This window comes from Taudactylus pleione, unplaced genomic scaffold, assembly GCF_031769625.1.
Source record: "Taudactylus pleione unplaced genomic scaffold, aTauple2 ptg000061l, whole genome shotgun sequence".
Lineage (NCBI taxonomy): Eukaryota > Metazoa > Chordata > Amphibia > Anura > Myobatrachidae > Taudactylus > Taudactylus pleione.
In genome coordinates this window covers 20,618,239-20,690,327 of record NW_028284463.1, presented here as the reverse complement: position 1 = coordinate 20,690,327, position 72,089 = coordinate 20,618,239, and the positions used below count along the sequence as shown (strand labels likewise).

The 72,089-nt window shown below is 46.3% G+C and overlaps 2 protein-coding genes across 2 annotated transcripts in view; both read right to left on the bottom strand.

Annotated features, from left to right (window-relative positions):
- The window catches only part of GNG13 (G protein subunit gamma 13), a 26,632-nt gene extending 14,330 nt beyond the window's left edge, over nucleotides 1–12,302 (bottom strand). The window contains exon 1 of the mRNA XM_088464990.1: nucleotides 11,885–12,302. The gene's annotated coding sequence lies outside the window, so the exon portion shown is untranslated. The remainder of the gene's footprint in view (nucleotides 1–11,884) is intronic.
- Nucleotides 12,303–17,761: 5,459 nt separating this feature from the next.
- Nucleotides 17,762–71,634, bottom strand: LOC148535137 (uncharacterized). The gene is made up of 20 exons (XM_088464817.1): nucleotides 71,478–71,634; nucleotides 68,435–68,587; nucleotides 65,718–65,841; nucleotides 65,539–65,632; nucleotides 62,182–62,332; nucleotides 54,019–54,193; nucleotides 51,989–52,114; nucleotides 51,642–51,704; nucleotides 42,573–42,695; nucleotides 40,492–40,647; nucleotides 40,196–40,249; nucleotides 39,887–40,104; nucleotides 39,425–39,501; nucleotides 33,456–33,566; nucleotides 31,258–31,338; nucleotides 30,522–30,635; nucleotides 30,184–30,305; nucleotides 29,323–29,445; nucleotides 28,938–28,980; nucleotides 17,762–19,826 (listed from the first exon to the last, which is right to left on the bottom strand). The coding sequence occupies exons 2-20, from the start codon at nucleotides 68,580–68,582 to the stop codon at nucleotides 19,746–19,748; spliced, it is 2,184 nt and encodes a 727-aa protein (XP_088320943.1). The 5' UTR covers nucleotides 68,583–68,587; nucleotides 71,478–71,634; the 3' UTR covers nucleotides 17,762–19,745.
- Between the last annotated feature and the right edge of the window lie 455 nt (nucleotides 71,635–72,089).

Below are 72,089 nucleotides of genomic sequence, written 5' to 3'. Positions count from 1 at the left end.
TATGCCCAAATCTAAATAAAAAAAAAAAAAGATACAATATGGACGTCAGTTGAGTGAATCTTGCTTGGATTCTGCCAAGAGACTATGGGACATTACAAATAAAAAACTTCTAAGGTCCAGAGATGTAGTGTTCTATGAAACAGCGCCACCTAACGTGAGGCCGGAACAAGGCGTACAGCACAAATTAGTTTAGTTGGATATGCCTACAGCTGGAAGCGTGTCTAAGTTGGAGACTGCCAGTGTGTATACCCAGGCACAGAACAGGAAGAAATGATGGAAAGCCCCCAAAAGATATCACAAGGAGTGTGCAAATATCACTTTCTGTGAACCTCAAAATATCCAAGAGGCAAAATCAAGTAGCGACAGGAAAAAATAAAAAGGCAGCAATAGGCAAAGAAATAGCATAATTGCATGACAAGAATATGTGGACTCTTGTAAACAGCCCAAGTCACTGCAAGACAATCAAAAACAAGTGGGTCTTCTGTAAGCCTGTCTTGTCGCTAAAGGTTATACGCAGAAATCCGGGATTGACTAAAGGGAAGTATGGTAAGGTATAGCACACTGCGCTTAGGGGCCTATGTATCAAAGCTTGATGAGAGATAAAATTGTGAGAGAAAAAGTATTAACCAATCAGCTCCTAACGGTTATTTTTCGAACACAGCCTATAAAATCAAAGTTAGAAGCTGATTGGTTGGTGATTTATACCTCACAATTTTATCTCTCATCAAGCTTTGATACATAGGCCTCTTAAGTTGGGTACACACTGACAGATACATTGGGTGATCAATTAATCACGACATTGTAATCGTGCAGTTGTTTGTCAGTCTGTGATGTGTCTACACTGAACATCAATCATCTGCAAACATGCTGAACCTGACGTTATCGTCAGCTTGTCCAGCATGTTTGCCTGATGATAGATGTCTAAACGACCAGCGGGAGTGCGCATCGCTGGTCAATTTAGGATTTATGAATGATTGAACTATATCGTTATCATTCAATCACTCAACTTAATCGTCTAGTACACAGGTTCTCAAACCCGGTCCTCGGGACCCCAAACAGTGCATGTTTTCCATGTCTCCTCACAGAATCACAAGTTAAATAATTAGCTCCATCTGTGGATCTTTTAAAATGTGTCGGTGAGTAATGAATACACCTGTGCACCTGCTGGGTGACCTGGAAAACGTGACCTGTGTGGGGTCCTGAGGACCGAGTTTGAGAACCTCTGGTCTAGTGGATGGGCACCTTAAGAATGCAATGTCAGATAAAAATCCAGTAAATCCTCCAATTGACAAAGGCACAAAATTAACAAAAGCCATGTCCCCAACAAGCGAGGAAGAAATAGTGGATATGAAAAGGATTTCTTATCAGGGAGCTAAATGTAAGTATTGGAACTCAACATGACATTATACATGCTGTAAGCTGCGTGAGTCAGTTTGCCATTAATTTTTCCAAGAATTCTGAAGGGTTCAAATACCTTGAAATTTGAGCTTCAAATTGTGGAAATACTAAACTGAAATCCTTCATTATGCCGACGGGAAGAGGTGAGGATGACAGTCATTCCTACACAAGATATCAGTTTGTACTGGCAGAAGTCAGCTGGGAAAGCAGGAAGCAACCCACTCCTGCAATATCCACCACTGAGGAGGAGTATATGGCACTTACAGAGTCAGCAAAGGAAGATTATACCTACAGTAGCTTTTATGTGAATTGGGTATTCTGGAATAGGATGAAACAATCAACATAGAGGTGGTATAGACTTGTCCTACTGCACAAAGCACCATGGACGGTCTAAGCACATAGCTATCAGACATCACTTCATTCGAGAATTAATGGAAATGAAGTCTGTCAGTGTCACCTTTGTGGCAAAGATAACGTCACTGATATGATGACAAAGGGACTAACCTCCCAAGTTCTGAGTGTATTGCTAAAAGCGTATGTACTGGAATACATGTTTCTGGTTATAGGATGGACTTTATCAAATGATTAAAGGGTGAAAAAATTTTCAAATTGCCAAGGCACACAATCAGTCCCCCATTGGGGGAAAAAAACAGAGTACATTGGCCTCCACAGGAATAAAACAAACATACATTGGCCTCCACATAAAAAAAAACACACATACGATCCCGTTTAAAGTGCTTTTTTGGAGAAACAGCCTACTCCATTGGAGAGACGAAGTGAGGAGGATCCTTCTGGTGCCCTTATTAAGTTGGGAGATTACTTTTCCACTGAAGTCTGGCCACTGTTAGTGGTGGGCCTGCATGAACACCATCTCTCTGGCGCGAAAACTAGCATGGTGTCAGGAGTGCTTTCCCCTGAGCTTCTCCCTACTATTCTGCATCTTCATCCCCCTCCTCTACCAAAGACCACAGATCAGTGATCCTGCTACAGTATCGGTGTGCGTAATTAGGGCCCCACTTCCCTACCTGTCTAGGAATAACTACCTCTGTGGCGGCATCTGGGGCGCTGACCTGTCCAATACCCTGCGGTGCCTGCTCGATTGGTGGGGTGGGTGTCCTGAGAGGTCACTGTCTACACCTCTAGCCCGCTCACATCAACCATTCCCTGCTGTTTGCCACTGGGAGGTTCGGGGGGCTGCTGTGATCCGTTGGCATCTCGGGGTGGTGTGGTCATCTTCCTGGCTGCCTTCCCCTTCTGCTGACTGCCTGGTCTGCTCCTTACCTCCAGCTGATACTACCAGGCCACACAGGCTGCTTTATGCCCTCTCCCAGCTCTGGACCCTCCTGCCTATGCTCCCTGGGACTCCCGTTGTCGGGTCGTGTCCTCCGCGGTGGTGTGCCTGCGCTAAACAATCCTCCTCTCCCGTGGTCCTGCCTTCACGGCTCTCCAGCGGGTGCTTCCTGTCATTGGCTCCTGCCCCTATGTGATCACCCTGGGTTCTATTTATCAAGCAGTGAAAACTGTGGGTAAGTGAACCAGTGGAGAAGTTGCCCATAGCAACCAATCAGCTTTCAAGTAACATTTATCAAGTACAGTCTATAAATTAATAGGTAGGAGCTGATTGGTTTCTATGGGCAACTTCTCCACTGGTTTACTTCTCCACACTTTTCACTGCTTGATAAATAGACCCCCCTGTTCGCTGCACGCCGCACTGCCTCTCACTGGATCCCAGCCTCACCTGGAGAGTCGTTCCTCGTCAGCTCTACCCGCTGCTGCCAGGAGTGGTTGTCCTCCATCCCACCTGTTCCTATCTACATTAGGAGCCCGGCTGAAGATCTTCCCAGCGCTCTCCTTCGGTGGCGGCTGGAATAGAGGTGCTGCCTGGTTTATTTGCACGGCTCCTACTTCTGCTGGTCCATTGTGGTATCTGTGTGGCTGGCGGCGGTGACCGGTGCATCGAGGATCATGTAGGCTGCTAGCCGATGCCCTCTCCCCAGTACTAACCTTGTTTGTTATTCCCCTCTCCCCTTTCTACTAATACCTCATTGACAAACTTTTTTTTTTTTTCTTCCCTCCTCACTAGGGTCTCTTACCTCCTTGTGTATTGCCTTTACCCACCTAGTACTCCTTCCCGTCCCTTATGCCATATATTGTATTGAATATTTCCTCTGGCACTCAGTGAATGAAGCAATCAGTATTGTATTGTATTAACGGATGTGTCCTTGATTCTATATTGCTGTTTTAATTAACGGTAGTTCCTCCACATCTAACTTATTACTGGGAGGTGAAGTGTTTCTATTTGCACTGCTGTCCTTATTGTATTACGCAACCACCTAGTAGTCATTCCACGTTTTTACTGTACCAGCAGTGTCCACACAACACCTACGTTTTTTTTTTTTTAAAAGGTATTTTTTTCATGTACTTACAATATCGTAATAAGTGTTATATAAGCTTCAAGACATGACCATGCTTCTTGTACACACCTCTTTTGCTATTGAGCTGGCGGAAGTCATTGGCCAGATCCTTCTGCCCCAAATTGACAGATGGATATGTAAAATCATACTGAAACTAGATGCTACTCTTCCTAAAGAACAGTCACTGGCAAACTGTGCACTTACAGTTGCCGATAATGACACGCATGGGCTGGAAGACCGGGTCATTTCTCCACAATACATTTCTACTCAGAAGACCAAGATTCCTTTTCCCACAATTGGTAAGGTTGATTTTCTTCACTACCAACAGAACCAGAGCTCTTTCACCCCATAGACACCCTGGGATCCCCGGTAGATTCCGTATGGTCTCAGACATTAGGGGGTAAATTTACTAAAGTGAGTTTTTAAAAGTGGAGATGTTGTCTGTAGCAACACGATTCTAGCTGTTATCTTCAAGAAGGTGCTAGTTAAATGTTAAGTAGAATCTGATTGGTTGCTATGGGCAACATCTCCACTACTAAAAACTTTCACTTTAGTAAATGTACCCCTAGTGGTGGACTTAGCTAGTGCACTGGATTCAGCAGCTGGTAGACAAGCTCCCCAATTCAAAAGTGTAAAATGCATAAACTTCGACGGCTCGGGAACTGTAAATACTTCTGGGTTTAGTGTACAAAAAGGCAATTTAAACAAACGCGATCCACATTAAATAGGGCAGCACTTAGAACAATGGTGATTATCACTTAATCACCCTAATCACACTAAACAGGCAGAAGAAAAAAAGTTTCAGTGCGCTCCCAATGGGATTTCAAAAAACTTCAAAAGCAATTGCAATCAATATATTCACAATAGTTCTATATGAAGATCATGATGATACCACTACTCCATAAGTCCACTCTAGTTATTTTGAAACAATTTTTTTTTTTTAGATAATCCTTATAATTTCTGTGATGTGATGATTTCACCATTCAGTTCCTTCAATAAAAAATGGCTGTAATATACCACTATATATGTGGGTACAACACAATTCTTTATCAAAATTGTGTCAGACAGTCTATAAGAAGTATATGAAATATTTTTAACCAGTTCACTGCAGATTCACCATTCCAATAAATTTTCCGTTCTATTCCTCTTTTAGATGCGGCTCTTCTCTTGTGCAAACTTCTTATAAGAGAAGAGAAGAGCCGCATCTAAAAGAGGAATAGAACGCTTTTGAAGTTTTTTGAGATCCCATTGGGAGCGCACTGAAACTTTTTTTCTTCTACTTCTGGGTTTAGGCCAACTAATTTTTTGATCAATATTAGCTCTTTGACACTGGTCTCTTATACTGTTTATGCCCATGAAGGTACCAGCACAGTATATGCTCCATCTTTAGAGCAGGGACCCTCAGATGCTATTACATGAATACACTATACTTTGCTTATACTCTATTGTCCAGCTGGTATTAGACATACGCTCACTGTTTTGACTACCGAAGCTGTTACTTGCTAATGTGTAACTCATTGTTTTTCTTCTATAATATTATTTCTCATGGTACATTTTGGTTTATTTGCACTCCTTCTCAGTTTTAATTATCCTATATACTTTGTCCCTGTGCATTCACCTAGTTAGGTTCCCCCCTCCCCCAATAATCAGACTATCACTATAGTTCACTTGGAGGACTTTTAAATGCTTAACAGTCGCCAATTTATATTAGCCATCTGACACTACCATATCCTCATTTTTGTGCACTGCAAGTACTGTTTAAACTACCCAGGGGCTCACCTGTCACCTCTTATGTTAGGTTACTTAAGTAGGTTTGCTGATAATTAAAAAAAGGATTTATCAGTTTAATTGTCCATCCCCGTTCTTTGCTTTGTACACTCTCACAACCCCGTGGTTTTGGTCTCTGGGGCCATTGTTTCAGAGTTGAGATCGCACAGTATACTTTTTAGTATACAATATATCGTATATACTCGAGTATAAGCCGAGTTTTTCAGCACATTTTTTGTGCTGAAAAAGTACCCCCTCGGACGGAGTTCGGTCAGCACTACACACAGCACAAACACACAGCCGCCGGAGCCGGCAGCTGTGTGTTTGTTGTAATCAGCAGCCGATGAGAGTCTGTCAGACTCTCATCGGCTGCTGCTGCTCCCACTGCGGGAGCCATCTTCCGGCTCCCGCAGTGGGTAGTGGGAGAGACGTCATGAGTAATGACGTCTCTCCCATTCAAAGCGGCCGGAGGGGGGCGATTACTACAGGGGGCACTACCAGGGGGCGATTACTACAGGGGGCATTATCAGGGGGCGATTACTACAGGGGGCACTAAAAGGGGGGATTACCACTAGGGGAACTACCAGGGGGGGATTGCTACAGGGGGCACTACCAGGGGGGATTACCACTGGGGGAACTACCAGGGGAGGATTACTACAGGGGGCACTAAAAGGGGGGATTACCACTAGGGGTACTACCAGGAGGGATTACTACTGGGGGCACAACCAGGGGGAATTACTACTGGGGTCACTACCAGCTGCTACCATTTCCCACACTAGGCTTATACTCGAGTCAATAAGTTTTCCCAGTTTTTTGTGGTAAAAGTAGGTACCTCGGCTTATATTCGGGTCGGCTTATACTCGAGTATATACGGTACTACAGGGGGCACTAAAAGGGGGGATTACCACTGGTGGAACTACCAGGGGGGGATTACTACTGGGGGCACTAAAAGGCGGTATTACCACTGGGGGAACTACCAGGGGGGGGGATTACTACTGGGGGCACTGAAAGGGGGGATTACCACTGGGGGCACGCACTACCAGGGGGGATTACTACTGGGGGCACAACCAGGGGGAATTACTACTGGGGGCATTACCAGCTGCTGCATTTCCCACCTAGGCTTATACTCGAGTCAATAAGTTTTCCCAGTTTTTTGTGGTAAAAGTAGATACCTCGGCTTATATTCCGGTCAATTTATACGCGAGTATATACGGTAGTAAATTGTATAATTTCTTTTTGGAGTAGACCTTGGTGAAAGCCGTGGCTCCCCCCTTTTTTTTTTCTTGGTTGGGAAAATTGTAAAATGTTAGTGTAGGAAGCTCAGTATCACATTACGCTTTATACTGTATGCTTTGCATATCATTACAATTTCATTGCGGATTTCAATTACATGTCATGTGCAATGTCTTTTATTGCTTCTTGAAATGTTTTGATAACATGGTTTCAACTTGACCTTTGTACTCCTCTCAACATGTATTGTACGATGTCTTTACTAATTGTGATGTTGGATTGTGATGTTTATGCTTCAATAAAAAAATAAGTAAAAAAACCCCAAAAACATTGGCCTCCATATATAACACACACACACTGTCCTCCACAGGAATAAAACAAACATACAGTGCATTGGCTTCCACATAAAATATATTTTAAAAAACACACTCATACAGTCCATTGGCCTCCACATAAAAAAAAAAAACACATACATTGGCCCTCACATAAAAACAAAAAAAACATTGGCCTCCACATAAAAATACAAAAACAAACAAACATTGGCCTCCACATTATAAAAAAAATATACATTGGCCTCCACAAAGAAAGAAACAATCGCACTGCTCCCCACAGGAAAAAAAAACAATAAGATTGGCTGGACTCCACAGCAAAAGCCAAACGATCACTATGGTCCCCACATAAAAAAAATCTCATTGACTCCATAAGGAAAAAAAACAAAAATAAACCAGTCTTGATCCTACCATCAGTAGCACTGTGGGCCCTGCCCTGTCCCTGATCATAATAAACATCGATTACACTATATACAGACATAGGACACTACATACCAAACATGACCTGACCACAGTACATGACCATAGTACAATTCTATTACAATCTATACAGACATAGGACACTACACCCCCAACATGACCATAATACACATCTATTACACTATATACAAACATAGGACACTACACCCCCAACATGACCTGACTACTGTACATGACCATAATACACATCTATTACACACTATATACAGACATAGGACACTACATCCCCAACATGACCTGGCCACTGTACATGATCATAATACACATCTATTACACACTATACAGACATAGGACACTACACCCCCAACATGACCATAATACACATCTATTACACTATATACAAACATAGGACACTACACCCCCAACATGACCTGACTACTGTACATGACCATAATACACATCTATTACACACTATATACAGACATAGGGCCTGATTCAGAGCCGCTCGTAAGCGGCCGCTCGTTCGCTCCGAGCGATGTTTGCACAACTGCGCATGCGTATGGGTCGTAATGCGCATGCGCCAACCAGTCATTGCGGTCGGAAATTGAGCACTCGCAAAATAGCGAGTGCCTGCTAATTTGAGTGACAGGATGAGGCGTTTGTGGGTGGTAACAGGGTAAGGTGCTTGAAAACGGGGAGTGGAGATCCGAACGCAGGCGTGCCAAATGGTCAAAACGGGCGTTTTAAGGGTGTGCATAATTAACAAAGCAGCGTCATCGACCACGTCACTTGGTTGTATCTTAGCCTGAACTGTTCGCATGATTGCGGTAGGAAAATCCAACCGCGAGCACTGCGAACAGTTCAGACGCCTTTCGATGTACTCGATTAATCAAATAAATAGCGGAGATGACGTAGGATGCGAGCGGCCAGGGGGCGTCTTTACAAAATAGCGAGCGCATGTTTCGTTCGCTCGCTCAGACATAGAGGCGTCAACAGACCACAAAGAGCGAGCGCTCAATTTAAATAGCCGGCCCCTTTTTCTGAACGAGCGAGCGCAAATAGCGTCCGGCTCTGAATCAGGCCCATAGGACACTACACCCCTAACATGACCATAATACACATCTATTACACTATATACAGACATAGGACACTACACCCCCAACATGTCCTGACCACTGTACATGACCATAATACACATCTATTACACTATATACAGACATAGGACACTACACCCCCAACATGACCATAATACACATCTATTACACTATATACAGGACATAGGAATCTACACCCCCAACATGACCTGACCACTGTACATGATCATAATACACATCTATTACACTATATACAGACATAGGAATCTACACCCCCAACATGACCTGACCACTGTACATGATCATAATACACATCTATTACACTGTATACAGACATAGGACACTACACCCCCCAACTTGACCACTGGACACGGTCACAGGAACACAAGTGGACACACCGTACTCAGGTTTGGGGCACAACGGATCCACTTGTGCAGAGATCCTCAAACACATGCCGATAGGAAAATGATGTAGAAGATAGAGTTAGTAGCCCTTAAACCACTGTAAGTGGTTGTTAGAGACCTAGAAATTGGACTTTATTTGCTGAATATAAGTGCTGCAGAAATGTCCCCCTATGGGACCCTGACATATGGATAAACACAGATCGCTCCTGCTGAGCTGATCACATTACTCAGGACAGAACTATTTATCGACTATATGTTGATAGCAGCTTCTAGCCACTAATGCATCACATTAGCCCAATGCTAATTCTGCTGACTAGTTTCCATCTGTTTGCACACGCCTACCCATTTCTTCTCCCCCAGAGTGTGCACTGCATGTTTGTATACTGGGTGCCTGTTATCACTACATGTAATTACAGTCCTCTGGGCATCAGCGTACAAATATATCCCTGCCATTAAGCCTTTCCCAACTACCAAGGCCGGCAACTTCAGCACAACGTCCTTTGTCATCCAAGCCCCAGAACTATCCATACTCTTATTATGATGATTTAGGACATGCATTATAACTTTAAAACTCCTTGCCCTCAACTCAAATGAGCAATATCGGCTACAGACTTCAGCAACATTAAAGACTTTGCGGATTGCGAAGACAGAATAAGCGAATAGCAGTTGTATCTGATGTGCAGGGTTCCTGTCTGACAATCCAACACAAACACAGGCCAAGGCAGGATCAGTGCTCTGTTCTGCAGCAAAACGGATTACAAATTAATTGCCGGGAAGGTTTTAATAGGTTTTCAGTGTCCGTGAATGTGGCCCTGGATATCTGAACTAAGAGGAGATAAGGGAACAGAATCACATTGTATAAATGGCATCCAGGCAACTAATTCAGACTTAAAATTTAGAATAAACCTAATAGCGTCGACTTAGCCTGGGGACAGCATAAACCTCCATCATGAGACCTAGCAACATGTTTACCAGGTTAATTGGGAAAAGGAGGGGTGATAGGTGTTTGTACAGGTGAGCAAGGGAGGTGCTTAGGCTCCCTCCAGTGTCAATATTTTTCTCAGCGAACCTGTGCTAATAAATCTGCGTATCCAACTTATTTCAGCTACAACCCTTAAGCCAGAGGTTCCTAAACTCAGTCTTCAAGGCACCCTTATGCTGGGTACACACTGAGATATACTGGCCGATCAATTGATCGGCCAATTTATCGGATGCCCGTCGGCCAGTGTGTACCAGCGATATGTCTGTGAGCAATGTCGTTCACAGATATATCACGTCGGCTGTGCTGCACAGCCGATGGCAGATATATCTGCAGGAATATCTGTCCATTGGCAAATGTGTACAGACGATCAGCTGATCGTCCCGTACACATACAGCGGAAGCCGCGGCTGCCTGGAAGATGATGGTCGTTCAGTGTATATCAACGACCATCATCTACAGATATATCTGCAGATTACAGATATATCTGCAGATCACTCGATCTGCAGATATATCTTTGCAGTCTGTACCCACCTTAACAGTCCAGGTTTTGGGTATATCCATGGTTAACCACGGGTGACTTAATTAGTGCCTTATGGGTCTATTTACTAAGCAGTGCTAGGAGACAGAGTGAAAAGTGATAAGGTGCCAGCCAATCAGCTCCCAACTGTCATCTCACAGTCTGTGTTTGAAAAATGACAGTTGGGAGCTGATTGGCTGGCACCTTATCACTTTTCACTCTGTCTCCTAACACTGCTTAGTAACTAGACCCCTTAGTCAGTTTGATTTAACCACCTGTGCTCAACCATGGATATCTCTAAAACCAGGACTGTTGGGAGCCTTGAGGACCACGTTTGGGAACCTTTGCCCTAAGCACTAGAGGAGGAGGTGTAGAGAAGAGAAAAATTAAACTATGAGGAGACATTTCTGACCAGTTTAGTATAAAGACTTCATGTTATACCCATAGAATACAAATGCTTATATATCACACAAATCTTGGCCAGACAAAATGGTGCACTGCATCATCAGGGGAAAGTTTCAGCCACAGATTTATTACACTACTGGCGAGTACAGAGAGCGAGACATCATTCTCAACCAATCCGGGCTGTGTCCAGTAACCCGGCGCCCAAAGTGTCCCGGCCAACTGGACAATCACTGTATCCGGCTTCCCCAGGCCAGAAACCGAAACGCTCCATGTAACAGTATTTCTCCAATGAAGTACAAGGAGGCTTCGGAGACATTAAGGAATTACACTACGTTCAGATGCTAGGGATACGAGTAGGTATGTTAATAGTTTATAAAAAAAAAAAAAAACTCTTCCACAACTTCACGATTGTCAGAGATGACTTGTTGTTTAGTTGTTCAAAACAGGCTGCGGCCCGACTGAACCATTACCCAGGAGGAAATGTCCTGCTGAGGCGTTTCAGGGCTTTAAAATGTCCGTTAGTCAGAGAAAAACCTAAGACAGACTCTGATCAGACATGATATAAATGTGCATGCTATTATTAAAAAAAAAAAAAAGGTGCTCCTACACTGCTCGGATTGCAAGTTCTTTGAACAAGAGGCGGAGTTAAACAAGTGTGTGTATGCATATATATATATGTAAATACATAGATATATATATATAAGGCCATTACTTTATTTTTTTTTCATGTTGTAGTAATAGTGGAATACAATAGCACTGTGACAACACCCACCCCCCCATTACACCCTTTATATTCATTCTTACACATAATAGCCCCCCCAATAGCCCACTGCGTCTGCCCGGACATGCATGAATTGCAACAGACATTAACCACTTGCCTGCCAGAGCCTGTGTACCATAAATCCACTGGAAGATGAGTTCTTACCTTTATGTCATGGAGGTGTCCTACAGGAGAGAAAACCATAAAAAAAAAATAAAAAAGGATCAGTCCTCTGCAGGAGAGAGCAGGAGGGGTATCCCGAGCCTCACCAAAGTCACTGGCCTTTAAACAGATGGAATCCTGCTAAATCTGCCCAACATCCAGGATGTAATCTGTTAATGTACCAGCAATCCAGCTGCTGCAGAGAGAGAGGATTAATAAGAGCGATGGCCCTTTATTTCTGGGGATGGGTTAAGAGCTGGCCCAACGATAAGGCTTTGTAGAGAGAGAGCTGTTTTATGCCTGTCTTCTCGTAAGCACTTACAATACTCTCTGCATTAAGTAGCAGGTTTTGTTGAAGGAAAGGAAAAAAAAAAAACCATATACACACAGAGAAAGGAGGCAGGGGATGGCCACAGATGTAGCTGATGGAATCATTAGTTACTCTGTGTATTTGTACCATTTTATTGGTGCCTGGTGCTAATGACATGCAATGCTCGGCTACCATAGATACCTGTCTGTGGGATTCTCTCTTAATTGCCTCCCTCAGGACAACAAAAGCACTGGCCCAGGCTTGTGTGTGTCTGTTTTAGGATAGAGCAGTTGACACCCAGTAGAGACAGACAGAGAGGCTCCTTTGCCACATACAGTACAGAGGCTGTGTGTTTAGTCTTGCAGTGTAAAATGTGAAGTGTTTCCTTGGAGTTGGGATTAAAGACTGTACACAAAATACAGCGAGTGCAGGTGGCTGTGGGGTTTTAGGCAACAGAACACGCCGGTTTTATGGATGGTCGGGCAGAGATTCTAAGTTGATATCTATTAATATTTATATGGTGCGAACATACACACCGCAGCGCTTTACAGTGGCGATGTCAGTCACTCGCATCAGTCCCTTACCCAGTGGAGCTTACAATCTACTGTATATTCCTGATCACATTTACGCACACACTAGGGTTATTTTATGGTCAGAAGCCAAGTAAACGACCGGTATGTTTTAAGAGCGTGGGAGGACACACAAGCAAACACTGAGAGAACATGCAAACTCCACACAGATACGGCCTTGGACAGGAATTGAGCTCTTGACCTCACGGTAGTGAGGCACAGATGCTAACCCACCATGCACCTCACAGAACAGTGTAGGAAAACTTGCGATATGATAACTGGGCGTTACGCACGCAGCTGAGTATTGAGACGACATCGGGAGTCGTTTTATGTACAACTAACTTCGATCCCATATTCCAGCAAATTGCAGTGTCTGGCGGCTACAGGCATGTAATAGGGCAAATGCTGAAGGTCACTGTCTGAAAGGGATTTCCTTCATCACAGGACCACACTCAGGCTGGATGCATCTTATAAGTCTGTATTGAGGGCCTGATTTCAGAGATTTACGTTCATCCGATGATTATTGTACATCTCTTGCGTTTGGGTGGGACGAGGTCATGGTCTGTGGAAGTGAGCAGCACCTGCTCAGGCAGCAGGAAGCTTCGGCTCCCACAGCCTGACCAAAAGAGCAAACATCGCGACCGGTGCTCGCAAATGCAGCAAGTCCAACACCTCCTTCTGCATTTGTATAAAGATGGAGGGGATTGCATAGCCGCTTGTGTGCGACTCTGCAATTCCGTCTAATACACAAGATTGAGGGAGGGAATGCCTGTGTACTTGAGACTACAACACATAGGTATAAACTTGGTTTGAAATAAATTCTAGCTCTCCTGCTCCCTTCTCGGCTCGCTTGAATAAAACTAGGCAGGAAGTGCGATTTTAGTTTTTGTTGACGCAATGTTGCATTTGCCCCGAATGTGTTATCCCTCCGCACTAGAGACATGACTAATGCTGGGCATACACTGCCAGATAAAATGTCTGTCAGACCGACAGACATTTTATCTGGCCGGCTGCCAGCCGCAGATGTCCACGGCATACACTGTGAGAGAAATCTCAGTGTATAGCCCGACATCTGCGCTCCGCCCCCGGGGGAGGAGACATTTCTCTGTTCCTTCCGTAGGAAGGAACACAGGAAATGTCTGTCTGTCGACCGCGCTGGGCATACACTGCCCGATGCGGCCGACAGTTACCGGGTAAATATCACATCGGACGGGCATGCTGGACAATCCAGCATGCCCGACCGAGCAATATTTAACCCTAGGTCGCCCCCCCCGATATCGGGCGGATCGTCCCGATAATTGCAGCGTGTATGGCCAGCATAAGGGATGTCAGTGTTTGGTGGAATCCTAAAACAAATCTATTAACAGTTCAGAAAATTGATTTATAGGAATGAACTTGAGGTGGGCGTGAAAGAACATATGTTCGACTACAACAAAGTTATTAACAGACCCCACGAGAGGAACACATGGGAAATCCGTGTACACTGGGCCTGATTCAACAAGGAACGCAGTTGCTAATACGCACGCAATCGGCTGATTGTTGCGTACTGAGTGTGCACGAACCAGCCACTGCGATCACAGAGACTACTCAGACCCATCTCAGAGTGATTGACATGAAGAACCATTTGTGGGTGGTGGCGGGGGTGGTCTTCGGCGAGACGCAGGCATGCCAGTGCGTTCGAATGCTGTTACAGAGGCATGCATAAATTATCCACTGCAATGCCGTACGCAGCCTGAGGCCTGATAGCGTGTGATGAAGTTAGCAATTCCCGAGTAAGGACTGACCTTGTGCAAGTTTGCGTGAGGCTGCGATGGTACTCCATGTTACCGATGGTTTCGCAGTCTTGCTAAACATCACGGATGCGTGTAAAGTGGGCGTCCTTGTGTAGTGCTGCGACAGCATAGCGATCGCAGTTGAACTGCGTGCGTAATCGCAGTTGCGATCCGTAGTGAATCAGACCCACTGACGGCTGGAGACCGCATTTATATCCATCTCCTCCTGGGAATATATTACAGGACCACAAGTGGAAAATATCCACCTAGAAAAATCCCATCTGTATTTCTATGAACACAGCATCAACTCATGCCGGGATTCTGCAAACAGTAGTGCCTGGAGACTTCTGATCTCAGGGCGGCAATTGGGCAGTGATGGGGTGAAACAGGAGTTTAGGGTTTTCTTTTTTTTTTTTTAATAAAAATCTAAACAAATTTTTTTGTTTACATCTCTCAACATTGAACAGACTGGGCTCTGATCTCTGCTTTTCAGCATAAGCTGATTATTGAACTGTGTTTTTTCCAAATATTAGTGACATCTGCTGATCCAGTGAAATCTCAGGAGTCGTAAACCCACCCCCACCCCCCAAATAGCCAAATGTAATGAAATATCATCCAAGTGACCTGACAACTGCAGATTTTTTTTTTTTTTTTTATTAAATATTCAGAACATTTCCTTGAAGGCTGCAGTGATCGTCTTGGGGAAGTCTGGGCCCCATTTTGTGTATAATTTTATATAAATATATATAATTTATGAACTAGTCCTGTTTAAAAATTCCAGGACTCACACCTTCTGCGCTTGGTTTACGAAAGAATAAGTCGCTTCCTGTGTTTGCTCATTTTCTCCATTATTTATTTTACACAGACGTCCCAGCATAAATCACAGACTTTTTCCGCTATTCATTACCTACAGCTTGGGTGAAAAATACTATAAAATGTCCCTGCGCCAGAGGTGATTTGTGCTGGGAACGTTAAGCGAGTTTCGGGGAACGGCGAGTCAGTGGAGGTCTGGGTTTGGATGTACTTTAACCTTTCCGTATGTTCCACTGTCTTCCCCAACTTCGTGGACTTTAATATTGAGAGACCACTAGTCTGAGCCATTAAAGCCCGTCTTTTGAGGGAAGATATATCAGCTATCTTTGGAATGCGGGTGACTCCTAAACACACAATGTAGACAAAAGGGATTGGACACCCCTGCGTTTCAGCTGTTTTTACCAGGATGACAATGCCACTGCACATGTTTCCAGGGTGACGCTGGACTCTTATACAGAAAATTCAGTAAACCGAATGGACTGGCCAGCTCAGAGTCCAGGTCTTAACCCCATTGAGAACCTCTGGGACGAATTGGAGCGACGGGTGTGTTCTAGGCCGACTGGACCTTCTTCAGTGACACAGTTGGTCACTGTACTTAAGGTGGAATGGCAAAACATACCGCCTGCTGTTGTCCAGGAACTTGAGGACAGTTTGCCAAGAAGGGTGTGCACGTGGTGGACCTACACAGTACTGACGTCAACAAAATCTCCTTGATCTAATTGTTGTCAGTGTCCAATCACTTGTCCTTATGTAGTCTTGCTGCCTACTAGGCAAGGCTGAGGTCACCAAACTCCCTTTGACTAGACATCAGTCAACAGGAACCTCCTTCTCCAGTTCATTGGTCATCCTTATGATCTCATCCCATATCTGCTGTAGGTTTCTATTCATGCTACATCTTTCTGGAGAACCTAGAGCACGTTCAATCCCACAAGCAAATGGCATTTCCCTAAGCCCATCTCTGACAGGCTGTGCCAAGGTTACATTTAACCTAAATTCTGCACCACTTAGTGAGTAGACGCCTTGCATTAATATTGGCGTTTGTCCGGTTCCATTCTCTCGCCGGGTTGCCTTCTTCTCCCTTTGCCCTTAAGCTGCGAGCCACCAGCCTCAAACTAGAAAGATCTAAAGAAAACTTATCTGGAGCTGCTAATTCTGCTCAAGTTGCACAACTGCCTTATTTCTGAAACTGTTGTCCTAAAGCCTTTACAGACACGGCTGGCTGTTTAATATGTAATGTATCATTATACCACCACCAGTTGTACCTAAATCCAGTGCAACTTATATTGCATGTATCCAATGACACACTCCTCCTGGCTTTTGGAGCCATGATTTCACAGGAGCTACAATGCATTGGAGAAGAAAAATCATTGAAGGCGATCGTTTCCGCCACCGTCAGACCTTTCCTTCACGCTTGTAGGCCCTTCCGTCTTAAAAGTTTGAATATCTAATCTTCACTGCCAGTGGCATCGCCAAGACATCTTGGGACGTGTGCGAAAGTGCAACGCGAGCACGCAGTCAGCCAATCGGCGCTCAATTGGGGAAATATCGGCATTGAGTCTATAACTTAATCAGCCCAATTTGGGGAGTATAGTTTATTTTCATTTTTGACCGTCTACATCAGGGGTTCCTAACTGGGGTTAGCAATACCTCTTGGGGTATGGGAACCAAATCATGGGAGTATGGGGAATCAATCTCTTATTAAAAAACAAAAAGTTATTAAGTAGAATAAATTAGTTTGGAAACTGTTCACTTTCACGTAAGGGGATAGAAGGGAGAACCAGAGTCCACAGCTCTCTCCCCTTCCACGCAGGGCACCACAAAAGGTTCTCGAAGAAGCGTTTGCGACAGTGCGCGTTGGGACAGTCAGTCACATGGTCTGGTGCTCAGCTGCCTTCGGCATTAGCGAGACGTTGGGTGTGTTACGTTGCACCTGGCATCAAAGTGGAGGATTCAGATGACAAGCGCGTAACAAAAACACCAGCAAGAATCTCACCTGTTGCAAACAACTTGTGTAGTTGCTGGTTTTTATAAAGATATTAAGATCCTTATGCCTACATACCAGCTATTCCGTTCCTAGCTATCCATCTGCAATGTTAAAACAAGCTATTGACATCTTTTGAAGTCACACTGGTACCTAATAAGACTGGTAATGAGGGGGGCTATGCGAGCATATTGGACAATCCATTGGGGGTCTGTAAATAGGTAAAAAGGTTAAAAAAAACGCTGATCTACATGATAAACAGAGTTCTCGTAACTGCTAACCAACGACAATCCAAGCCTCGTTTTACAGGGAGGCTTTTGGCCATCTTCTTGGTGCGACCTTTGTTATATATAACCTTCTGCCTTTCTGCTTTATACATGGGAGGGAAAGCAAAACAGGAAAAAAAAAACCTCCAAAACAAAATTAATTCTAAACTCAACTTTATTATTGATCTAAACTGTATACAAATATAATATAAAGCTATGTACAATAAAATGCAAAAAATAGCGTAAAGCCAGCAGCAGGCAGTAAGTGTTAAAGAGTAATCTGAATGTACAGGACAACACACAAAAGACTTAAAAGATCAAAGTAAAATCCTTGTATTGTGAGATAACTAAAGTGTGCCCATTGCCTACACCGTGGTCGCAGTCGTTCTGTGAGCCGAAACAATAGCCACAAAAACTCCGGCTATCAATTCCCTAGGAATCATCAACGAGGTATGAGGTACTTTGTGCCTCAGTGACGTCAACACCAAATAGACAGGCTGAATATTGCTTGAGCTCACAAAAACAGCTACTTCTATTGCGGAGATGACAGGTCTAGTTAATCCTGGTTACTGATCGCTACACCTAGGCCATTTGTGTAGATATACAACGCCAATTTGTTTAGTAGACAATTGGTCGAGTATGACTGCAGCAAGAGCCATTATGTCTGAACAACAAATATCCCCTCCGTTTAGCAGATCTAGCAGGTCCGTCCAGCACTGCTGAAGCCTTTCAGACGAGGACGATGGACCAGCCTTTAGATAGACATTCAGTAGTCTGCACAAATATGGAAAGGATTTCAATTGATCATATTAACAAGACCCGCAGGACTGCAACTGTTTTCCAAAAAGTGAAATGCAGATATATACATTAGGTCAGAATTCTGAATGTAATGTCATTTAGACTGAGCAAGCAGTATTGCTGGATATGAAGGAGTCAGGCTGTCTGCTGGTTAAGGCACAAAGGTCTCTCTACCCCCTCACCCTACCTTATACCCCCCCACAGTAACCACTCTGCTCCAAAGCAAGGGTATTTGGGAATTACACCTCTTAAGTGATCCACCTGCAGCAAAAAAACAGAATGGATTTTGACTCCAAGCTCTACTAACACTAATTTGCCCATCACACCTGACTGGTTGGCCAGGTGTTGCGCAAAAGAGGAGCATGAACAATTACTGATGTGCTTGGGTGGGTGAGGTCGGTCGACGACTATGTGATGGTGGATATTCCGGATAACTGGTCATTACCACTCTACTATTGAGGGCTTCCTTCGTATAAAGGTGTTCTCATTTTTAGGACACCCAACAAGATCTATGGCCCAGGAATCACTATAGATGAAGAAAACTAAATACAGTTATACAACATACTAGAAAGTGCTAAGTACATAGAAGAATCCTGGGCGGTTCTCCTACATCGCGGGAGATCCTGCCAGGAGAATGTCGCTCGTTTCAGTTTGCAGCCCCTTACAGGTGTGCGCAAAAGCCAGCGAGATTTTGATACTGTGCAGGTGCAGATCACGCAAGGCTCCGACGGAACCCCACCTAACTGAATCCGCCCCTTTAGACTTGACTGGCAATATTGTCTGGGTTCCAGATCCTACCACTGCACCATGATGCTAGTTATAGATCTTTTTAGAACAGGCAGGGAGCGATCAGAGGGTAACAAACAGCCTGAAACATCATGAAATAAGATCTTACTTCCAAAGCCACCTGCTCAACATTACCCTGTGCCAGCTTCTAGATCCTGTGTTTGCCAGAGAGACACTTAAATAGATTAATGTTTTAGACTTCTCGGGTTTGTGCTGTGATAAATGATGCACTTTAGTCCCTGCTGCCTGGTAAAGGCCGTATTTCCACCAAATTCCACGCAGCTTCAGACATAAAGGAACTGTCCTGGAACGTTAGCTTCCTCCAATTCAGATGTTGAAATGAGTCTGGTGATTAAATGGTTGGTTTATAGGGGAACTCTCACCAAACCTAGAACGTTAAGTTAATTCAAAAATAAAAAGGCACCAAGGCTTCTGAAATGTGCAAATCTCACATAAAACGCAAATTCTGTTTGAAAGCCGCACTTGTTTGGCGTCAGAATATATTGAAGTCACTTTACATGTTTCGGTGCTACTGAAACCAGTCACAGAGGGTAAAACATGGAGGACTTTTAGCTCAACTTCCCGATTTTCTCAACCAATCTTTGCTGTTCTTTCACACTGACGAAATATGGAACTGTGATGAAGCGGACCTGTAAGACAGAATTAAATTACATGGAGGGTTTCCAAAACTTATCACAAACTACCTACTATTTACAGATGTGTCCTCATACATCTGGCTTCAGTACGCCTTGTGATGCAAGATGCCTAGCTGGAGTGAGCCATCTTGTCACGTGCGTCCTGCTAGCACCTTATTCGCAATGCGATGCGACTAGGATGCACCAGGAGACTGCGCTGATTAATTTGATACGCGACACTTGGATATCTGTGTGTGACCGAGTCTGTATACGAAGCAGAACGTAACTTTGCGTGGAAAAAAAATCTGCGGCCGCTACATGGTAGCGCTTCGTGTACATATTCAGACTCAGTCGCACACAGATGTACAAGTGTCGCATATCAAATTATTCAGCACAGTCTCCTATTGCGACTAAGCTGTATTTTTGGCACTGGCGGAGGTGCACCGGACCTGGCAAGCCAGGACCGGGCTGTTTGGCGCGATCGCCGCAAAAATGTATTTCCAGATGATTCTGAGTCGGGGCGGATGTTGTTGGCATCTCTCCTTGCGTGAAATAGACAACAATGTTGAAATCGCACGTATGATATCCGTATCCTGGGCGTGCAGCTAGAGCTCAGTGCTATTCTGAGTGGTGCGTATGGGGAAAGGAAGCCTGATTCTTACGGATCTCCTGCACCCAGCACGGGGCTGGTGCACGTGCAGATAGTAATGGTGACGGTTGCAACACTGGGCAGAGCGGCTTCCTGCTTGAAGATGCACAGATACTGGCATTAGCATTGGACTGTTAATCTGGCAGCTGTAGCTGTCCACACTTACAGCCGCTTTGCGTCCGACTCAGACCCTAAATTGTCTATTTAACAAGAGACCAGGCAAGTGTTGAAAAATCCAGAATTAATATTGTTTAAAACGTAAAACTACACACACAAAAAAACAAGAGATATGGTAAGAGCTTACCTTTGTTATCTCTGTTTCTACGAAGTCCATAGGGTCCACAGGGTTGACCTTGGGGTTATAGCTGGAACAGGATCCATGGGCACCACACAGTTAAGCTTTTAGCTCCCAGGTTGCACTTGGGTCCTCCTCTATACCCCGCCCCGGAGCCACAGGCACCTCAGTTGGTAAGCAGCCTAGGCCGGAGGAGAATATGGAACAGAGAGAAGGAAGACTGGAACACACAAGAAACCATACTCACAGCAATAGGAGACGGAAAACCGGAGACCAGCCACACAGCCCATTTGAAGCCAGGTGCGTCAGGGCGGGTGCCCTGTGGACCCTATGGACTTCGTAGAAACAGAGATAACAAAGGTAAGTTCTTACCATATCTCTTGTTTTCTACTTCAGGGTCCATAGGGGGTCCACAGGGTTGACCTTGGGGATGTCCCAAAGCAGTACAACTAAGGGCGGGGACGCTCCTGTGCTGAAAGGAGTACCCGGCGCCCAAAGGATGCATCCTGAGAGGCAAAGGTGTCAAACGCATAGAACCTCAAAAACGTTTGAATTGAAGACCAAGTGGCCGCCCTACACAGCTGAACAGCAGAAGCGCCACGTCTAGCAGCCCAAGAGGGACCCACAGAACGAGTGGAATGAGCCTTAACAGAGGCTGGCACAGGTAAGCCCTCCTGTGCATAAGCCTCACAAATAACGGAACGAAGCCAACGGGCTAACGTTTGTTTGTTGGCAGGCCAACCCCTCTTGTGAAAACCAAAGAGGATAAACAAGGAATCAGACTTCCTAACCGAAGCCGTCCGGTCTACATAAATTCTAAGCGCCCGGACCACATCTAAGGAAGTCTCACCAGCTGAAAGATCAGGGGACTGAAAAGCTGGCACAACAAGTTCCTGATTAATATGGAACTTCGAGACCACTTTGGGCAAAAACTCAGGACGAGTGCGGAGCACCGCTCTGTCCTGGTGAAAAATCAGGAAAGGAGGGAGACAGGAAAGCGCCCCCAATTCAGACACCCTCCTGGCCGAAGCAATTGCCAGGAGAAAAACCGTCTTAAATGTCAGCCACTTGAGCTCCACCGCCTCAAGAGGCTCAAACGGAGGACCCTGCAGGACCCGTAGCACCACCGCCAAGTCCCAAGGAGCCACAGGAGGCACAAAGGGAGGCTGGATCCTGAGAACACCTTGGAAAAAGGTGTGAACGTCTGGTAGTATTGCAATCCGCCGTTGAAACCACACGGACAAGGCGGACACATGAACCTTCAGAGATGCAAGGCGTAAGCCGAGATCCAATCCTGACTGAAGAAATTCCAAGATCCTAGAAACTCGGAACACCTGAGGATCATAAAGTCTGGACTCACACCACTGAAAGTAAGTGTGCCACACTCTGTGATAAATCCGTGCTGAAGCAGGCTTGCGTGCCCTGAGCATCGTACCAATAACCGAACTGGAGAAGCCCCGAGACCTCAAGACGGCTGTCTCAAGAGCCACGCCGTCAAAGGCAGCCGACCCAGATCCGGGTAAAGGCAGGGCCCCTGAGACAACAGGTCCCGACGTTGAGGAAGAAGGTACGGAGCGTCGATGGAGAGGCTCCTCAGATCGGACTACCAAGGACGTCTGGGCCACGCCGGAGCTACCAGCACGAGCATGCCGCCGTCCTGCTTGAATTTCCGCAGAACCCGAGGAAGCAGGGATATCGGAGGAAACAGATACGCCAGGTGAAACGTCCATGTCACCGACAGCGCGTCCACCAGACTTGCACCTGCGTCTCTTGTCCTTGACCCGTAAACGGGCAACTTGTGATTGTGACGGGAGGCCATCAAGTCCAGCTCCGGCAGTCCCCACCTGTCCACGAGTAGCTGAAACACCTCTGGGTGAAGCGACCATTCCCCGGGATGCACGTCGTGACGGCTGAGGAAGTCCGCCTCCCAATTGAGGACTCCGGGGATGAAGACCGCCGAGATCGCTGGAATGTGACCCTCCGCCCAAGACAGGATACGAGACACCTCCGACATCGCTGCCTGACTGCGAGTTCCGCCTTGGTGATTGATATACGCCACCGTGGTGGCGTTGTCGGACTGCACCTGTACCGCCCTTCCGTGAAGAGCGGGGCCGGACGACTGCAGGGCCTTGTATACTGCCCGCAGTTCCAGGATGTTGATGGGGAGAAGTGCTTCTTCCGCTGACCAACGACCCTGAAGCGACAAAGAGCCGGTCACTGCCCCCCAACCCCGGAGACTGGCATCCGTCGTGAGCAGGACCCAGTCCGGGATCCAAAATGGGCGCCCCTCGACCAGATGAGCTGTCTGAAGCCACCAAGCCAAAGATAGCCGAACGTCCGGAGACAACACCAGCACCTGAGAGCGGATCCGGTGAGGTAACCCGTTCCATTCTGATAGAATCAGCCCCTGCAGGGGCCGGGAATGGAACTGGGCAAATTCCACCATGTCGAATGTCGACACCATGGACCCCAGAACTCTCATAGCCGAATGGACCGACAGGCGGCAACGGCTCAGGCAACTGCGTATCCGCAGCTGTAGTGAGGCGACCTTCTCCGGAGTCAGGAAGATCCTTTGCTGACGCGAATCCAGCAGGGCTCCCAAATGAACCATCCGCTGTGATGGAATCAGAAAGGACTTTTTCCAATTTATCAACCACCCGTGTGCTTGCAGGCAAGCGATCGTCAGGTGGAGATGTTGAAGCAGTACCTCCGGGGAGCTCGCCAGCAACAGGAGGTCGTCCAGGTACGGCAGCAGCCGTACATTCTGGTTCCGAAGATGTGCGGCCATGACCGCCATAATCTTCGTGAACACCCTCGGTGCCGTGGAGAGACCAAAGGGTAGCGCCCGGAACTGATAGTGGTGTTGAAGGATAGCGAACCTCAGATACCGCTGGTGTGAAGATGCTATCGGAACATGGAGGTAGGCGTCCTGGATGTCCAGGGACACCATGTAATCCCCCGGTTCCATCGCCAGAATGATGGAACGTAACGTTTCCATCCTGAACTTGGGAACTCTGAGGAATTTGTTCAGAGACTTCAAGTTGAGGATAGGGCGATGAGAACCATTGGGTTTCTGCACCAGAAACAGAGACGAATAATACCCCGTCCCTCGTTGTGATAGAGGAACGGGAACAATGACCCCTGCTTTCAGCAAGGACTCTATAGCCTCCTGAACCTGTAACGCCTTGGTCTTGTTCTGAGAAGGACTTGTGCAGAAAAACTGGTGGGGTGGTCTGTGCCGAAAAGACAGGGCGTACCCCTGGGAGACCACTTCTCGAACCCAGGCATCCGTGGTGGTATTGTGCCAGCACTGGGCAAATAGAAGAAGTCGGCCTCCCACTCTGAGGTCCCCCAGAGGGAGGCCCGTCCCATCAGGCCGTAGGTTTATCTTCCTGCTTGGAAGAAGGGCGCCGAGCACTCCAGGCTTGCTTCTTGGGTTTAGAGGCCGTCTTACTCGCAGACTGTCTCGGGAAGGACTGACCTTTCGCCTTACCCTGAACCCGAAAGGAACGAAAAGCCGAACTCCGAACCTTAGCAGGCAGTGCCGCCGAAGGGAGGAAGGCCGACTTGGATTTAGCCAGGGTGTCCACTATTTTGTCCAAGTCCGGACCAAATAGTAATTCCCCATTGAAAGGTAAGGCCTCCAGACCTTTCTTTGAATCAGAGTCCGCTCTCCAGGACCGCAACCATAAGGATCGGCGGGCAGACACCGCTGCAGCCGATACCCGCGAGGTCAGCAGACTAGCATCTAAAGAAGCTTCTCCAATGTAAGAAGCGGCGTCCCTCATTTGTCCCAACAACGCCCGCTGGACATCCGGAGCATCGTCCGGGAAGGTATCTTCCAATGCATTGGCCCACCCCTCAATGGCCTTGGCCACCCAGGAAATGGCCATGGACGGTCGGGCCACCGCCCCGGAGAGGGAGTAAATAGGCTTTAAGCAAGTCTCAACTTTCCTGTCCGTGGGATCCTTCAGCGAGGATATCGACGGTAATGGTAAGGTGGCGCCCCGAGTTAAACGGGTGACATGGGAATCCACCGCCGGTGGAGTTTCCCATTTTTTACAATGTGCCTCAGGGAAGGGGTAATTAGAAGCCAACCGCTTCTGAGGAAGGAATCTCTTACTGGGCGCCTTCCAAGCTACCGCCATATGATCCGTCAACTGATCCGACAGGGGAAACACCGCAGAAGCCACCTTAGTTTTTTTGAAACTAGGAAACTTCGACCTAGGAACCGGTGCCTCATCCTCTATAAGAAGAATAGCTCGCACCGCCCTAACTAGTGCTCGCACATTAATGGACGACTTGGTATCCATTTCCTGGACCGAGGCGTCCGAGTCAGTGTCATCAGGGACCTCCCCATCATCTGAGGAATCCTCTGAGTCCGATACCTGAGCAGCCCGTGTCATGAGTGGGCGTTTTGAAATCCTAGAAGGCATGTCAGTCTGCAACATTGACTGAAAAGCCGAGGAAGCGGCCGCCAAATTTTGCACGGAGTTGGAGAGCACATCCACCCATGGTGGAGGCGTCGCCATAGGGGCCTGAAAAGGTACCACAGGCTGCTGCGGCACAGGGGAAGCCTGTATATACATAGGCAACCCCGCATAGGGACCAACTGATTGAGACCCAGGAGGACTCCGCAATAACTGCGGGACACCCGGGGAATGGGGGATGGTCGGCTGGGGCACCGCCCTAGTAGGGAGAGCAGTCGGGACCGACAGACGGTCCGCAATAGACACCAGCACTTGAGAAAACATCGCCCACGGTGGTTCCTGCGCCAGAGAAGGTCTGGATGGGCCAGGAGCCACCTGGCATCGACTACACAGGCCATCCTGTGACAAATCCTCCCTATCTACTCCTGCAGAACAGCGTCCGCAGGAGGCCAACACCGGAGCCACTGAGCGCTCAACCTCCTCGTCTGACATGACAGAATAAATTATATATCTGGCACCAGGGTAGAAGTAAAACGCACTCACCGGTGTGCTGAACAACAGCCCACAATATGGCACTGAGTAGCACACAACTGTATGTGACGGACCTCACAAATACGTGATCTATATAAGTGAGGTCAGTAGAAACGCCCCTCCCCCACACACCTGCAGGGCTTGTAGGAGAAGTAAAGGGATAGGTATAAGCTGACAGTAGGCGGAAAATAAGCACAGACAGGCAGCACTAGCAAAAAGTCACATACCATGCAGGAAGATATACTCACTGCACCTTTACACTACAATCAACCTGCCCAGATTCAGTGTCTGGGAGGGCTATAGTGCTGTGTACGCTGTCCTTAATCAGGGGAGAGGTACACAGGGGGACCGGTCCGCATGCTCCCTGAGATCTGCGCTGCCACTGGGAAAATGGCCGCTGGAGACCTCAGAGGAGGAGTGGCCGTGTAACTGCAGCTCAGCGACGCCAGACTCCGTGCTGAAAGGCGCGCTGAGCTGAGGGGAGGAGCCGCTGACAGGGAAGGCTTCCTCCCCTGGCTGGCCATAACCCCAGGGATGCTGGCTTCCCGCTTGCCGGTTATCCCTGGTGGTCTAGTGGTCCCACGGGTTATGGGGGGGGCCCGCCGCCACTGCCAGCAGCCTCCGGTCTGTCCCCAGGACCGGAGGCTAAAGGACTGCATTTAAGGCATTCCGCGCGCCGCCGCTAGCCAGCGACGCGCGGCTTACCTGAATCCCCGGCGACTCCGGCAGCAGTCCTGGGAGGTAGACAGAGTCCGGCTAGTACGGACTCTGTCCTCCCGCCGCGATCCCCAGATCAGTACTGGCGTCGCGGCGCCAGTCGGGGATCAGAGCGGCAGCGTGGGCGTCTGTACAGACAGCCCTTCGCTGCCGTCTGTAGTAAAAATAGATTAAAAATAAATAAAATTTAACTTAAAATAAAAAGCTTCTGGGGGCTGCTCCTGCAGCCCCCCTGCGCGGTGACCGACTCCGGCCGGGCACCAGCTTACACTGAGGTGCCTGTGGCTCGGGGGCGGGGTATAGAGGAGGACCCAAGTGCATCCTGGGAGCTAAAAGCTTAACTGTGTGGTGCCCATGGATCCTGTTCCAGCTATAACCCCAAGGTCAACCCTGTGGACCCCCTATGGACCCTGAAGTAGAAACAAGGAGAAACTACACACAAGACTGCCTGCAGCTGGTCACAGTGGTTTATTGTGTTACACAATTTGTTCATGTGACCTGTTTAGACCTGGAACGTACGCATAGCGAGTCCAGATGGTGGGTGCACATAGAGGAACTGGTCTCCATGAGATCGTCCAGCACCGTTTTACTAGTGTGAGTGACTGGGCCGTCCGCAGATCCTACTACACTGGTCTGCAGGAAATACTGGGTACAGATTATACAGCTCCTCAGTGGTATTTGCCCAATTCTTGGAAACTAACACATGCACAGATTATTTTATTATTTATTCCTATATGATGCACAGGGTATAACACAGATTAACGACATACAATATTAAAACAAGTTTTTGGGCGCAATGCACACCAAACGTGCAGCAGGTTGGATTCAAATGAGTAACACTTGAACTCAAATACAGTATATATCTAAAAAAAAAAAAAAAAAAGTTATGAATACAACACAGCGCTCCTTGATGTTAGATGTAGGCTATAAATCAATATAAACCAATAAGGTGCTCAATTTATTTAAAATGAGACCAAAATATTACTGCAAATATTCACATTTATTTCATAAAACAAAAAAAAAAGCAGATATCAACACAGAATATTGATGATAAACCATAAATATGGTACAGAATAACCATTAAAAACAACTATATGCAGGGATCTTTCCATATCAGGCACGTGGTGGGTGTAAACTAAGGGCCTGATTCAGAGCCGGACGCAATTAGCGCTCGCTCATCCAGAAAATAGGGGTGGCTATTCAAATGAACCGTTCGCTGTTTGCGGTCTGTTCACGCCTCTAGGTCTGAACGAGCGAACAAAACTTGCGGTCGTTTTTTGGGAAACTATGCCCCCTGGCCGCTCGCATCCTACGTCATGTCCGCTATTTATTAGATTAATCGAGTACATCGACCAGCGTATGAACTGCTCGCTATTCTTGTGGTTGGTTTTTGCTACCACAATTTTGCGAGCAGTTCTGGCTATTAAATAACCCAGTGACGTGGTCAATGACGCTGCTGTTTTAATTATGCACACCCATAAAACGCCCGTTTTGACCTTTAAGCACGCCTGCGATCGGATCTCTACTCCCCGTTTTCAAGCACCTTCCCCTGTTACCACCCACATACGCCTAATTCTGTCACTCAAATTAGCAGGCATTCGCTATTTTGCGAGCACATGAATTTCGGCCGCACTGACTGGCTCGCGCATGCGTATAACGATCCGTACGCATGCGCAGTTGGGCAAACATCGCTCGGAGCGAACGAGCGGCCGCTTACGAGTGGCTCTGAATCAGGCCCAATGTGTTTATGGAGCCATCGTCCGGACCTAGGCTGAGTTCCACAACACAACACACCACGCAGCGTTTTAGCCCTTTGGAAGAATGGCGTTCCAGAAGTCCCGTATTAGAAATGCCATGGCGGCCGCACAACGCATTTCTGACTGATGTCCTTCCTCAAGCGCGCTCCATAAACACATACCACGTGCCTTATATGGTATGAATGGAAAGATCCCTGCATATATTTGTTTTTTAATGATGTTATTTTGTACCATATTTATGGTTTATCATCAATATTCTGTGTTGATATCTGCTTTTATTTGGTTTTATGAAAAAAATCTGAATATTTGCAGTAATATTTTGGTCTCATTTTAAATAAATTGAGCACCTTATTGGTTTATATTGATTTATAGCCTACATCTAACATCAAGGAGCGCTGTGTTGTATTCATAACTTTTTTTAAGATATATAACACAGATTAACCTATGCCTCACTTTTATATGCAATTTTCTATTAAATGAGTGTTACATAGAGCGAAGGGGTTGGGTACGAAATGCAGTCGCTCAAAATACCGGCGGTCAGAATCCCAACACTGGCATCCAGACACGCTAAACATAACCCTCCCCTTAGTACCTAACCCCGCTACTTACCTTCGGGATGCCGGCGCAGGGATTCTGACAGGTGTCGGGATTCCGGCGCCAGCATTCAGATCCCAGCGGTCGGTATTCTGACCGCATCCGGAGCCCAGTGATGGCTGATGAACGCTAAGTGTAGTGATATTTACTTACCGAGTTCTGCAAGTAATTGCCAACCGCGTGTGTCCATGGAAGCCTAAGCACAAAACACTGTGTCATTATTGGTTCTATGCTGACAAGGGAACAGGACGGGGCATAACACAAGCTTAATACCAAAGTGTCGGAACCTTTATCCACTTCACTGACAATCACTATTTTTTTCAGAAGTTACATAAAAAAAAATAAAAAAATAAAAATTTAGAATTGTTTTTTTACTTAAGTGAAAAAAAAAATCTTTTTTAGAGTATTTAAATATTTTAGTAAAAGAAAAAAAATTAAACATGACCTACTATTCAGCTGCACTAGAAGCATGTTAACGGCAAGACGTGTTACTGTATAAGGTACACCAAGTGTCCAGATCCTCCTATGTTACACTCACTGGGATAAGTTTCGTAGGAGAATATCGATTATGTGGAACCCGACTGACCGCACATCCGCGCTCCTGTTCAGCAAGAAGACGGGAACCAGTTGTGACACATAGCCGGGTCCCCGGATTTTAAATCTGTCAAACAAGATGGGTAAAAATAGTATGACCAATAGACTATATCCATCCGCAGCGTCACATGACCCTGATCCAGCTATGAACGGTTCTCCCCTCCGCTACTATCCGTATTCGGCTTGAAGCTTTCAGAGAAGCATTAAATACAATGCGATAGCGCTGTATGGTTTATGCGCTAGTGGAATAATCGTCCGGTCAGGAAAAAAAAGGACGTAGTCTCGGAAAGGTCATTAAACGGTGACAGCTCCTCTGAGTTTTGCCTAAGGAGATCTACAGACTGTTTCACAATTGTTAGGGCTCCTCAGTGCAGGAGAAGATTTTCTGGTGAGTGTGCAAAATGCTACGGAACCAGCTTCAGTGATCATTTCTAAGCAATTCCCTCCCTAAAGCTTCTACTTTTAAAATATGTGTATTTTTTAGTTAGGGTGTACAGATAAGAAATTAGAGGATAACTTAAGTTTATGACAAACACAGAGAAAGAGTTGTTCTTAGGCCTACTGCCCTACTCTCTACAACTCACCTGCCTGCACGGGCAAGCTGGTGCTACCGGAGGGCACAGTGCAATATGCAGCTCAACTCTCACGTATAGCCTAGGTGTATTTTACTAGCGACCTCACATACAAATAGGGTAATGGCTGACTGCTTATCGACATGAATACTGCTCCACATTTTAATTAGAAGTCACCTACAGCCGTCCGCCCCCTCCCCCGCATACTAATATTGTGAGCACATGAAACTTACAGTTCTATCACCTCTTGCTCTCTCTCACTCATCTCCGCTGTAAGGTTAGCTATGAAGCTAAATAGTAGCGCGTGCATGAAACCGATTCCCTCGATCAGAAGAGCCAGGGCCCAGTGATTAAACTATAGCAGGACACAAAAACATGTGGTTAAGACAAGCCAGGTGTTATATATATATATATATATAACCCTCCCCTCTTAGTGCCTATTCCCTAACCCTCCCCCTAGTTATAGCTGATATATATATATCAGCTATAACTAAGCTTTGGTGAGTTTAGGGTTTTGAACAAATTAAAAGCTCACAAAAAAGAGCGCAGTTAAAATTATGCATAATCTTACCCCATATGCAAAAACTAGTTCCAACATCCCGCGTAGCGGAGGAAGAGAGGCCATCATAAACCGCACCACCGCCTGATTGACCAGGATTAGCTCAGCAGCGTTCCAAGTTGATGGCTAGAACAATGGCGGGAAGTACGACACACGTTTAGTGTATGGTAGTGGAAGCGGGACAATGATCCGAAAAAAATGTAACTTATGATGTGGAAACTTATATGAAGTTTAGTTTCAGAGACCCTGTATTTTTGTCATTCAGAAATGTACTCCAGCCGGGCACCAATGAAACTGAGGTGCCTCTGGCTTGGGGTCGGGGTATAGGGAGAGTGGCCCGGTGCATCCTGGGAGCTGAAAGCTTTTAACTGCGTGGTGCCCGGATTCCAGATTCACCAGCTACACCCCAAGGCCTCCCTGTGGAGCCTATGGACCCTGAACAAATAATACTCCCATATACTATACTGTAATGTTACCTACAGCCGCACTGCAGAGGGTGAACTGACCTACAGTAAGGGATCACCGATCCCCATGGGCACTCATACACAAGCATTAGAAGGCAGACATTGCTCTACTTTCTCCCATCCGTGGTCGCTTTTGTGTATACAACCCGGATCTCTCCATAGGGATGAATGATAATGGTCACAGTAATTGGAGGGCAGCAAAGCAAACCACACATGACAGCCCATACACGCCAAGTTTACCCATCAAGTATATGGAAGCAGAGAAGAGACCTAAGGAAACCTACTTTATGAAACGGATCTGGTAAGTGAACATTGGTCTGCCTGTGCAGCTCATCCAGGATAGAACAGGACATATCCATCACCATCTAGGAAAAGCAGAAATAGCATTGCAGTCAGGATCGATAATGAGTTTCAGCTGCAGTTCTTGGGGGCAGTGTCAGTCACTGACAGGCGCGTCCATGATAGGTACAGATTAGATGCACGCTCTAGCTCGTCATCAACATCCTCCATTGGCCCTGCATGTAGGTCCGACAGAGGATAACATTAACGAGGGCCATGCTGTTGAATGCAGAATGGCCTCGGCCATCGCTGTAAGCATCGGCAAGTGTGTATGCACTTGCCAAAGCCGGCTACCCCGCCAGGTCCAGTCGCTGATGAGGACGGGCACACCAGACAACGTCTAGTGTGTTCTGGCCTTAAGGAATGTGTTCCAGTACAAACACTGATTCCATGCATACCGACATCAGGACTAGATAACCTGTGTTGCACTGTGGGAAACGATGTATGTTGTACACTATCGTATCCCATTATGTGAAAAAAAAAAAGGGATATTCCCTCCAGCACACTGCAGCAATATTGGCAAAAATACATGAATCCTACATGATAACAGAATTCAGAGGTATTAGTTGTATACATTTGCAAATATATGATTAAGCACCGGGCCAACGTCAAGGGTTCTCTATACCGGCGTCCCTAACATTAAGGGGTTCACGTCCGAGGCGCAAGGCACCCCCAAAAGAATCCAGCCAAGGACCATTCCCAGGACATCACACAAAAATGGAAGAAAGGTGATAGTGAAGTGTAAAGTATAGATGTGTAAAAGATAAATCAATGTGTTAATATAATAAAGAATTAAAATGACATAGATAATAAACAAACAAATAGAAAAGTGATGAAAAAGTATTTATGTGAATTAAGTGGTGATGCCCTGAAAAAGGCCCAGCCAGAGCAACTCCGGGGGCCCCACGCCCAAACGCTTACCCCAAAATAATTATTGCTACCAAATAGCAGCACCCAATCTGGGTCATATAATTACAATTAATGTACTGCATGATAACAGCACGTGTATAAGCCGAGAGCTGACTCACCTAGGAGGTACCCCAGAAACCTCCACATGGCACTATACGGACCAGCACATCCTCCCAATGCTGGCTCCCATCATGCCTCTCAGAAGTACAAATGGAAAGTATGGTGGTCACTCAAATCAGCTTAATGATATTGCCCAGGTGCTTGTAAAGGGCGGGGTTTACCCTGAACCACAGAAAAAAAAGGGATATTCCCTCCAGCACACTGCAGCAATATTGGCAAAAATACTTGAATCCTACATAATAGAAATTCACCTTTCTTCCATTTTCGTGTGATGCCCTGGGAATGATCCTTGGCTGGATTCTTTTGGGGTGCCCTGCACCTCGGACGTGAACCCCTTAATATGTTAGGGACGCCGGTATAGAGAAGCCTTGACGTTGGCCCGGCGCTTAATCATATATTTGCAAATGTATACAACTAATACCTCTGAATTCTGTTATCATGTAGGATTCAAGTATTTTTGCCAATATTGCTGCAGTGTGCTGGAGGGAATATCCCTTTTTTTCCCCCTCTGGTTCAGTGTAAACCCCTCCCTTTACAAGCACCTGGGCAATATCATTAAGCTGATTTGAGTGACCACCATACTTTCTATTTGCATCCCATTATGTGCCAGACCTCCTGATAATAAGGGAAGTTGGTGCTGTAACATTGTGAGCACTGAATCTGCAAACCCTAGTTTTGAAGCAGAAGCAGTTTTTTTGCAAGAGGCATTGAACGATCCTCAATAAAATGGTGCCACGATGGAGACGTCCAATTTAGTTTACTTATTACAACAGTCAACATAAAGCAATTAACAAAAAAGCATTTAATGGTTACCATGGCAACAAGCTTTTGTAAAGCTTTATACGATTTCCATGGTCAGAGGTGGCGGAGTAGGAGCCTCCTTGTGGTGGGAGAGCTTTATGCCCCCACTGCTCCTGTGACAACTAATGTTAAACAGAATTAAAGTCCGGTTTCAAATGGAGGTTACAGCTTACCCAGAAAGTAGTAAGGAAAAAAACTAAATATAAATATCAGGACCTATGCAATATGTGAATCTGCAACCTGTTATGTGATAACTTCCACGACAGCTTGAGTGCCACAGTACAGCTACAGGGCATTTAATGCCAGGACGTACCCGCTGCAGACGTTTATCAGGTTCAAATAAACTGAGAGGTAGCGGCTTTCCTTCTTTGGACAACGCATCATTTGTGCACCAGATTCGGATTAGAATGCTCCAACATTTTGGCTGAAACGAAAAAAGGAACCAAAAACATTTTACTGATCCTTCCCAAACACCAAATGGAAGCATATACAGCCTGCCAGAATGGAAGATAGAAAGTTCCACCTTTACCCATTTTTAAAAATGTGCATTCGGCTGCGGTCTGAACACCACACCTGGTGCATTCGGCTGCGGTCTGAACACCACACCTGGTGCATTCGGCTGCGGTCTGAACACCACACCTGGTGCATTCGGCTGCGGTCTGAACCCCACACCTGGTGCATTCGGCTGCGGTCTGAACACCACACCTGGTGCATTCGGCTGCGGTCTGAACACCACACCTGGTGCATTCGGCTGCGGTCTGAACACCACACCTGGTGCATTCGGCTGCGGTCTGAACACCACACCTGGTGCATTCGGCTGCGGTCTGAACACCACACCTGGTGCATTCGGCTGCGGTCTGAACACCACACCTGGTGCATTCGGCTGCGGTCTGAACACCACGCCTGGTGCATTCGGCTGCGGTCTGAACACCACGCCTGGTGCATTCGGCTGCGGTCTGAACACCACGCCTGGTGCATTCGGCTGCGGTCTGAACACCACACCTGGTGCATTCGGCTGCGGTCTGAACCCCTGACCTGATCCAATCTACATCTCTCGAACCGAGCGCCTTCAGAATAGAGTGGGCAGCGAGATCATTAGAGCGTTCGTTACAGCCTGGAGAGAACTGGTTTTAGATTTAACATTAAATCCAGTTAAACTGCCTCCCTCACCATTATAACCTCCTGCTACGCTGCACCGCCTCAGTGATCTAGTTCGTTGCCCGACAAGGAGACAAAAATATAAAGCCGTAGAACAAAAAAAAAAAACCCCTGTATCTGTGTGAGCTGGTTTGGGGCCCCCTTACTGCATCACATAAAGGAATCTTTAGTCGGTAACATCTGTTTAGTGAACCATAAGCATTAGAGACCTGGATGATGAAGACAGAGCAGTACACAATTATAATTTTCTTTTCTACAGAGTGTTTTCCTACTCTGCATGTGACCTGTGCACCCCTGGGTGCCTTTTTGTATATGTTCTACACTGTTATACAGCTGTGACGATGTCACTGGATGATTATCAGGAGTGTCTGTCCTGTCATTATGAGATGTTATGAGTAAGTGTAGGGAGACTGTAGATGAGCGCTATGCGGGAACTCTCAGCAAGTAGCATCACTGACACTGGTGAGAGGGGTCACAGTTCAGGCACTGGGGTAAATTCAGCCAGCTGCGGCACAAGTTAGGTGTGGCCATACTCCCAGGGCTCGACAAATCCCGGGGGCCAGGTCGCCATGGCTACCAGATTTTGCTGCCTTGCTACTAGATTTTGCAGAGAGGGAGGAAGCAGATCCTCATCAGCTCCGGCGGAGATTCCTGCCTATAGTATTGCAGTGGGTAGACTATGACTGGAAACAGGTGGAGGACTTAGTATGGTTTTAACCACTCCAAATAAGAGGGGTATTGGAACTGTCCAAATTAGTAATACTTTGCTGGCGTCAGGGCCAGCAGCCCACGAGGGACCCACAGACCGAGTAAAATGAGCCTTAACTGAGGCTGGAACAGGCAAACCCTCCTGTACAGAAGCCTCACAAATAACCAAACGAAGCCAACGGGCTAAAGTTTGTTTGTCGGCAGCCCAACCCCTCTTGTGAAAACCAAAGAGGACGAACAAGGAATCAGACTTCCGAATTTAACTAGTCCGGTCCACATAAACGCAGAGCACGGACAACATCTAAGGAAGACTCACCAGCCGAGAGATCAGGTGACTGAAATGCCGGCACGACGATTTCCTGATTAATGTGGAACTTAGAAACCACCTTAGGAAGAAAACCCAGACGAATGTGAAGCACCGCCCTGTCCTGGAGAAAAATCAGAAAAGGAGAATGACAGGCTGAAGCAATAGTCAGGAGAAAAACAGTTTTAACCGTCAACCACTTGAGTTCCACCGACTCAAGAGGTTCAAATGGAGGACCCTGTAGGGCCTGAATCACCACCGCCAAATCTCAAGGAGCCACAGGGGGAACAAAGGGAGGCTAAATCCTGAGAACCTCCTGGAAAAAGGTGCGGACATCAGGCAGTGCAGCTATCCTACGCTGGAACCACACAGATAGTGCAGACACATAAGCGTTCAAAGAAGCTAAGGCGTAAGCCTAGGTCCAAACCAGACTGAAGGAACGCCAAAACCCTAGAAACACGAAACGCCTGCTGATCGTAGTTTCTGGACTCACGCCAGTGAAAATAAGTATGCCACACTCTGTGGTAAATCCTGGAGGAAGCAGGCTTGCGCGCCTGAAGCATTGTGCTGATGAGAGCTGGAAATGGACGGCAAAGACAAGGCAGCGCTTTTGATTAAGCGAGTAACATGAGATTCTACCGCGGGCGGGGTTTCCCACTTTTTGCAATGACCTGCAGGAAACGGATAACTAGACGCTAAACGTTTCTGAGGCTGGAACCTCCCAGGCCTCCGCCATATCATCAGTGATCAAACCTCCTTATCTACTCCTGCGACGCAGCGTCTGCAGGAGAACAAAGTAGGAGCCGTGGAGCGCTCAACTTCCTCATCAGACATGACAAATATAAATATATATATAACACAATAGGGAAGTTCAGTGTTTGACTCCTGCGCACCCACAAGTATGCAGCACACAAATATGGAACAGTGTAGCACACAACTGTATGTGACCGGCCTCACAAATACGTGAATTTATGTAAGTGAGGTCTGAGAAAAGCCCTTCCCACACACACACCTGCCAGGGCCGTAGGAGAAGGAAAGGGATAGTTATAGATTGACAGTAAGTAGAAATAAAAGCACAGACAGCACTAGCAAATACAATGCAGAAAGTTAATACTCACTGCACCTTGTCACTACAATCAACATGCCCAGATTCAGTGTCTGGGAGGGCTATAGCGCTGTGTACGCTTTTCCTAGCAGGGGAGAGGTACACAGAGGGACCAGTCCACACACTGCCTGGGAAGATGGCCGCCGGAGACCTCAGAGGAGGAGTGGCCGCAGGAGGAAGCAGCTTAGCGTCGCCAGACCCGAGCGGAAAGGCGCGCTGAGCTGAGGAGGCGCTAGACAGGGAAGGGTGCCTCCGCTGGCTAGCAATTAAGCCCAGGGATGCATGCTCCCGCTGCCGGCATTATTCCCTGGTGGTCTAGTGGTCCCGCCGGGGTATTGCTCCGGAGAGGGGGAGCCCGCCGCCACTGCTAGCACCTCCGGTCTGCCCCCAGAAACCGGAGGCATTCAAATGCATATACACGCGGGTCACCGCCTGATCCCCAGTGCTCCGGCAGCAGTCGTGGGAGTCCCCAGAGCCCGGCTAGCACAGACTCTGGAGTCCCACCGGGATCCCCAAGATCTGTACTGGCGTTGCGGCGCCAGTGGAGTGTAGGAGCGGCATCGTGGACGTCCAATGGACAGTCTGATGCTGCCGGTCTGAAGAGTCAGTTAAAAATAATAAAAAAACACTCTAAAAATAAGCTTAGGGGCTGCTAATCAGCCTCCCTGCGCTAAGGGTGACCCGAATCCGGCCGGGCACCAACTAAAACTGAGGTGCCTGTGGCTCGGGGGTGGGGTATAGAGGAGGATGGACCCAAGTGCATCCTGGGAGTGGATGCACTTGGGTCCAGTTAAAGCAAAAGCTTTAACTGCGTGGTGCCCGTGGATCCAGATCCAGCTATACCCCAAGGTCAACCCTGTGGATCCCCTATGGACAATGAAGTAGAAATAAATCTATATCTGAGTCCTCGTTTGGAATAAACTTCCCTTGACTGTCACGAGTTGGGTGAATTTGGTAAAAATGATTGTTCTTCCCAAATTTTTGTACGTTTTTCAGCAGGCCCGTTTATATTTCTCCTCGCATATTTAGATTGATAGATAGTTATATCTCCTCTTTAGCTTGGGCAGAGAAGCATCCTCAAATAAAAAACTTGATGCTCTATGTAGACCCAGAGAGTTGGGTGGCCTGGCATTACAGAATTTCCGCCTTTATTATTTGGCTTCACAATTGGTTCATCTGCAGGGGTGGGTGTTGGGTAAGGGGAGCCGGGATCTACCTACTTTCTTGGTACATACTGTTTCTAGAAGGTGTTGCCCTTTGCAATTATTACTCGATGACAGGGGGAGTTCCATTGGTCACACAGGCTCATAAGTTGTGGAAATAGGCCCGTACATTAGTGGGGGCAAAAGGTATCGATCCTGATTTGTCTTTATGGCATTCTTCAGCTCTTAGAGAGCTGGCCCTATTAGACTGTAGCTCTTTGTGGTCTGGGAGGGAGGTTTTCTCCCTCGGGCAGTTGTATAGTGATGGGGTTTTAAAAACTTTTGACAATGTTAGGACTGAATTTGGGGTCCCGAATACTATGTTTTTCCGCTACTTACAACTCCGACATGCTTTAGCCATCCAGTTTTCTTCTGGCCCTCCGCAACTTACACCTGATCCTGTTAGGGTTATGCTGCAAGCGACCAGTGGTAGGAGATTCAGTTCTCGACTTTATTCCTACCTCCTTACTGCCAATTCCGATGATACCCTAGCACCACTTAGACTCAAATGGGTGGATGATTTGGGTCCATTAGATGATGATGAGTGGTCTCTAATGTTGAATAGTCCTGTGTCTGCCACCTCTGCAGTGCGATTTCAACAGATACAATTTTTTTTATTACACAGGGTGGATCTTACTCCCCTATTATTGAATAGATTTGGATCTAGAGCGCCTGATAGGTGTCCTAAATGCTCTATTCCTCAGTGCTCATTTGGGTATCTCCTCTGGGAGTGTTCTGCTGTCCAGGTGTTTTGGTCCCAAGTCACTGTGTCACCAACACGAAACGTGGTATCCCCATGTTGTCCCCTAAAATGTGTATTTTTGTATTGGGTCTTGTGGACAGGGCTAATCGTTCGACGGTCCAGTATGTGATTAATGCGATGACTCTGGCAAAGGTCTGTATTGCCCGTACTTGGATGGCAGCTAGGAGCCTTACTTTCGCTGAGTGGTGTGGGTTGATGAATGAAGTGGTGGGGAACGAACGTTTTTTATACACTAAGCGTAACTGTATTTTGAAATATGAGCGTATTTGGGGCCCATGGATTTCATCTTCCCATTATGTTAATGGAGGTGGGGGGATCTCAGATGCTGATGGATTAGCGACCAGCGAGACGGCACAATAATGTTTTGATATTTTGAGTTATTTGTAATGATTTTTCTGCTACATTGAATAGCTGAGATTTCTTCTGTGCTGATATTTTGCTCTGTATTATTTATGTATTGATGTCGATTGTGCATGGGTATTAACGTATTAACGAGACTATATGCAAATGGCTGTTTATTAAGTGGGTTTTTGTTTTTTTTCTGAGGGTGGGGGTTTCATAGGGGTGGGGGGATTTTATTTTATTTCTTATGTTGAGATTTGATGTGTGTTATAAATAAATACAAAAAAGTTTTATAAACGCAATTTAAAAAAAGTATATCCGAATAACTCATAGTATGAAAAGTGTGCAGAGAATTGAAGCACATATAAATGGTAAGGAAATTTGCATTGGACCATGTGACATGGAATGACCCCTTTGACCCTGTAGTGAATTACCCAGCTTGATGCACTCTCTCTCTGTAGACCAAGAACAATCTCCTGTGCCTCTTTGCCTATACGGAATTTTTGGGAATCTAGAGCCTAGATACAGATGCAGGAGCAACAAGCTTACCCCACCAGACCACTACCGCAAGCTAATGTATTGGGGGATTGTCACACTTACATACAATTTACAGGAGCGCTCAGGAGGGCTATTCGGGGGCTGACAGAAGCCCTGATCACTGTTAGGCACTTGTCACAGCAGTAAATACCCTCTCACTAACCTCTTGAAGTAGATTGTTATTGCAGTAAAGTATCCTGATGGCTATCCGCACCAAAACTCCCTTCTTCAATGGTATACCTGAAACAGTGCACAGAAAATAAAGATAGAAGATGTGGAGCTCTGCGAGACCTGAAGGGCATCACAACTGCAAACCCCATACTGCAATAACAAGGATTCATAGAGCAAGCAGATGACTTAGTTACCTTTACACTAAATAGATTTCTCTCTCTCTATTCCGATCGGCAGATTTGAAAAAGTTTGTGTGTTATTCTACGAATACACTTATTTTATACACAAGTTGCTTAAATCAAGATGTCCATTAATGGCTATTTTGTAGAAGTTGGTAGAAAGAAAAAGGATTTGTGTGCGTTATATTTAAAGAACACCCCCCATCCCTCAATATGACGTAACTTGCAGCAGAATGTGGAGGCAGCCTCTTTCCCAGCCATGGCCAATCACTGACCTTCATGATGCATGCACAAGTTCTCAGCTACAAGCTCGTTCCCTGGAGGGCAGCTTCTGGTTCGGAGCATAGTGAGGTAAAACTCAAACTGGTCTGGTGTGAGGAGCTGGCTGATACTACCCTGCATTCCCTTTATCTGCAGCATGGAGTGCGCCGCCGTGGGGAAATCGCCGTACTTGCACATATAAAAGCACAATTTCTGCTTTAAGCAGTTCAACCTGCAAGACAAACGGACGCAAAGTAGATGTCTCATCAGCAAATCGTGTGTTAAGCGTTTAAAGTTTAAACGTAAGTAAAAATGGGGCTTACCCATTGATGTCTGAGGTTCGCACTGCATTCAGGTAGCGCACCAGCTGCCTGTAACTATAGGACACAGCAACTTTAGTTATTTGTCTACAATATGAATATTCAGGAGAGTGTGCCCTATTTACTAAGAACCAGTACCCCAGACAGGGCACCAAAAAATCTTTTATCATTTGTTTTTGTTAGATTTTCCGCCAAGCCACCAATTAAAGGTACAACCTACAGCTTTGCAGAATTGTGACGCTCAGACCTGTTGTGCCAAGCAGGAATGCTAACTCTCACCGCCAAATAGGAGTACTAACCTTTTGTCTTCTTCCAGTTTCTTCACCCTGGCTTGCACTACAGGTAAGGCCTCCCACAGATATTCTTTCTTGCCTTTATTTGATCGCATTCCTGTCAGATTCTGACCGGCCAACACGGACGTCAAAAAACAGTTGTCCCATCGCATAACGTTTAGGCTGGTGGGATACAAATTCCATTGTAAGGAAAGCATAGCAAGTGACTACCGCTATGTACACAGATAGTATCCTAACAGGTCACACTTTATAGGCTTTATACCCTTTCCATCGATCGTCTTTTTGTGTGGCTTTTTACATTCAAATGCGTCTTATTTGCACAGCGAATAGGTAGCACCAGCAGTTTCTGCTGATTAAAATGATATGCAGCATGCCTATGTTCTTGGAGCAACTGCGGGTATATCTGCAATCAAAATGCTACGTTACAGTGTCACAGTGTATCTGCATGCACAAAGCTACATTACAGTGTCAGCGGCTGAGACACTGTATCGTAGCATTTTGCATGCAGATACACCCGCAGTTGCTCCAAGAACATAGGCATGCTGCATATCATTTTAATCAGCAGAAGCTGCTTGTGCTACCTACTCACAAAAATTGGTAATTTGGAGTTGTGCACCTGTGGTTTGCCTTTTTGTGTGCCTGCATTAATAGTCTCAACAGGTAGCACCTCCCATTATATATATTCAGGGTGTGCTGTCTAGGGCCCTTTCCTATACACAAAAATGGGGGAATCAGCCTGAACCCCCCAAAAAGGTGCACTAACATTGGGGATCAATGTTGATGCCCCCGAATAGGCCTAATAAAGCTATTTGGGGTACTTAAGGTGTTTCAATAACTTCTAATAAGCGTCTTTGCTTATTGGTGGAGAATGGCATTAAGCAGTAATTGTTTTAGGGATTTTTTTGGCACAGTTATCCTTTGGGTGGCTGTCCTAAGGGTGCAGAGTGGTTTCCCCAGCTTTGCATCTCAAAATAGCGATTTTTCACTTCTCGCCACCTATTCGTAGGCGAATCTTTTTCGCCTATTACATTGCGTTTTCACGAATGCGAAAAGTATTTGCAACTGAATACGGTGATACTTTTCCACCTGGCAAAATGTAATCCGCGACACTTTTCCGCAAATTCCGACTTTTTGCAGCTAATTGAATACGGGGGCCTGAGTGCCCAAGGAGATATTTAATCTCTAACACGAACAAATATTGGGCATTTTAGGATTTATAGCAATGGTGTCCTCAATTACAAAGACAAGACTGCAAATCATCTCTCGATGGCAGGAAAAGGAGTAACGCTGCCCATCCGCTGGTAGATACAGAGGTTTGTCTGCATCCTAACTGCCCGCCCATGTAAGTGATAAATACAGAAGGTGCTTAGGCCAAGTGACCAAATCATGTGAGCCCAGTTAGCGTGGCAGGCCAAGAACGCTCATAGGGGACAAATGTAGTCATCAGTTTCCTGCATGTCCAGCGGTCCTGATTGGTGAATGGGATTTATGGCCATTCTGGGCTAATAAACAGTGACTTCAAAAATAAATTTGATCTAAAATGAGCTAGCCATTCATAGTCCTTTTGTATAGACACAATTTCAGCAGCACAGTTATGGTGCATACAGACTGTCAGATCTGTCTGATGACCGACTGAACGATTTTTATCAACAATTTGAACGATTTCAGACAGTATTAATATGAATGAAATTGTCAAAATCGGACTACAAACACATCAGATGTCAGATATCGTTATCTGACCATCGGGAACGCGCATCGTTCATCGCTGCAGGCCCACATGTCGGTTTTTCTTTCAGATATGAACAATTGAACGATTTTTAAAATCGTTATCGTTCAGATCTGACACAAACTCTGACCGTGTGTATGCACCAATAGAAATAACAATATAATAAGACTAAAAGAAAGCGACCCATAGCCCAGGTCGACCATAAATGTGTAAACGGTTCCTTCTTAATTACATCTATAGCAAATAGAAAATCGATACACTTTCAAAATGTGGCTATAAATAAAACACAAAGTGGGTGAGAGCAGTACACATCAGGCAGAGGGACGTTGGCCTGTTACCTGACTGTATACAGGCGACTCACCCGTTTATTAAAGTGTAGCAATGCGGAGGGAGCGGGAGAGAGAGATAAAAAGCAACAAATTTCTCATAAAGGTTCTTTGGATAATCTGCCGAGACCAGGAGCTTTTGCAAAGTGGTTACAATCCTGAAGCAGAGGGGAGGGAAAAAGATTTTATGCGTATATTTCAAACAGCATTTTTAATCACAGTAAAACACATCTAATAAAATCTAAAAACTAGGCCGAAAATGTCTGGTAAATAATAATAATTAATTCATAAAAAACAGGATATTTGTATTCAAGTTAAATCATTTCCGCTGAATCCATTTGGAGTCATTGGTCCTTGGTGGATACAAAGACTCAGCCAGGAGTTTGGCTCCATTATAATAATATCAAACCATCTCTGCAGTATGTCTGAAGGGCTCCGTTTTCTAAGGCCCCGTACACATCAGAACTATGTGTTTCCTGGTCACGTACACACTTGAACACGACCGTGCACGATCGTTCAGCAGCCGCATCCAGAAGCATGGCGTCGAATACAATATCTTCTGATTGACCGTGCAGCACGGCCAACCAGATGATGTCGTATAAGATTTGCTAGAGCGCGCAATCGGGTGTACTCAAATTTGCGATCCGCACAAAATGTTGTTAAATTTTGCCAGGAAACGATATAATGTGCCGATATCGCTCTAGTGTGTACCCAGCCTAAGCGAAGTTATTTTCATAGCCAAGACCCACAGGATAGCTGAACAAGAGCATAAAGGGTGGGTGCACAGTGTTCCCTAATGGGTTCAAAGAACACGATTTTATTTAACCCTATCATGCCTAGAGGCCACTACAGTGGACAGCAGTTTTTCAGTCATAATCTCCTATAAAAACTCTCTTTTGAACTCGCTAGTGCATGGTGTCCACTTCTGTGGATCTCTACTAATCTTAGAAGGTATGCCACCTAGTGGTAGTTCTTAATTCCTACTAAAACAATAAGGTCATAATAAAACGGCTGATAAAAGTTTACCAGCACTGCCAAATTTCAGTAAAAATCTTTTACAGAAATCCCTGATGTGCTCAGAGTTGGTCAAAATAATAAATTCAATGAAATTAATGTTTAGGGCATAATATGGTAGATGTTCTGATCATATACTCAAAATTATTTTTTTTCACTGTTGATGTAAAAACATACGTCCACTTCAGTGGATGTTGTGCAATACAAAGATCCATACTGCGTGCAAGCTTATTCTGGCATATAGGCCTAACCTATAGGGTTAGGACACCAGTTGACAACAAGGCACCGTGCAAGCTGATGGTGGTGGTTCCATAATGGTGTGGGATGTGGTCACATGGCTTGGGTTGGGTCTGCTTGAACACGTCATTGACCGGTCCCGCTACATTTCATTGCTTTACGACCATTTGCAGCCCTTCACGGACTTCATGCATCCCTACTACGATGGAGTATTCCAGCAGAAGAATGCACCGTAATATCAATCCCAAGTTATCTAGAATTGGTTTGAGGAGCATTCTGAAGAGTTCAGACGAATGGTGTGGCCACCAGGCTTGCCCGACATGAACACAATCGAGCATTAATGGGACATGGTGGAGAGGTCCATTCGTACCCAAGATCCTGCACCTACAAATATAAGGGGAGCTGTGGGAAGCTATCCAGACGGCATGGGTGAACATCACTACAGGAGGTCTTCTGTCCCACTTGAGGAATCGATGCCACGTCGAGCTGAGGCACTTTGCGCGGCTAGAGAGGGTCCTACACGATACTAGGCATCTATCCCATGACTTTTTGCACTTCAGTCTATATGTTATCTTAACTTTTTAAAATTCTAAAGGATTTAAAATTAGTTGTGCCGGATGCATTATTATTATTATGGTTTTTATTTTCTCCATACATCAGGAGCATCTAGCAACAGGGTTAGGTAAAGAGTAGTAGAAGAGATTCCATCAAATTCCAGTGATGGTGAATGGCAGCCAGACCAGAAGGGAGAAAGAGCAACAAGTTCTAGTAGCTGCAGTGAAACAAACAATGATGATGATGATAATGATAATGATGAAGTAGTTGAGGTAGCAAAAGGGAAAAATAAAAACACAGTATATTGTGGAAAAGCAAACACCATGATTTTGAAAGAGTCTTGTCCACATTTTTACGGCAGCACAAAGTGAATGTTGAGAGTACAGAACCCATACACTTCATTCTGCACCCATTTCCTGATACCATGGTTGATGAAATGGTCCATAACACAAATGTGTATACACTACAGACACTGACAAGCCATGAATTTAAAGGTTTTCTTTGGATAAATTTGGTAACATCCTTTCTCAGATATCCCAGACCCATAAAGTACTGGTCTTGGGCTTCATCTTGGCCTGATTGTAAATGCAATGTCTGTGAACAGATTTGAAGACATTCTCTGGTACCTTCACTTTGTAGACAATTATCCTCAACAGCCAGGAAACAAAGACAAACTTGTCAAAATGCGGCCTGTGTTAGACAAGCTGAAGGCATCCTTTAGTGTAGAGTTGATCTTAAAGAGCTTCAGTCTGTTGATGAGCAAATTCTTCCCTTCAAGGGCCATCAGTATATGAAGCAGTACATTCCCAAGATACCCAAGCCAAGGTGTGGGTGAGAGCAGGATCATCTGGGCACATGTATAGGGTATCAGGGAACAAGTTGAAACTGGGCTGAAGTTAGTGCACTGGGCATGTGTGCTGGTGTGGTTCTTCGCTTGTGTGATGACATGCAATACAACAATCACAAGGTCCTTTTTGTACCATTCCTCCTCCAGAAGTTATGCACCTGGTAAACGTAAATCCAACAGGCTCATGGGAGCACAATCAAAGTTGAAGAGTGAATAACAGATGAAGGAAGAGGTGCATCACCATTTGTTGCCAATGGTGAAAAGATCACCATTACACCATGGCTAGAGTTCAGTGATTCATGTTGCATCTTCCTGTGCAGGCCATGTAGCCGCAAGATTCTACCCAGAGGTGGAGCAAGAAAGAAAAGGAAGTGATCCACATCCCTCAACCATTTGCCGTTACACTGTATAACCCGCACATGGGGGGAGTGGATCTCATGGATCAGCGTGCGGCGATGTACCCACACAGATGCAAAAACAGGGGATGGTACATTCGGGTGTTCTTTTACTTTCTTGATGTGACTTGTGTGAACACCTGGCTGCTGTATCCAATGCCAGAATTCAAAGACGAGAATCCGTTGGATTTCAAAGCATCCACTGCTCGAGCATTCATCAACCCTGGCTCTATGGAGCAACATCGAAGAGGAAGACCAAGTGAGACAACACCTCGGTTAAAGTGCAGGGCTGCTTCAAAGGCACCCCCTGAAATCAGGTTCAGTGTGAGAAATTACTGGCCAAAGCTTACAGGTGCCACAATGCCACTTGCACAGGTAAAACTAAGTACATCTTCTCCAACTTTCTCACAGAGTGTTAAAATCAGTCAAATTAAGTTTGCATCCTGATAGTGTCCGTACAGTGCCGCAGTTGCAATTTCAGGCAGTACGCAGGGAGAAGTGTACTAAATATGTAGTGGGCATTCCTGAGCGGTGACAGAGGCGTAGTGATTGCAAAATACATGCTATAGCGCCTTTTTACACAATACAGGAAGTGAGGGACTGAGTCTTAACAGGACGCGCGCACACGCAGTGGCCGGAGCAACAAATCACCACCGGCGGCTTCTCGTCCAAATACCACCGGCAGCATTAACCAACCAATCACTGCCGGCGGCGTCTCACCCAATCGCCGCCAGCTGTGCGTTCCACCTGACTTCTGCGCTGGTGTATGGACAGATCCTGCCTCCTAGAGCGCCTGTGCGAGGCTGCCGCTGAGCTGGAATAGTACTACCCACACTTCCTAGCTGTGTGACTCCAGAATGTGTGAGAGGGCGCCACCTGCTGTTCAACATCTCAACACCACGGCCAGAGGCTGCCCACAGCACGAGGAGAGTTCAGCTGAAGCACTGAGGGGCACAGCGCCAGGCCTTAGAGACACTGAAGGCCCTATAATCAGAGTGATAAACGTTTTGGGGTATAACTATGGAGTGCCGCACAAACACTTACAGTAATAAAACTACTTGGAGTGACCTGTTTGATGTTTCTCATTGATAAATGAGTACCCTTTCTGCTCTCCTGTGTACTCTGCCCTCCCACGTATGTGTCCCATTCCCCTTCTACCAGTGTCTGTACCCCTACTCTCCTGTGTACTCTGCCCTTCCACCTATGTGCCCCTTGTTCCCCTCTACCCATGTCTGTACCCCTTCTGCTCTCCTGTGTATTCTGCCCTCCCATCTCTGTGCCCCCCCTTATTCCCCTCTCCCCATGTCGATACCCCTTCTGCTCTCCTGTGTACTCTGCCCTCCCACCTCTGTGCCCCCTTATTCCCCCCATGTTTGTATTTATTTATTATTTATATAGCGCATACATATCCCGCAGCGCTTTACAGAGAATATTTGACCATGCACATCAGTCCCTGACCCAGTGGAGCTTACACTCTATGTTCCCTATCTCCCCATGTCAGTCTCAGTGCAAAATACCCGGAAACTGTGGAGTAGGACCCCAATTTTTTAAAACTGGGACCCATTTTTTTTTTTTTCATTCAGCGTGATCACCGAGGGAGGTGTCTTAGCGCACACAGAGAGCAGCATTCAAATAAGGTTGCAGACGAGCGACCGCCAATAGACGCAGGAGCAGGCGCTTTTACCGCCACCTCTGCTTCGAGCCTTAATGAGGTCATTGCAAAGTCACCAAGAGAAAAAAAGAAAGAAAGAAAGGCCAGGAGGAAAGTCCGGATCAATAGAGAATGGGATGAGAGGGTCAGCTCCACGTTAGAGAGAAGAGTTTATTACACCTTATCATTAGAGGCAGACCGATCACTAGGTGAGAATCTACGTCAATATCCTGGATTTACGTAGAACTTACAGTAGATACCACCTTAGGCTGAATATGGGTTTTGTCCGAGAAAAGCTCTGAAACATGGCATATGTAAGCCAGAGACCATGGCTCCCACACTCCACTATCCAGAGAACCAGAAGAAGCAGATTTTTTTTTTTATATTATTGTAAGAAACTTCAACTTCACTTAATCCAAAAGGTGCGAAAGGAGGTTGCTGTAAATTAGTCAAGAATAAATTCAAATCAGGAAGGTGCTGCTAGTGGGGGGTCTGACTGGGGCGGCACCCCTGTCAAACCGTAACACAGGTGTAATAAGGAGAGCTCGGGGGGGGGGGGGGGGGGGGGACAGACAGCTTTTGTGGAGCAGAATGTTGCGCGTGCTGCATGCATTGCAAAAAAATAAAAGTCTGCATGTCCAGTAAAAGTGCCACCTTATTCTGAGAGGAGGCAGAAATAACCATTAAAAAAACTCAATTATCCAATCCGTCCTGCAAAAATAAGTAGTTAGTGAAAAACATCTCACACCAAATATAAGTAGCCTTTCTAGCAGTGAGCCCTACACAACAGTGTATGGAAATCACCAGGTGGAAAATGTCTCCTGTCCGGATGTAGTTATAAGGCTATTGTTCACGATCCCGACGCCGGCTAAGGAGTTATGACGGGCGTCAAGATACCGATGCCTATCATAATTCCGACGCCGGAGTACAGAACGCCGCGGGCCTGATCAAGGCAAGTACAGCCGCCCGTTCTGTTAGCCGCGTGGGGGGGGGGGGAGGTTAGGGCGACCCGGGGGGACTTAGGCACCCCCCGGGGAGGGTTAGGCACCCTGAACCCCCCTCCCCTGTGAGGATTAGGTTTAGGGAACTGGGGGGGGGGTTAGTGTTAGGCATTCCTAAAGGCGGGTTAGGGTAAGGAGGGGGTAGAGTACTTACCTCAGCCTGTCGGGATTTCATCCTGTCGGACTCTCCTTGTCAGGATTTGAACCGGCAGCTAAACAGCCGCCGATAATACAATCCCATTCCCTCCTGCCTTAGGGGAAGACAATATGACAATATCTGTGCACCAGGAACGTTTTGGCAAGTCTGTTCCTACCAAAAGCGCCTGGACCCCGTCTCGTTTACCATCTTGAGAACACATGAAAACTTTGACACTTGATGGAACATCTAAATCGCAGTTGATGCATTCTATCGCAGTGTCATCGGTTGACTGAATCCTTATGGGATTTCTCGTTACACCAGATGATCACAGACTAGGGCGTTTAAAAACACTTTTAATTCTATGACATATAGAGGGGAATTCAATATGAAACGTAAACTTCGCTGTCGAAGTTTACGTTTCATATCAGAGCTTTTACCTGGGATAAAGTATCGGGCGCGCGCCCGCTTATCCCCGTATTCAATATGAAACTAACGAAAACGGGACCTAGCGAAGTGGGATTTGCGTAAAGTTACAAAATTTTCCTTAAAAAAAATTGTAGGACCCCCCCTAAAGTTGTAAAAACATGGGGGATCACTATGGGTACCCGAGTTTAAGCCTGCAAATAAAAGTCGGGGATTTAAATAGCCGCAGCAGGTGTTTTTTTCCCAACATTGAAGAAGTGAAGCAGAAGAGCACTTAGGTTATTTTTTTCGTTTTTTTAAGTGGTCCCATCAAATTTGGGGTACATGAAAATGGGTACTAGCATATTTTTATGTCCCTAAAGTAAGTTTTTAAAAATTCTGCAACTATGCACCTGCCGCTATAATTCTATTCTAGAAAACACCTGCCGCATACATGCAGAATAGCCCTGAACCTATTTCCCTATTGTTAAATCCTATTTTTTTTTTCAACTTTTTTTGACACAGTTATCTTTTAAATGTCATTCTCAGGGGTGCAGGCTATTTTTTTTAAGCCTGCACCCCTAAACCCCAATTCTGCACTTTTTTTCGCCACCTATTCAGTGGTGAAAAGTTATCCCCCTTTTTTTCCAAAGACTTTTTGAACCTGCGAAAAGTCTTTGAAATTGAATACAGTGTAAAAGCAAAACCTGCGATAATCACGTCATAGGTGCGAAAACATCGCAAAAACTATGTTTTCGCTCCCATATTGAATTCCCCTAATAATCGCAAGCTTTGCTTCAACTGGACACTAAAGTCACTGAGACTGATAAAGAGTGACAGCTCCCCAGCCCTAAAGGCAGACATACATCGCCCCAATTGTCCATTACCATATGGCAAAGGGATGGTCCTGGCTGAGGCTGTCGAGACCCATCCACCAGAGGAACGACTGACTGCTCCTTGGTCAAGTGATGCTGTGACATGTTACATTTTGATATGAGCTTGATCTCTTTACACCCATAATATTGTAAATTGCATGGCCTTGAAAGTTTGAGAACAAAGAGAACACTAGTCTGTGTAACAAGTCTGCGCTGCTTTTGGGTGTCGAACAAAAGCCCCACAAAGTCAAGCCTCTGGGTAGGACCTAGATTTCTGATAGTTGACCCACCCATGGGCCTCAAAAGTGCCTAAAGCAAGCAAAAGATCATCCATAAAATAGGTTCCTCGCTCTCAACAGAGCAGCCATGGACTTTGTGAGCTCACAGAGCCTTCCCCAGGCAGAAAGGAAGAGCCTGGAATTGGAAATGTTGGTATAGAACCGATCACCTGAGGAGATACTGGTGACCTTTAGTACATTACTTTTCATGCAAGTATCATGGACTGTCATGGAGACTGTGAACTTGTTCTGTTCCATGACATTTATCAAAAAGCTCAGGTTCCATCTTGAACCCTGGGTGTTCAGTCTTGAGGTTGAAAGTGGGAAGAAAGTGTCCATCTTATTCTGGTCAAAGTTCCATTCTGCTCTTCCAACCCTTGAGCTAATTAATGAACGATTGGCTTCCAGCAGAGCTTATTCTGTTGCTTGCACTCCAGAAAAGCCAATGATGATAAATACCCAGGTGGAGATCTGGGATACATCTCTGTTTTAGAATGTCCTCCACCCAGCCACCTGCAGTAAGAGTGAACCATTGACCCCAGGGGCAGAAAGGAACCCAACACAGGTTCACGAAAGGAAGGCAAATTGCCCGTCATGCAAACTTCTTCTGAGGGCATGGAAGCCGGTTTTCCTGTATGCTGTGCACCAGGAGAAACCGAGAACTGCACTTATTGGCTGACTCTCACCTGTACTTCAGCTCAAAAGGAAATAAACCAAGGACATCGGCAATCATAGAAGAGAAAGCAAGCCTGCGATGACAACCGACACAAGCGGAAGTCTGGGGGAAGTAACCCACACCCATCGACCTCCACCTGTACTACCTTCCAAACACCAGAGGCTATGCAGGTCTATTAAGGCCCACTCTGTCGTCAGTGGTTGACCCTAACTACTACACCAGCCAGGAGAGTACACAATGGGGTGGCAGCAGCATGGGAGTCTCCTGATGACCACCTGCAGCATCAGTGACCTCTCTTGAAGGATGTGTGGATCCCCCAGACAATTGCTGCTGCGATCAACATTAAAAAAAAAAAAACCCACACATTTAAAACCGAGGCAGCTTACAGCAGAGTAGGACGGGGTTATAGGAGAGGGAGGAGTTTCATACCATTCTTTTTATTATTTTATATTTTTTTTTAATTAAAAGTGCCAAATCCCTGGCTGAGCCTCTAAATCCCCAAGTTCCATTCTCTCCCATTGGATGAACTAGGAAAATGTGGAAATCCCAATTATGTTTATTTTAAATTGAGGCGTCTAATCATCATTACTTAATTTATATAAAAGCAGGTGTAAATTAACATATCAACATACTTTTGTATAAATTAAATATCAGGGCCATTCATCAAGATCCAAAAATAAGATAAGCTGGTGGAACATTCCCCCTACCCCCCTGTGCCAATGCAATACAACTGCTGCATACCCTGCAGTGGTCGGTCCAATGATCTAGATCTCTAGTTTGCAATCAGAATTGTGGCACATGCTAAATTCGGGGTATATTATTAGATAAATGAAAAAGCACAATGCGAAAATGCCATATAGCCATAAAGAAGCGCCATGCAGTAATTGCCAATCATTCAGCATGAACTCGGCCTGTGTACAAAGAATTTCATCTTCCAAAACTCCTGGCTTCAAAGACATCTGTTATACCCTGCCGTCTGCCACAAACACACGTACACTGGCTAAGCCCAGGGGGAACTACGCTGTCCGACATACCTTGTCATTAGCAGTACAGTGGCTTCTTTACAATTTGCTTTCGGATCCTTTAACACAATCTGGCTATTAATTGGGGGGGGGGGGGGGGGGGGGAGAAAAAAAAAAGAAAAAGTTTAAATTAGATTGGAACAATTCTACTTCAGACCTCAATGCAGGTCAGTGTTCTGAAACATTTTACTGTTGGCTAATGAAACTCTTAGCGCAAACTAGTAGAACAGGATGGGAGAGCCTGTGCCCAGGCAGCTGGAAGTTATCACAGGTAATGTTTAGAAACATCTAACTGCCGAACAACATGTAGAAAGTAACCCAAATAACCAGAGACCATCGATCCCGCCAGACACACTTACTTAGTCAGTGGCTTCTGAGAGACCAGTTCCTTGGCTACACCAAGCAGCATCACAGCAATGGTCTTTGGACTTTCAAACTCTGCCTTGTTTAAATACTCAGTTACCAGATTGTGCACTGCATGGTAACTGCAAGGGAAACAAAATATAGTGAGAGAATTAAGTATCTGACAGTCAGCTATGAATGAAGTGAACCTGTCATGTGAAAGGATCTTCTTAACCTTAAAAATAAAAAACACTTTAATTTATGGTCTCTGTATTTCAAACTTTAGCATACCATTAATTACCACATGGTGGCGCTGTAGCACTGACATTTCACACAGAACTTCTCACCATAAGTCACAATAAAGACTGCAGATTGCAGGTGAAGAAAACATTTACACAGCCCTCTCATTTAGGTTATTAATACGTTTCTCAGAAAAGAGACGGCTGTTAATCCCAAACATAGTGACAGAATGTAAGCTGCTGTATTTAAGAAGGAAAGCACTAAGTGTAGTAACTTTTAGCACATGGACGTTGTGTTATGTGAGCTATTCTGCGTACTTCATATCAGTAAGCATCCAGCTTCTTTGTACCCTGAAGGTAAATTTCCCTCTTCACAGCTGTGACCAAATGGATGACTTTAAGGTGGGTCTCTGTAATGGGTTGGGTACGGGATGGCGGTGCCTAACCCTACCCCTAACCGCAGTACTTACTGCGGGGATGCCGGCAACGGGATTCTGACAGGTGTCGAGATACTGGTGCCGGCATCCCGACTATCAGGATATTGACAGGATCGCTCTGTAAGATACCCACATCAATAACAGGATGATTGCCCATAACACCATAGTATGAAGACTGAGAAATGACATACATACATAAAAACAACCTACATTAATAAAGTCACACATTTGCTTATCTGATTGAAGTCAGTCCTACGAACTAGAGGTTCAGGCATTTCTCTACATTCAGTCTCGAAAGTGAGCTCTCAGCGGTGACTGCAGTTCCAAGGTGGCGTCAAACAGACTTCCAATCAGCTCCTACTAACAGGTAACTAACGCGTTTCACTGTAAATGACTTTCTATGGGATGTAACCAACAGATGCAGATTTGCAATAATTGACCAACCAACAATCATAATGTCTCCAAAACGGGGTCTAATATCTATTTATAATACTAATATACAACTTTGCAGCACCTAAAGAAGGGAGTCCGCTTCAACACAAAACATCACTTCCAAATATCGAGAGTCGACCTTAAGACGAAACATGACTTCCAGTAATCTTTAATTACGACTAACAGATTGCATGTGATGTCATATCCGTTCTTCCAGAAGGCAAAATTAATAAATAGCCAAACCAAGGGAAATATAAAAGCACCTACAGGAAACAAAAGCCATTTCAGGGCAGATGGATTCAATTAGGAATAATAAAATATTAGGAACATGGAGTGAATTACTAATTTAAAAAGCAGGAATAGGTCTGCCTAGAGGGCCTATTATATGGGAATGTTTTTAAAATGTATTAGCCTTTTTGTGGGATAAATTATGATTGTTGATTATTCAATTATTGCAAGTGTGCATCTACTGATTGATATTTCCATGTGGGCCACTAAACTGAAGGGAGACCATATCCCTTGGGAAGTTATCTATAATGAAATGCATCAGGAGTCTCCTGGTTTGTAAATATAAATTCTAAGTCTGTTTGGATTCACACTGAAACTTCAGTCCCTGCATAGAGCTCACTTATGGGACTGGAGGGAGCAGCCCATCTAAACATTAGTTCATATGACTCACTACAATCGGACAAGCGAATGTTATTCTATTCATGTAAAGAGTTTTTATATACATCCAAAGGGGTAAAAAGATGGGAGTTCTATTAAGAAGTGATGTTGCCCATAGCAACCAATCAGATTCCAGGTATTATCTTCTAGAAGGTGTTAGATAAATGAGAAGTAGAATCTTATTGGTTGCTATGGACAATGGGAATCCCCGGAAAGCATATCAGCTAAGGAATAACACATCCATCTGGTAATATGTACAATACTAGTAATTACTTGTGTATGCAGGATTCTGTGTGATTCATTACGCAGTTATTACACTTGTACTTTGTCTTCGACTTGTGACACTGGCACATGCACTCCCATACGCTGTCAGGCGCCATTACTTTGCCCTCCAAATACGTGTGGTACGCTGGTGATAGCTCCAACAGGAAATTCTGCAACCGGTCTCCTGACAAAAACAACATTATTTTGCTTGAGACACAAAACATTTCCCACGGTGCAGATAAAACCATTTATTCAAGCACTTCAGTGATTGTCCAGTGGAGCTTACAATCTAATTTCCCTAGAACAGACACAAACCAAGTAAATTGGGAAACTTTAGACAGAAGCCAAAAAAACTCCAAATATGTCTATGGTATATGTGTACAAGTCTGAAGAATATGGAAACAAATAGGTTTTTTGGTCAACTTACCGTTGAATCCTTTTCTCTTAATCAGGCTGGGGAACACTGGACCATGGGGGGGGATTGTAGGTTGGGGCTGGAGCTGGCACTTAATGAAATGTAGCTTTAAATTCTAAGCTCCTCCCCCCTGCAATCTCACAATTCCAGTACTTCTTTAAAAGAGTTCAGAGGAGTAGCAGGAACCCTGTGAAACTGTGAAAACAACCAAACAAACCAGTAGGGAAAAGACTGGTCAAGATCCAAACACCTCGCACGACTGAGCGTGGAGGGAGGGATCGCAGTGCTCCTCAGCCTGCTTAAGAGAAAAGGATTCAACGGTAAGTTGACCAAAAATCTTAATTTTCTCTTGCAACAATGCTAGGGAACACTGGACAATGGGACGTACCAAAGCCGCCCCCAGGGGAGGGAACGCTCAGGCTGCCTGACCGGAGAACTGTACGCCCAAAGTGGGTGCCGCCGAGGCAAAAAAACAAAACAAATATAATTAAGAGCAACCGTGCGGACATGGGGCCAGATTGCCGCACCATGAACCTGTGCTCTGAAGTCCCGCGTCGCGTTGCCCAAAGATGTGAGTCGCCATAGCAGAAGGCGCTGACAACAGGTCTGGTGGCGGTCAACCTGCACCAAAATAGGCTTGAGTAATGACCAAGCTGGACCAACGTGCAAGGGTCTGCTGAGTAGTCGGCCAACCATGTTCCAACATGTTATAAAACGCGTCATAATAACCCACAGAGAACCGTGCGGCGTACCAAAGACGATGTGTCCAAGGAAATCTGCAGAGCTCAGCCCAACTAGCAGAGCCAGATCATCCCAGTCCCGGGAATTCGCCAAAGGAGGAATAACCGGAAGGACAACATCCGAAACCAATGTCGGCTGGAATCGTAAAACTTGTACGGAGAAACGCTCAATCTACATGGAAGACGAGCAAATACGGAACTATGACGAGGGAAGGCAATAGCCATAAGGAAGGACAACTACCAAGATCCATTGAACGCAACGACTCCAATGGAACCTGTGTGAGAGCCAGGGAGACTAGATTAAGAATCCACGGGTCCACCTGCGGATGAGATGGTGTCAAATACGCAGTACACTGTGCAAAAACAGTCTGGACCCTTGGAAGAAGAGTCAACACAGCTGGAAAGAAAATGACCGGGACAAAACCTGTAACGTCACGAGACAAACTCTGCAACCGGCCTTCCAACCCTTCATAAGGTAGGCCACAAAATGGGAGAGGCAAAAACTTAAATGGTTACACCACAAGAGATAGAGTTTCCAATTCCGGAGGTAAACGCAAGATGGAAACGGGACTCAGCCTAGTACAACTTGCAGCCTAGTACAGACAACGTGAGAGAAAGACCTGCAGCTTTATCACTCCCAGGCACAGAAGGCCAGGTGCGAAAACCAACTCATGAAGTCCCCCGGTAGAAAGAGAGCCTAGTTGCATCGGGTCTGGATGAAGTGAAAGACGCCACCCTGTGCCTACTGGCCTCGGCCGAACAACAGTGTATCATGACCAGCGTAGCCAGACTGGAGCCACCAGGTTTACCCTTACCTGGGAAGCCATAATGCCCCTGGAGACGTGAAGGAACAGTGTGGACTGCGGAAGCAGATGCTCTGGATAAATATTCAACGGAACAGTCAAGGCAGCCATTTGCGGAAGCCAGCGGATACCCGGATCCCATCCAAAACTGTGGAGCCTTGCAAACTTGCCGAGACCCTGAAAACCCCACGTGAAAGGCCTCACTTCCGAGGAGAGGAGATGACAGAGAAACCACTGCCCTGGGAGAAAAGTGATTCTGCTGAAGTAGTACACTGTCCCATGTACCACTACCAGCATAACCGCCACAGAGAGACGGAACAAAGGCTTCCTCCCTGGAAAGACTACAGTATCGCTGCCGCACACATTCGCCTGCCGGAAGACGTACCTATGCCATCACTGGGTCGTTGTCCGACCTACTGCAGTCAGTCCCATCGAACAGCCGAGCCGTTGTGGATGGTGACCCAAAGCCCCAGAGTCGAAAAACAACTTCACGGCACCTCAGCCCAGGAGACTCGCAGCCGTGGCCACCATGAGCCCGTCTGGAAGGATCAAGGAGTGGACATGGAGGAGAAGAACGGAAACTCTTCACCAATGGAGTGTGACGGATGCAGCTATACAGAATAGGAATAGAGACTAGAGAGATGCCATGCAACCCTGTTAAGATTGGAGAATTACACACTGGGATTCCCGTAAGTAGAACCTGGTGTACTGAATGGTCTCCAGGTGGAAACCAACTTGCTCAACAACCGAATGTTCAGCACGGTTAATGAACGAGGCACCGACATAACCGCCAAGACTAAGATTGGTAGGGTCCCAGCACTGTCTGCCGCATGACAACACCACTGGAGAGAGGTGTCGAATGCCACCACCAGACCTGGAGACGCAGACACGAAAGCAAGGAAGGCCTCGCAAACTCGGGATACAGCCCTGATCTGAAAGTACTTGAAATAAGCGGCCGGAGAAGGTCCAAAACTCTGAAGCAGAGATATCCAACCCAAGCAGAACCTCTGAAGAGGACCAAATTGTGATACCTGCTGTGTGCACTATGCGAGGCAGCACTGACTGTTGTGTTGCAAGCACACGGAGCCAGGGCTCCACCGAATGGTAGGGTCTGGAATAGACAAGGAACTGAGTCATGTACCCATTGAGGAAGTAGGACAACCTGCCTCAAACGGAAACTGAAAACACCCGTTCCAGACGTCTAGCGAGGAGGTCTTTGCCTCCATGCTGTGGATCCCGTATCGGAAAGAGTTCATGCGATCTGAACTACCCACCCTTTGGTGCTCACGGCACGAATAGACAAGAGCGGCTGGAACTAGCCAGTTGGCCTGAGAACTAGTAAGTAGATAGACCCCCAGTTTCTGTACCTGATGCGAGAGCGAGAAATGAGCGAGCGAGAGATGAGCGAGCGAGAGATGAGCGAGCGCAAGCGAGATGAGCGAGCGCAAGCGAGATGAGCGAGCGCAAGAGAGATGAGCGAGCGCAAGAGAGATGAGCGAGCGCAAGAGATGAGCCACTGACAGAGAAAGTCAATACTGAACTGTTGATAGTGTAAGGAACAAAGCGGCAAGGAACGCGTATGGGAAGAGTAGAGCCAAAGGGCCCTTTAAGCCAAAGCGGTTGTAGCTGGCAACTTGGAAGCTGCCTGTGCCCAGTTTCGCCTGGCCTCCCACACAGAGCTTGCCGCGCATGTCCTGCCAATGTAGAAGGGAATTCCAGGGCGAATCACTACGAAGCCCCACAAGAAAGTCGGCAGCAGTAGTAACCATAGCTAGCGGATCCCCATTGGATACTGAGCCCCGGCCAGGAAGGGGGTGGGGTGCGTGTGTGTCTCTGTCTGTCTGTCTCTAAACGGCTACCGTGGAAGGTTCTTTCCTTTGGATAATCAATCCACTGGAAGCAACTGTGTAAGGAACAGAGCTCTCCGAAACCGGTGTTGCCTAAACCTCCCCAACGAGACTGGATATTCGCAGAAGGGAAAGTAATGACTTTCCGTCGCCAACTCTTGGACACAACCAGCACAACAGCTTGGGAACTCATAACAAAAACCGCCAACAGAGTGGTGTGCAACACCAATGAGGCAGAAAAGACAGCAGGTCCTATTCCTTCGGGACAGAGCAAGTCTGCGCAAGGTCTTTCCTTTGTGAAACTGCTAATGGGGCCCTGCGCCTCGCACAGCAGAGGATTCCTGCCAAAAAAAAGCTGTGACGCTGCAATACACCGAACCAGACATACCTCGGCTGGGAACTTAACTCTATAGAGAGAACAAAGAGATGAGGGAATACCCAAGCCTGAACTTGGTCTACCTGTGAAGTGCCACGAGCTGCACTAGGGAGTACACCGACCTGCTGAGAGCCCCAGACCACGCAGGTCCTACCCTAGTGGACGCAGCACCCCAGATGCCTAGGCGTCACCAGGTCCATGCCCCCTAGGGCAACTGCTCGTTACCCCACGCATAGGAGAAAACAGCGGCCAAAACTACAGCAAAAATCCTGCATACAAACTCCACACTGTTAGGGCTGTAGCAGGAATCGAACCCACACCGCAGTGCGGCGAGGCAACCACGCCAACCATCCGTGTTGTCAGGGTAGCGGATAGATCCTCTTCAGTAGACGTACCCTGACTTCATCAGTTATTGTCCAATGCCATTAGTCACCATCTATGTGTACATAGAGGGGGTATATAAATCTGTGGCGATTCAGAGAGGGGGTGTATCAGATATTAAACGGATACTACACTTGATCTTAGCCAAAAGGTCAAGAAGCAATGCATGTTGTCAGTTTGCTTCTGTAACATCTGACAGCAGTTGCACCTAAACTCAATTAACTGGTGGTAATTAAAACAGGTAGCCAGTTGTTAGCGAATTAAAACAGGGTTACACAGGCAGCTTAATACAAAAACAAGGGTACTTAGCCTTCAAGGGAGAGGATTTATGCCGAGCAGGAGAATGCAACAGTCCCGGCAGATGCAGGACTCATCCTGGCATCTCATCCTGGCATCCCCTGCTGTCCCCACTGACTGTGCCACTGCTGGAGGGGGAGAGCTGCCCCCTCCAATCTTCACTCTCCCGGGACATCAAGTACTTCCCCGTGTCAGGGAAAACTCCGGTCCAGACCGACTGATCCGGGCAGCCTGAAGCATGCGTGCTCCTCCTGCACCGCCATTCGGGACCGCACCAGCAGCCAGCACCCTCTAAATGTGTCACAGTGTGTGCCAGTCCCCGGGCCCAGGTGGTCTCAACGGAGACCGGAGTGCCGTGAGGGTGGGGTCCCCGCCGAGCGAACCCCCCCCCCGCTGGCGCACTGAACTTGGTTCCATGCCGCCGCTGCACTTCTACAGCACACAGACAATCCTAACTAGAAATAAACATAATATTGCAAAGAAAAATAGAAAACAACTAAGCTACAATAAAGAGCTGCGCAGCAGCCCTCCTACAACGTACCCTACTCCTCAGACACTTCAAGAACACTGGAATTATGGGATTGCAGGGGGGAGGATTTTAGGATTTAAAGCTACAATTCATTAAGTGTCAGCTCCAGCCCCAACCTACAATCCCTCATGGTCCAGTGTTCCCCAGCCTTGCTGCAAGAGAAATTACCAGTATACAGTACCTGGGTCACAGTCGGAAACAACATCCCAGTACTACCGTAGAAGGCAGCAATACCAACCACTGACTTTACTTTCTGTCAGACCAACTCTAATGGTTCTAGCCCAGAGGAAGCTAGTGTTCATTCTATGGTCTTGATCGGACAGGGCGCCGATCAAGATAGTGGGTACATCTGCGCAAGCCTCAGGTGTGCGGCCCAAATAAGGCTGTGGTCTCATGAGAGAGGCATGGCCTGAAATCACGCCCCCCCTTTCCCTCACTTTAGGTCAGGGATGGGGAACCTCAGGCCCGGGGGGCATATAAGGCCCCCGGAATCATTTGGTCTGGTGCTCTGAGTTTTTTTTCTGCTGGCCTCATCTGGCTAATAGGGTGCCTAGAATGGCATCTATGCAGCAGTGCCACCTGGAGTGTCTTAGAAAGCTTCAGATGGTCACACTGCTGCCCTTACAGCTCCCTGGAGAATGCTCCGGGCATTGGTGTAATCACCGGCGATTGTGGCCCCACCCCCGTGTGACATCACATGGAGGGGGCGTGTCCTGCACTGGGCCCGCGAATAATCAAAATGGCCCTCGGCAGAAAAAAGGTTCCCCATACCTGCTTTAGGTGAAGGTGGGCTGCTCCCAAGCTCTCCTCACAGTCCGCTACCCCCCCCCAACTTTTTACCCCCATGGGGGTAAAAAGCCTCATCTCCTCACACACTCCCTCCCGCTAATGATTACTGCCTCATCCCCTCACACACTCCCTCCCGCTAATGATTACTGCCTCATCCCCTCACACACTCCCTACTGTTAATGATTACTGCCTCATCTCCTCACACACTCCCTACTGCTAATGATTACTGCCTCATCTCCTCACACACTCCCTCCCGCTAATGATTACTGCCTCATCCCCTCACACACTCCCTACTGCTAATGATTACTGCCTCATCCCCTCACACACTCCCTACTGCTAATGATTACTGCCTCATCTCCTCACACACTCCCTACTGCTAATGATTACTGCCTCATCTCCTCACACACTCCCTCCCGCTAATGATTACTGCCTCATCCCCTCACACACTCCCTACTGCTAATGATTACTGCCTCATCCCCTCACACACTCCCTACTGCTAATGATTACTGCCTCATCCCCTCACACACTCCCTACTGCTAATGATTACTGCCTCATCTCCTCACACACTCCCTACTGCTAATGATTACTGCCTCATCCCCTCACACACTCCCTACTGCTAATGATTACTGCCTCATCTCCTCACACACTCCCTACTGCTAATGATTACTGCCTCATCCCCTCACACACTCCCTACTGCTAATGATTACTGCCTCATCCCCTCACACACTCCCTCCCGCTAATGATTACTGCCTCATCCCCTCACACACTCCCTCCCGCTAATGATTACTGCCTCATCCCCTCACACACTCCCTCCCGCTAATGATTACTGCCTCATCCCCTCACACACTCCCTCCCGCTAATGATTACTGCCTCATCCCCTCACACACCCTCCCGCTAATGATTACTGCCTCATCCCCTCACACACTCCCTCCCGCTAATGATTACTGCCTCATCCCCTCACACACTCCCTACTGCTAATGATTACTGCCTCATCCCCTCACACACTCCCTACTGCTAATGATTACTGCCTCATCCCCTCACACACTCCCTCCCGCTAATGATTACTGCCTCATCCCCTCACACACTCCCTACTGCTAATGATTACTGCCTCATCCCCTCACACACTCCCTACTGCTAATGATTACTGCCTCATCCCCTCACACACTCCCTACTGCTAATGATTACTGCCTCATCCCCTCACACACTCCCTACTGCTAATGATTACTGCCTCATCCCCTCACACTCCCTACTGCTAATGATTACTGCCTCATCCCCTCACACACTCCCTACTGCTAATGATTACTGCCTCATCCCCTCACACACTCCCTACTGCTAATGATTACTGCCTCATCCCCTCACACACTCCCTACTGCTAATTATTACTGCCTCATCCCCTCACTACATCTCCAGCCTCATCCCCAGTTTTCCCGATACTGCTTCACCATCTCCCCCATTGCATCCACCCATATCCCCTTTAGACTAAGCTCAAACCAGCGTTCTCGTTTCCACGTAATTATTCTAGCTGCTCTCTGTAATAATGTCTATGAATTTATACTGTCTACATTAGTCTGTACTTATTTCTCAGTTTTATCCCCTTGATACTATAATAATAAACAAAGTGCTGATAAACATAGCGCATTTCCGCACGTACGCTAAGCATCAGAGGCATATGCGGCCGCTCACTACAAGTCATCGTCAGTCTGCACTTGCTACAGGGGCATTATATAGGGGCACTGCTACAGGGGCATTATATGGGGGCACTACTATATGATTTCCTTCCTTTCAAATCAAGGGGGTAATGTCGGCGTATCTTAATATAATTTGGGGTAAAAGGTAAAAAAGTTCCTTGACCCCTGATCTAGATGGTTCAATATTCCGTCTCAATGATTGATCTGGAATTAAGAGTTTTCGGCTTTTTGCTTATATCAAACGCTATTACTCCTATTGCGCACGCATTTACCAAATGAGTGAAAGCAATAAGTAGACTGTACACACCTGCTTCTCTAAGCTCGCTGTCTATCTCCGTAAGGTCCAGGTTAAACATGGTCAGCACTCCAACCAGAGCGTTGTCTCTCTGCCGTTTCCAGAACTTGCTCTTGTTGTGGGCATTGCAATGGCAGTTGGAGAGGTTTGTCCAGTGCGAACACTAACGGGGAAAGAAAGTGGTGTAAGAGCCATTACAGAGGATGGGAGAAATTAAAGTGCCGTTATAATATACAGTATAAAGTAATAGGCGGCTTATGAAAACTGGTGCACAGGCGGCTGAGGGCAAACAGCGACATAACCTGTGGCATTTCCGTTCTATCAGCATGAGGAGGGAACCCTGAAGACCAGTGTGGTTTCCCCACCAGCTATAAGTTACACAAACCTGATCTTTTTCCATCTATGGCCCGTATTCAATTTGAAAGACTTTCCGCCTCAATGAAATGTAATAGGTGAAAAAAGTTTCGCCTATGAATAGCAAGCGGAAAAAAGTGCAGAATTGGGGTTTTGGGGTACAACATTGCGGGAACCCCCCTGCAGCCTTAAGACAGTCCCCTAAAGGTAAACTGTCAAGTTTAGAAAAAAAACAACAACTTAAAAACACCTCAAAAATCACTTTCAATTTTGGGGCGAAAAAAAAAAAAAGTTGGGGGACAAAGTTAAAAACTAGCGAACTAGACTCTGGGTGGGGGGGGGTCCCCAAGTATGCCCCAGGTGTTTTTTTTTCATTGCAGATGCTTGCGGCTGGTGGATTCTTCACGGTTTTTAAAACTTTCGTTTAGCAACTTTTAAATATGCTGGCCTCCCCATTATCAAGTACCCCAAATTTGCTGGGATAAATTATTTTCTGCAAAAACCTTCAGAATAGTATTCTGCACCACTTATACAAAAACGCTATTTAGCAGCTATTGAGGCCGTTTAAAAACAACAAATACCTTCAGCAAGCCAAATCGGGGGGTACCATAGGGAACCCCCATGTTAGAGCATCTTTTGGGAGGTGTCAGGCTGATTTGCCCAAATCTGACAGTACTTTCCGCTTGTTTAAGATTCGCCGGGTCCCGTTTTCGCATACTTTCAAATTGAATACGGGGATACGCGGGCGACACTTTTTCTCCTGCAAAACACGCAATGTAGGCGAAAAGTCCGGGAGGCGGAAAAGTATCGCGGGTCCACTCAAATTGAACACGGTTCTATATAGATATACTGTGTTATATCAACAAACAGGAAAGGGATTGTTTTTGAACTTCCCGTAAAATCTTTTTCTTTTTCGATGCTCTCAAAAGAGAGACACCCAGGAGCGGGCTATATTACAACACCCCAGGAGGCATTGGGAGAGTTCTATCCCTTGATTGAGGTTGTCAGTCTCTTCCCCTATGAAGTGCACAGAGCGGTGGTACAGACAGTACTGCTGTTCTTGGGAATATGCCCACCTAAAGGAAAAGGGGGTACGATGATTTGGGCACACCCCCAAAGACAGCGTGCCCACGCCCCTTTTAGCAGATCATGCAGCACCTACAGAGGGCCCCAGTATTCCAAACAGGGCTTGGCTGTGCCCCTGTAATACCTGGGACCCTACAGCTCTTTAATTCCCTGGTGCAGCAATGTCCTAACTGACAGCTTCAGTCTCTCCCATCAGCCTTCTCTCCCTCTATATACAGTCAAGTGGATAAATATTGGGACATTGACAGAATTTTTATATTTTGGCCTCTATTCACCACAATGGCTTTGAAATTTAACAAACAAGATGTGCTTTAACTGCAGACTTTCAGATTTAATTTGAGGATAATTACATCCAAATCAGGTGAACGGTGTAGGAATTACAACGGTTTCTATATGTGCATCCCACTTTTTAAGGGGCCAAAAGTAATGGGACTATCAACTCAAAAGCTATTTCATGGATAGGTGGGGGCTATTCCCTCGTTATTTCATTATCAAGCAAGCAGGTAAAAGGTCTGGAGTTGATTCTAGGCGTGACATTTGCATTTGGAATCAGTTGCTGTCGACTCTCAATATGAGATCCAAAGAGCTTTAACTATCAGTGAAGCAAGCCATCATTAGGCTGAAAAATCAAAACAAATCCATCAGAGAGATAGCAAAAACATTAGGTGTGGCCAAATCAACTGTTTGGAACATTCTTAAAAAGAAAGAACGCACCGGAGAGCTCAGCAACACCAAAAGACCCGGAAGACCACGGAAAACAACTGTGGTGGATGACAGAAGAATTATTTCCCTGGTGAAGAAAAACCCCTTCACAACAGTTGGCCAAATCAAGAACACTCTCCAGGAGGTAGGTGTATATGTGTCAAAGTAAACAATCAAGAGAAGACTTCACAAGAGTCAATATAGAGGGTTCACCACAAGATGTAAACCATTGGTGAGCCTCAAAAACAGGAAGACCAGATTAGAGTTTGCCAAACAACATCTAAAAAAGCCATTACAGTTCTGGAACAACATCCTATGGACAGATGAGACAAAGATCAACTTGTACCAGAGTGATGGCAAGAGAAGAGTATGGAGAAGGAAAGCAACTGCTCATGATCCAAAACATACCAACTCATCGGTGAAGCATGGTGGTGGTAGTGTCATGGCGTGGGCATGTATGGCTGCCAGTGGAACTGGTTCCCTTGTATTTATTGATGATGTGACTGCTGACAAAAGCAGCAGAATGAATTCTGAAGTGTTTCGGGCAATATTATATGCTCATATTCAGTCAAATGCTTCAGAACTCATTGGATGGCGCTTCACAGCGCAGATGGACAATGACCCGCAGCATACTGCAAAAGCAAGCAAAGAGTTTTTTAAGGCTAAAAAGTGGAATGTTATGCAATGGCCAAGTCAATCCCCTGACCTGAATCCGATTGAGCATGCATTTCACTTGATGAAGACAAAACCGAAGGGAAAATGCCCCAAGTACAAGCAGGAACTGAAGACATTTGCAGTAGAGGCCTGGCAGAACATCACCAGGGATGAAACCCAGCGTCTGGTGATGTCTATGCGTTCCAGACTTCAGGCTGTAATTGCCTGCAAAGGATTTGCAACAAAGTATTAAAAAATGAAAGTTAGATTTAGGATTGTTTAGTTTGTCCCATTACTTTTGGCCCCTTAAAAAGTGGGAGGCACATATAGAAACCGTTGTAATTCCTACACCGTTCACCTGATTTGGATGTAATTACCCTCAAATTAAATCTGAAAGTCTGCAGGTAAAGCACATCTTGTTTGTTTCATTTCAAAGCCATTGTGGTGGTGAATAGAGGCCAAAATATGAAAGTTCTGTCAATGTCCCAATATTTATGCACCTGACTGTAATAATTCTATCCACAGCACAAGCACATAAAACAACGCAGCAGCTATGGGTAAGATTAGCTTTACCTCGGAAGCAGGTTTGTCACATAAGTAGCAGTAGCACTCGGCACAGAAGCTGGCATTCTCTTCCATTGGGACCTGTGTCTCTTGCTCAAAGCGTCTGGAAGAGACAGAAACATTGCACAGTTACAGCCATTACCACACCATGGCTGTACAATACTCTCCTCATATTGTTTTCTCCTTACGCAAAAGGGTGCGTAGAGCAATCGTATCTGGCGTGCGGCATCACACGGGCTCTCTTGCTGAAGGTAATGGCAAGTTCCTCATCCAGCACTTCTAAGGCCTTCTTCTCTTCCACAAGCGAGCCATCTGTGAGTATCAATAGGAAACATAGGACTTTACAAGAAGCCTATTTGATATATGATGAACATATTAATATACATACACTAATGGTCAAAAGTTGTTATTGAATTGTATGCAGTTTGATACCTCAATGTACTCTGACATTAAAGCATTTAACACAAACAATTGCAGATTAAATAATCACAGAACCATTTTCATAAACGCCTGACTCAGAGTAGCCACCTTCTGCAGATGTAGCCGCTGAACACCCGCGTGGCATTCCTCCTACAGTGGCAACCAAACGGTCATGCTCCAAACTCTAAAAACTACCTTTTTACCTCTCCGGTGTCTTTCCCGGCTAGCACTGACGTCCGTTCGCGTTGTGCATCACTCTCGAATAGCACAGAGGTCCACTCATGCTGCACGTCGCTCCCTGCTGGTACCGAGGTCTGTCTGTGCTGTTCCTGCCCACGGGAAGTTTGTATCCTCCCTGAGCTCGCCTTAGGACACCTACATTACAGTTTTACAGGTGTACCACCCGTCAAACTCCCCACTTGCCGCTGCGAGTGTGGAGATGGCACCCCGCAGCCCCTTGCTCACAGCGTGTCTCTAGCGTTCCCGCTAGGTTGTTCCAGCGGGGCGCCACGCCATGCCCTATTTCTGAAGGGCAGAAAGCACCCTACCCTCCAGCGCGGCGCCCCGCTGAAACAGCCTGCGGGTTCTGTCCTCCACCCGCGGGCCGCAGTGTCCCGCGGGTGGGTAAACGGCAGAGCAGCGGTCACCGCCGGTGAATGGATGCACCCGGTGTCCATTCACAGTGACCGCGACGATTGGGGGCTGCCCGGAATGTCCGTAAGTGCCAGGCACGCCCCCAAGAGTGACGAAAACGGGACACAAGACATGCCCCCTTTTTGTTGGTCACGCCCCTTTTCGGGCACGAGAGCGCAGAAGTGCCCTTGCCCTAGAGTGAACACTATGGCCCTGATTCAGAGCAGGACGCTCTGACAGAGCGCTCGCATCGGAATCAGGGCCGGTCTTTTTTTTTTTTGGAATGGCCTCCTGGCGAGTGGCCAGGAAGATGGTCACGATGGTCAAGACCATCGGGCTTACGACGAGACCCTTGTGGTAGGGTCTAGTTGCCGCAAGCCCCAGAGAGATTTCGGCTCTAACAAAGCCGAAATCTCTCCCACTGACATCACTCGTGATGTCAGTAGGGTCGCCCCCAAACGGAGGCGTTCACATGGGAACGCCTCCGTTTGGGCAGCCACTCCCCCGGCCCGCCCACCAAAGGGGGCGAGCTGTCACTCAACATCGACAGCTCGCCCCCTTTGTTGTGAGAGCCGGAGTGACGGAGTGCCCGTCACTATCCAGGTCTCGCGCACGACGGAGCCGGCTCCGTCGTGCGCATGCGCACTAGCCCACCATCGACACGGTTGCGAGCACACAGCGCTTGCGGCAGGGTCTGAATCAGGCCCTATGTCTCCTTAGCATGATGTTACACAGGCTGCATGCCACAGTTCTCTTCAGAACCACAGAATAGACACAGCCTTGTTGGACTCGGGTCACCTGACGCTCTTCCTTCACTCAGATCACTGCTCCCAAACCAGCTGCTCGCAGCATCCAATCGCTGGGGATTTCCTGACTGGCTCCCACTGCCACTACGTAGTTGCTTCTGCTGAAGTTCCGGTTCTGTGCAGAGCTCCCAGGTACTCTGTATCTGAACGGTTCCAGTCCCAAGTCTGGGTACTCCAGTCTCCAATTCCATCCGCACTCCAGTCTGTTAATTCTACTAAGACTTGTTCCTACCTACCACCATCGGTCCCATCCGATGTCTCCAAACATCGGTCCCATCCGATATCTTTGGGTCTGTCAGAGCTTCCTCCAGCTTCCAAGTGCCTTTTCATGGAGTAGGTAACTGTGCTCACTGCCACCTTCCCTTTCTTTGAATTTCTCTAAAGGAAAGCCCTACACACTTATGGGTTATAATGGTCTAGCTGTCCTCCTTTGCCAACCGTCTTTTTTATAGCCATCATGTGCAATACTGTCCATATAATGCTTCAGAGGGTGCAACAACAGTCTGTTCCAAATCTGCTTTTATACAGACAGGATTTGTAATCAGACGTTAGGACACCTGTAGGAATTGCCTGCATCAACTTTCAAGGCTTCCATCGCTGCAGAACTGTATGTTCTTAACACTCTACTTGAAAAGGCCTCTTTCTAGAACTGATTATTTTTCAGTTTTTGCTAATCTAAACTTTTTTTTTTTTTTTTATTATTATTTCTTATTACTATTATTATTATTGTTTAACTTTGTACCATTTCAGGTTATTCACTGGACCTGGATTTCTTAAATTACAATGAAAACTGGGGGTGTCGTAAAACTTTTGATGGATAGTGTATAAACACAAATACAGACACTGGAATTTTCCTATAACCACCCCAGTTCCTTATTTCAATGGCACAATATCTACCGACAATTAATATATTGTTATTTTATTTTACTATAGTTTTATATTAGATGCAAACATTATTAAAAACAGTGACGTTTTAAGAAAAGAGAGTGCACCGAGCATAAATTTGCCCATTATTAAAAATAAATAAAACTATTCTGACTACTTACCAGCTGCATCTTCTATCAATAACACAGAGTTACCCAGTCCCAATGTCACATCGCCTTCGTCATCGCTAATTACTATCACGCTCACTTCCGGAAGGGCTGCTTCAAGAGCCTCATTCTCCTCACAGGGAGCCTCGCCGCCAGTTCTCATTGTGACTGATGGCCAAAAGAAAATATATATACAGGTTTTTGAGAATAGCTAAATTTAGTAGTATACGTCCATTATGTGCTATGGACATGAATATGGAAATGAAGAGTCAAATGTATTTTTATCCAGCATAAAACACCCCTGGGTCGGTCATTGGACTTGGGGCCCGATTCAGAGTACACTAATGCCTGCCGCTGCGCGTGTGTGTGTACGTAGCTGCTGTGCGAACACATGAAAATGTCTCAGCTGCCGGGATTTGTATCGGAACACCCACTTGCGGCTTTGCAAGTTCAAACATCTGCGTACCAAGACGCAGCATTGATTGCAGATCATACGGTTATCACAGTCCTGAGCTACTCTACGGCTACTCAGAATGGCCATGGAAACTGAGACGCTGGAGCCATTTTCACTGCGTACGGGTTCGCGGATGCAGGCTGTGACAAGCCCAGAAAATGGTCAGGACATACCAGCATTCGTGGCCCCGTTACCTCCCACAATCGCTCCCTGTCAATTACACTGCAAGTAAAAAGTTGCTGCGAGTGACTACGGTAATGTACCTTGACACATGCGCATTGCAACACAATCACATGTGCAGCTTATCGATACCTGCGAAAACATAAGCATTGAGTACATCTATGAATAAGGCCCTTAGTTCTGAGCATGGAAGAACCAATGTGGAAATCAGGAAAAAGAGAGGAACATCTTGCACAAAACAATTTATGATCCCAAATAGCTAGTTGTAGTTTGGCCTTACCGAAGCCATAAGGGGCTTTTTTCATTAGGCAACCTGAAAAACGGTGCCCGCACTGAACGGCGTGAACTGAACGTCATTCAGTGCAGGAGACCGACCTCCTATCTGTGAACATGTGGAACCTGACGATCGTCGTCAGGTTGACCAGCATGTTCCACAGATAGTCGGGGTCAACAAGGACGCAGTGTGCACGCGCATCGCTGGTCCTTACAGGCTACCATTAGACATATTCCAGAACAATCCGACCAAAATCTCCTGGTTTTGGTGGGATTGTTCAAAAAGTTGTCTAATGGATAGGCCCCTTTAGATTTCATGCGGCCACACATGTATTGATCATAAGCTGCTCACACACCTAAAGATGATCTTTCCAACCAGTCAACTAGTTGGCTGGTTGGAAAGAAACCTGGTAATGTATGGGAGCATCTACTGATTGCCATTTGCTCCCCAACATTTCCAAAGCTTCTTTCCAACCAGCCAACTAGTTGACTGGTTGGAAAGATCATCTTTAGGCGCGTGGTCCCAATGCAGTCCGCAGGCCCAATAATAATGAGTCCTTACTTAATTGCATCATTTTCAAGTATGTTTGTACATTTGATTGGCAGGTCTGCATGTGTGTGACCAGACCTGATCTAATTTGACCGATCCACATGGGTTGAAATTGGAAAGTTGGCACTATATTGTCCATGTGTAGCTGGGGCGCAGGCGGACTTCTCTATGTGCCTAGAAGACAATATGTCAGAGAATGGGTGATCACATATAATTAGCTATTTAAAATGGGTGACGATGGATGCTTTGGCCCCTGGGAGGGACTGACACACAGCTATATAGACAGTTGTACTGGTTTTGTCCACAACTGAGGGGACTTGATCAGGGCTACACCGCAGCAGTCAGACATGGAATAAAGGGAGAGAGGGCTTTCTCATAGAGGGTGTGTGCAACTGTGTGCTCCCAACATAGGTGGACACCAGGGGGGTTAAGCCCCTGCAGCTATTAGGGGGCCTCACCTGTGTGCAGATGATTGCAAAGTGTCTCCTTATGTGCAGTGTCTGATATGAGATAGATAGATAGATAGATAGAATAAATAAATAAGATAGTCCTAAAACTGCCAGGTACTAGATACAGGTTCAAATGCATATACTGAAAAAATAGTGCTCCAGGTCCATAAAAAGTTTCAAAGCTGTATTTAGATCACCGTTTCAAAGCAGACACTTATTCATCAGGATCACAACAATGACTGTGATCATGATGAATAAAGCATCTGTTTTGAAACACTGATCTAAATAATACAGCTTTGAAACTCTTAATGGACCTGGAGCGCCACATACAGAATCCGTGTAGGCGGCACTCATACGCTTGCAATATTCAGTGAATGCTGGTGTTCATCATCACCATTCCTGGGAACGTGTCTCCTGTCTGATTGTATGTGATTGACAATAACCACCAGCATTTATTGAATTATTGGAAGCCTCAGAGTGCCGTTCACATTCACATGTGGGGGTCCCATACTCAGATAGGAAGGCACTGAGCCCCTCTTACCACATCGTAAAGGTACATTAGTGCTGGATGTCACGATTAATGTCTGTGCACTCACCAGGCTGGATGTCACTATTAATGTCTGTGCACTCACCAGGTTTTTTGAGCCAAAAACAAATGTATTGACTCAGATGTACATCTCTAGGGTAGAAGTGGACATTTCGGTCCTCTGAGAGACCGATGTCAGGACAGTCCAGCAAAGATAATAGCAAGAAGGTCCTTTCCCTGCTGGACTGTCCTGACAAAGGTCTCTCAAAGGACCGAAATGTCCACTTCTACCCCAGAGATGTACACACGCCTTATTATCTATCATTGTGTAATACACAAACCTAAATAACTGGTAAGCAGCACATCTGTTGTGGACTATAAAGTGAGCAGTGCTGATCCCATTTTATATATATATATATACACATACATAATACACACTCCGTGATAACCAGCTTATGGTGGTCCCAGCATGCGGCTACTTTAACATTTTACATCAGACAGATTTTGAGGAACTGCTGGACGGCTGACTAGTAGTATGGCATGCTGGGACTTGTGGTGCGACACATGGAGGACGTGTCATGTATGTAAGACGCATGTATATATTAGGGGTGCGGCGGAGTTCTCACCTCCCGGGCTCCGTACCCTCCCTCTCCCGGTTGGATGTCTCTCCCCGCCACCGAGTTCAACTAAAACTTCGCGCGCCGCCCACAGCAGCTTCCGTTTCCCTGGCGGTGACGCACTTCCGCTCTGTTGCCGTGGCAACGAATGCAGGGCTGAGAGAGTGGTACCCCTAGTTGTCAGAGTACCACTACCCGGCCTCTGCCCCGGCTCCTGTGCTCACTGACGCACTGTATAGCCGCATCATGTATGTTCCCTGACACTCTCACGTCACATATGCTAGAAGTAGGTGACGTCATGCATGCTTGAAGGGGACGTCACACATGTTGGGAGAGGACATCACACATGCTGGAAGGAGACATGATATCACACATGCTTGAAGGTGACATCACACATGGTGGAAGGTGACATCACACCTGTTGGAAGGGACATCACACATGCTGGAAGGAGACATCACACATGCTTGAAGGTGACGTCACACACGCTGGAAGGTAACATACATGCTACAATTAGGTGACGTCACACATGTTGAAAGGGGACATCACTCATGCTGGAAGGAGACATGATATCACACATGGTGGAAGGTGACATCACACCTGTTGGAAGGGGACATCACACCT

What these genes read in the sequence shown, in the direction of transcription:
- LOC148535137 (XM_088464817.1), bottom strand. Translation starts at nt 68,582, where the DNA reads ATGAGAACTGGCGGCGAGGCTCCCTGTGAGGAGAATGAGGCTCTTGAA. An exon ending in CAGCGAGCTTAGAGAAGCAG is followed by an intron (nt 54,194 to 62,181) that starts GTGTGTACAGTC and finishes TGTTTTTGTCAG; the next exon opens with GAGACCGGTTGCAGAATTTC. An exon ending in CTGATAAACGTCTGCAGCGG is followed by an intron (nt 31,339 to 33,455) that starts GTACGTCCTGGC and finishes TGCTTTTCCTAG; the next exon opens with ATGGTGATGGATATGTCCTG.